The sequence below is a fragment of the Chiloscyllium punctatum genome, chromosome 14, assembly GCF_047496795.1.
Source record: "Chiloscyllium punctatum isolate Juve2018m chromosome 14, sChiPun1.3, whole genome shotgun sequence".
Taxonomy (NCBI): domain Eukaryota; kingdom Metazoa; phylum Chordata; class Chondrichthyes; order Orectolobiformes; family Hemiscylliidae; genus Chiloscyllium; species Chiloscyllium punctatum.
In genome coordinates this window covers 6,283,187-6,355,275 of record NC_092752.1, presented here as the reverse complement: position 1 = coordinate 6,355,275, position 72,089 = coordinate 6,283,187, and positions in this window count along the sequence as shown.

The window sequence follows — 72,089 nt, the reverse complement described above, 5'->3', positions numbered from 1 at the left end:
GATTTGAACCACACAGATGGCTCAAAGATCATGAAACAGGGATTCTTTAATTTATTGTTAAGCGAAAGTCAATTTCAAAAGTCACTGGAGTCAGGGAAAGTCCCGGATGATTGGAAGATCGCTGTTGTAACCCCATTGTTCAAGAAAGGATCAAGACAAAAGATGGAAAATTATAGGCCAATTAGCCTAACCTCGGTTGTTGGTAAAATTCTAGAATCCATCGTTAAGGATGAGGTTTCTAAATTCTTGGAAGAGCAGGGTCGGATTAGAACAAGCCAACATGGATTTAGTAAGGGGAGGTCGTGCCTGACAAACCTGTTAGAATTCTTTGAAGAGGTGACAAGTAGGTTAGACCAGGGAAACCCAGTGGATGTGGTCTATCTAGACTTCCAAAAGGCCTTTGATAAGGTGCCACACGGGAGGCTGCTGAGTAAGGTGAGGGCCCATGGTGTTCAAGGTGAGCTACTGGCATGGACTGAGGAATGATTGTCTGACAGAAGGCAGAGAGTTGGGATAAGAGGTTATTTTTCGGAATGGCAGCCGGTGCCGAGCGGTGTCCCGCAGGGTTCAGTGTTGGGGCCACAGCTGTTCACGTTATATATTAATGATCTGGATGAAGGCACTGGGGGCATTCTAGTGAAGTTTGCCGATGATACGAAGATAGGTGGACAGACAGGTGGTACTGAGGAAGTGAGGAGGCTGCAGAAGGATCTAGACAGTTTGGGAGAGTGGTCCAGGAAATGGCTGATGAAGTTCAATGTGAGCAAATGTGAGGTCTTGCACTTTGGAAAAAAGAATACAAGCATGGACTACTTTCTAAACAGTGAGAAAATTCATAAAGCCAAAGTACAGAGGGATCTGGGAGTGCTAGTCGAGGATTCTCTAAAGGTAAACATGCAGGTTGAGTCCGTGATTAAGAAAGCGAATGCAATGTTGTCATTTATCTCAAGAGGGTTGGAATATAAAAGCAGCAATGTGCTACTGAGACTTTATAAAGCTCTGGTTAGGCCCCATTTGGAGTACTGTGTCCAGTTTTGGTCCCCACACCTCAGGAAGGACATACTGGCACTGGAGCATGTCCAGCAGAGATTCACAAGGATGATCCCTGGAATGGTAGGTCTAACATATGAGGAACAGCTGAGGATCCTGGGATTGTACTCATTGGAGTTTAGAAGGTTATCGGAAGATCAAATAGAAACTTACAAGATAATACATGGCTTGGAAAGGGTGGACGCTAAGAAATTGTTTCCGTTAGGCGCAGAGAATAGGAACCATGGGCACAGCCTTAGAATTAGTGGGGGTCAATTCAGAACAGAAATGTGGAGACATTTCTTCAGCCAGAGAGTGGTGGGCCTGTGGAATTCATTGCCACAGAGTGCAGTGGAGGCTGGGATGCTAAATGTCTTCAAGGCAGAGATTGATAGATTCTTGATGTCTCAAGGAATTAAGGACTACGGGAAGAGTGGAGTTGAAATGCCCATCAGCCATGATTAAATGGCGGAATGGACTCGATGGGCCGAATGGCCTTACTTCCGCTCCTATATCTTATGGTCTTATGGTCTTATTGTCATCAGGTCTTTACAAGCATGAAGGGAAATCAAGATTAAATAATGGACACTGTCCATACATGGAGACAGGTCTTTGGTCTAATGTGGGTGAAGAAATCTTTCATTTAAACCTTCCCCCATGAATCCTCCTAGCACCAAACATGCCCTATTTTCCAGGAAGGAACCATTTAACTCCCCCAGCTGCCTTGCTTGGCACCCTCCTTCACTAGCGCCACCTGTTGCTGGACATTCCATCATAATTTATATGGAACCATTCTGCATATGAGTGGGGTTAGTTACAGCAACACCTCATCTTCCACCTCAGGAGCTTACAACCATACGGCTTTAACATAGAATTAACCAGCTTCCAAAGCACCCACTCCCCCCCCACCCCCCAACCCAGTTCCAGCCCTCCCTCTCCATCCCAACCTCCTGACTTGACCTAACTTGGCCTATCTTGCTTCCCACCTCCCCACTGACCAATCACAATCACCTCCCACAATTCACCTCTCGCCATCCCACTTACCTTTCCTCCAGCCCAGCCCCTCCCTCTATTTATTTCTCAGCCCCCTTCCCCCTCCCCCTGTCCTGATGAAAGGTCCCAACCTGAATCGTCGACCCCCCCTGTTCCTCTGATGCTGCTTGCACCTGCTGTGCTTTTTCCAGCTCCATTCTTTATTCACTCTGACTCTCCAGCATCTGCAGTCCTCACTATCTCCAGGTCAGGTGACAAGGCTTGCCAAACTCTAAGGCAGAAGTGGGTACTGCAGATTCTGGAAATCAGAGTCAAGATTAGAGTGGTGCTGGAAAAGCACAGCAGGTCAGGCAGCATCCGAGGAGCAGGAAAATCAATGTTTCAGGCAAAAGCCCTTCATCACCAGGTCAGGCAGCATCCAAGGAGCAGGAGAATCGACGTTTCGGGCATAAGCCTTTATGCCCGAAACGTCGATTCTCCTGCTCCTTGGATGCTGCCTGACCTGCTGTGCTTTTCCAGCAACACATTTTCCAACTCTGATCTCCAGCATCTGCAGTCCTCACTTTTTCCCTTCATTACCAGCTCAGCATCAGGTTGGGGTTACAATGAAAGACTCAACCTCTCCCTTCACTGAGGTCTGGTTGCCCTCTGGTTAAATCACCACCAGTCATCTCTCTCTAATGCGAGAGCAGCCCCTAAGGTCTGATAAGACGATGGTGATGCAACAAAGCTCTAAGTCTGACCTGTGGGAGCTTTCCATTGTGTGAACTCAGGTCACCGGAGATACGTTTTACCAAGCTGAGTTTTTGGGTGACACTGATTACACCAACTCTCTTTGTTCAGTTTGTACTCACAGATGTCTAAAGAAATCTGATCCCCTGAGTCCTTCCCTTCAGAGAAATTTTTGTGCTAGTTTCAAAGTCTATTTTCTGAATCTAAAGCATGAAAACAATTTACCCCTTCATTACATTTCACAATGCCTGAACAATCTCAAGAGCAACATCCTCACCAGCTGTGGAAAAATTTACAACTAAATTCTATCTTGTGTTCCTTTTGGGTCTTTAATGTATTAAAGAGAATTGAATCAAACTTGCAAGACAGGACCAGGCCATTTAGATTGACAGATCTGTGCTGATATTAATGTTCCTGATCAGCCTACACCCACTATCTGTGAGCTCACTGTCAGTATAGAAAACAGATAAGTCAGGAGCAGGAACTGGCCATTCAGCCCTGCTCCACCATTCAATACTATCACGTTTGATCATCCAAATCAGTCTCCTGTCTCCACTTTCTCACCATATCCCATGACCATTTTAGCTCTGAGAATTAAATCTATCTCATTCTTGAAAACATTCAATGCTTTAGCCTCAAATGCTTTCTCTGGGTGAACAAAATTTCTACTCATTCCAGTCCTAAATGTGTGTCCTTAGACTGTGACCCCTTCCTGTTTTATCGATTATAAAACAGGCCATTCAGCCCAAGAGTGTCCCACCTGGACCCATTCCCCTACATTTCCCCTGGCTAATGCACCTAACCTACATATCCCTGGACACTATGGGCAATTTAGCATGGCCAATTCACCTAACCTGCACATCTTTGGACTGTGGGAGGAAACCCACAGAGAATGTGCAAACTCTGCACAATCCCTGACACTGGACTCAAACCTGAGTCCCTGGTGCTGTGAGGCATGAGTGCTAACCACTGAGCCACCACATCCCTCCATTCCTCATTCCAACATGTATTTATCTAGCTTCCCTTTAAATGTATCTTTGTTATTCGCTTCACTCAGTTCAACAGCAGTTACGAATGGGAATAACCGCCAGCTCAGCTAGTGATGTACACATCTCATGAATGAATAAAGAAAGTATGATTCCTTACGGGGTACATTCCATAGTGTCACTATTTTCTGTAGAAAGAGGTTTCTCCTGAATTCCTCATTGGATTTATTACTGACCATTTTATATCTATTAACGTCCATTAGTGAAAAAGCTTCTTGATTTCTTGCCTGTCAATACTCTCGCTCATAATTTTAAAGACCACAATTGGGTTAGTGTTCAGCTTCTCTTTACAAGTGAGTCCCTTAAAGGAACCCAGCTCTATTGTTCTCATCATTCGGCCAATCAGCTTGTTTGTTGCTGGCAGGTTTAGTTTAAGTAAAAGTCATCTTCTCCATATTGTGCAATAATAGTATGAGCTGTGAAGGACCCACAATCAATCTGTAATCATCACTCCTTTGTCAACTCCAGCACTGATCTTCATTTCCCGGTAATTCCAGCTAAGTCAATCTTTTCTTCAATTCACTTGTGGGACATGGATATTGCTGGCTGTGCCCAATATTTATTGCCCATCCCTAGTTGTCCTTCAGAAGGTCAGGGTGAGTTGCCTTTTTGAACTGTTGCAGTCCGTGTGCTATAGGTATACTCCCAATGTCTGTTCGGTGGGAATTCCAGGATCTTAACTCAGTAACATTGAAGGAACAGAGATATATTTCCAAGTTAAGATGGTGAGTGGCTCTGAGGGGAACTTGCAGGGGATGGTGTTCCCATGTATCTGCTGCCCTTGTCCTTCTAGATGGAAGTGGTTGTGGGTGTGGAAGACGCTGTCTAAGAATCTTTGGTGAATTTCTACAGCACATCTTGTGAACAGTGCACACTGCTGTCAGTGATGGAGGGAGTGGATTCTTGTGGATGTACAGCCAATATTAATAGTGGGGGACTCAGTGATGGTAACAACATTGAATGTCAAGGGGTGGTACTTAGACTGTCTCTAATTGGAGATGGACATTGCCTGGCATATGTGTGGCATGAACCTTGTGATTTGTCAGCCCAAAATCAAAATCCTGTTGCATTGGAACATGGACTGCTTGATACAAGGAAGGGCTTGCTGTCAATTACACAGAATACTGGAGAAACTCAGCAAGTCTGATAGCATCTGTGGAGAGAGAAACAGGGTAAATGTTTCAAGTCCAGTCAAGTCCTCAAAGGGCCATTCTGGATCTGAAATGCTCGCTCTGTATCTCCGCCCACAGGTGCTGCCAGACCTGCTGAGTTTCTCCAGTGGTTCTCTGTGTTTGTTTCAGATTTGTAGCATCTGCAATATTTTATCTTTATATGCAGCGATCTACCAATTTTCAAAACCTCAGGACATCCCAAAGCACTTCTCAGCCAATGAAGGACTTTTAAAACGAAATCCCTGTTGTAATGTAGAGAATGTGGCAGCCAACGTTCACACAGCAAGTTCCAAGAAACAGCAATGTGGCCAGATAATCTGGTTTTGATTGAGGGAATAAATACTGACCAGAAGGCCAGGGAGATCTCCCATGCTCCTCCTTAAGATAATGCCATGGGATCGTTCATTTCCACCTCAGAGAGCTGTTAGGGGTTTGGAGAGCACCTCCAACAGGACAAGTCATAGGTAGATAGGATAGTGAAGGCAGCATTTGGTATGCTTTCTTTTATTGGTCAGAGTATTGAGTAGGGGAGTCGGGAGGTCATGTTGCGGCTGTACAGGACATTGGTTAGGCCACTTTTGGAATATTGTGTGCAATTCTGGTTTCTGTCCTATCGGAAGGATGCTGTGAAACTTGAAAGGGTTCAGAAAAGATTCACAAGGAGGATTTGAGCTGTAGGGAGAGGCTAAATAGGCTGGGGCTGTATTCGCTGGAGTGTTGGAGGCTGAGGGGTGACCTTATAGAGGTTTATAAAATCATGAGGGGCATGGACAGGATAAATAGACAAGGTCTTTTCACTTGTGTGGGGGAGTCCGGAACTAGATGGCATAAGTTTAGGGTGAGAGGGAAAAGATATAAAAGGGCATAAGCGGCAACATTTTCACGCAGAGGGTGGTACGTGTATGGAATGAGCTGCCAGAGGATGTGGTGGAAGCTGGTACAATTGCAACATTTAAGAGGCAGTTGGATGGGTATATGAATTGGAAGGGTTTAGAAGGATGTGGGCTAAATGCTGGCAAATAGGAATAGATTAGGTTGGGATATCTGGGTCAGCATGGACAAGTTGGATCAAAGGGTCTGTTTCAGTGCTGTACATCTTTCTGACTCTGAGTCTAAGTTCTGCCTTGGAGAGTCAGCAAGGATTTTTCTTCTGCTGATGTCTCAAGAGCAAAACTTGAACCTGAGACCCCTGCTCACTGAGACATGGTTGACACATGTAACTAACTTTGCATTTAATCCATGCATAAGGACCTCTTTTTAAAAATTGCTTTCAAAATCTTTGTAAATCTGTCCTGGGCTACACTGTATTAGTGACATACCCACTTGCTATAGCAGTACCATCTTCTCCAAGAACAAACTGGGACTCACAGCCAGCTTCTGCTAGCTATTATTGTTTGTCACCTTTTAACTCTGAGCAGATATTGGCAAAGCCCTGCAAAATTACCATCCAGCATTTCCTCGTGCTGCTAATGTTAGACTAACAGCTCCCTCAGCATATCACTCTCTCACAAGGTTCACACTGAGGACAGTTTGTTACAGACACACATTGAAGTGACATGGCAGAGTCTGCCCTGACTTCACAATGCTATACTGCATTCCTCACAGCACTCAGCCAAGTCTGATTTGTAATGCACAACATGGATCAGACGTATCTGGGGAACTTCCGACATTGACAAGCCAATGCCAATGTTAGAACTGCTCTGGGTAGGGAAATGCCTAATTCTGACCGACAGCTGTTATCCCTGCAGCCAAATTATAGGCGTGGCCCAAAGGTAATACTAACTTCAGTGAACTCTGCTGTTTTTCTTAATGGTCTTGAAGGGTAGATGCAGAAAGGTTTCTAGCCTTTGTTTTTAAATGCTGAGTCCATTGGAATTTCTGGTCAATGATAACCCCCTAGGATATTGATAGTGAGGGAATCAATAATGGCAACACCATTGAATGTCAAGGGGCAGTGGTTAGATTGTCTCTTATTAAGGAGTCAAGATCAGAGTGGTGCTGGAAAAGCACAGCAGGATCCTCGGCAGCATCAGAGGAGGAGGAAAATCGACATTTTGGCCAAAAGCTCTTCATCAGGAATCATCTGGCTTTTGACCCAGATATCCAAAATTAATCTAGCCCCATTTGCCAGCATTTGGCCCATATCCCTTGAAACCCTTTCTGTTCATATACCCATCCAGATGCCTTTTAAATGTTGTAATTGTACCAGCCTCTACCACTTCCTCTGGCAGCTCATTCCATACACACACCACCCTCTATGTGAAAAAGTTGCCCCTTAGATCCCTTTTATATCTTTCCCCTCTCACCTTAAATCTATGCCCTCTAGTTCTGGACTCCCCAACCCCAGGGAAAATACCTTAACTATCCATCCAAACCATGCCCCTCATGATTTTATATATGTCTATAAGGTCACCCCTCAGCCTCTGATGCTCTGATGCCTACATTCTGGGCTCTGCCAAATTTTGAGGTAGGGTTTTTTGTGGAGCATCCTCCTCCCATTATTTTCTTGATTGTCCAATAACATTCTTGACTTGATGTATACAACGACAGAGTAGTAGCCTGATCCATCGGCTTGCTGCTGCTGAGCTCAGTCAACTGCTCATGGGTTTTAGTGTTTGAATGCAATATCACTCACTTTAGTGAGTCTGGTACCTGCGTACTGTCCCTTACACATTGACACTTCTCACTGAACCAGAGTTCATCTTAATGGTTGTCATGGAATGTGGGACAGGCCATGCTCTGCACTCATAGATAGCACTCAGCAACTCATGGTTGCTAATTTTGGGAACTTATTTGATTCTTTGACTGTCCCATAGGCTATAGCACAATGTGGGGTGTTGTTTGATTTAAGGCACTTTCCACTTCTCATTCTCCAAGATACACACACACAAAATGTTCCTGTGCATCATTGTTGTGGATGAGGGGACAAGAAAGGATTGTGTAACCCAGGCCTGGATTGTGGAAGGGGATTTCACTGAGACCCACCCTATTCTTAAAGGGTTTGGCAGGATAGATGGTGGGAGGATATTCCTTCCTGCCCAGCAACTCAAAGCCACACTGTCACTCAGAATAAGGGGTTGGACATTTTGGAATGAGAAAAAGAGAAATATTTGCACTCCCAGAGTGTTTTAAGTCATTGGAGCTCATTATCCTGCAGAGATGTGGATGCCAAGGTGTTAGGTATATTCAAGGCAGAGGTTCATCAATGATGGGGAACTGAAAGGGATGAAGGAATATAGGGTTAGAACCTCAGGAGTTGAGGGAGGTGATCAGCCATGAACATGTTAAATACTGGAGGCAGAATGTCCTGCCCTAGCTCTATTTTTCCTGTTATGTTCATAGAATCATAAAAACCCTCCAGCATGGAAAGAGGTCTTTGGTCCATCAAGTCTGCAATGACTTCCAAAGAGCAGCCCGCCCAGATCCAGCTCCCTATTTCTATCTCTGTAATCCCACATTTCCCATTGCTAATCCACCTATCTTGGACATACCTGAACACGACGGACAATTTGACATTGCCATCCGCCAAACCTGCACGTCTTTGGACAGTGGGAGGAAATCGGAGCACCCAGAGGAAACCCACACAGACACGGGGAGAAATGTCCAAACACCACACAGACAGTCCCCAAGGCTGGAATCGCATTATCCATAATAATTCAATCACTTCTTTAAACAACTAAAATAAATTATTTTGATGTCTACTGCTATTATCCATATTTTGCCTTTCTATTTTCATCTTAGGCTTTCCCACACTCCCTTTAGTCATTTTAAACTCATTTTTCTATAACTCCAAGTCCTCGCTGTTGCTTAACACTTCTGCAAAGGACATGGTAAGCCCATCCAAACCCTCAGCTTTTATGAGTTATGGTAAATGCTGTATCTCTCACATGAAGTAGAAAAATCAATCCCTTTTTCACCATGTATTAACTTTTATATATCTTCACTGGAGTGAAAATATTGCAATCATCAGACAAAAATGCTCATTGCCACCTCAAAAAGAATGATTTAAATATTAAGGAAACTATTTGCTTGTGGAGTTCAAGTCTATGTAATTAAATCTCAGGGAGCCATACAAAAAGCATGTTACAATGGAGAAGCAAATATATTTGCAATTAGAATCTGCACAAATATAGTTAAAGCAGACAAACAGAGTGATTTGTTGCATATTGCACTCTTGGGAATGATGTAGATGCTGCTAAATGTGAGTATTAATGCACAGCTGTTTAACTGAGGGTTACTATGGCCCTTTAAGGGTAACAAAGAGGACTGCTTGCCTCGCCGTTTTCCTGCTTTCAACGGGGTGCACTAAAACAAGCACTTAAATCCCCAAACAGCGGGTCAGCCAATCAAGCGGAAGATACAATAATTTTCATAATCAGTTGTCAACTGCAATTAAATGCTATTTGAAACAGCTGGAATGGCATTTAGTGGGCCAGGGCAGCTGTAAGCTGAGCGGAGTCGGTGAGGAACCGAGAGGCATCAGAGCACAGGAAGGCAGGTTTGTGGGCCAGGTGCTGGGTGCCCTCCTGCAAGGAGACCAGGAAGAGGAGGGACACACTGCACAGGGCTGAGAGGGCACCACTCAGCAGTGGTTGATGCTGCACACTAGGGAGGAGGTGGCAGCGAGTGTCAACGCTGACTTTCGGAGCAGCAGGATCTGGAAAGAGTTCAAGCCGAGGAGTTTGAAACCTTAAGACCTCTGTGACAGCAAAAAAAAATGCTATTTCATATGACAAGTTCGCAACCCAAATACACAAAGAACTTTCATTCGTACAACGTAGAATATAGAACTGTACAGCACACGATGTTGTGCCAAACATGATGCCAAATTAAACTAGTACCTTCTGTCTGCCCTTGGTCCACATCCCTCCATTCCTTGCCTATTCATGTGCTTATCTAAAGTCCCTTAAATGCCTCTATCGTACCTGTCTCCACCACCACCCCTGGCAGCATGCCCCAGACTCTTACCACTATCGGTGCAAAAAACCTGTCCCTCACATCTCCTTTGAACTTGCCCCCTCACCTTAAATGCATGTCCCCTACTATTAGACCTATTCCAAGAGGTTGGTGTAGATGTAGAAGAAAAGCTTGCTTCACTTACAATCATACAGCACAGAAACAGACCCTTCCGTCCCACCTGTCCATGCCAACCAGCTTTCTCCATCTAAACTAGCCCCATTTACCTGCGAGGGGAGTTCGCTGAAACCCACGATATTCTTCAAGGGTCTGGCAGAATAGATGGTGGGAGACTGTTCCTTCCTACCCAACACACTAAGACCACTGGGTCAATCAGAATAAGGTGTTAGCCATCTTGGAATGAGAGAAGGAGAAATATTTGCACTCCCATAGTGTTTTATGTGATTGGAGCTCATTATCCTGCAGGGATGTGGATGCTGTGGTGTTAGGTATATTCAAGGCAGAGGTTCATCAATGTTGGGGAACTGAAGGGATGAAGGAATATAGGGTTAGAACCTCAGGTGTTGAAGGAGGTGACCAGCCATTGACATGTTAAATGCTGGAGCAGGCACTGGAGGCTGAATGGGCTACCCTAGCTTTATTTTTCCTGTTATGTTCATGGAATCATAGAGTCCCTACAGTGTGGAAAGAGGCCATTCAGCCTATTGAGTCTGCACTGACCCTCCAAGAAGAAGCTCATCTAGACCCCGTCCCCAATTCGATCCCTGACACCCTGCATTTACAATGACTAACCCATTTAACCTGCACATTCTGAGACACTATGGACAATCTAGCATGGCCAATCCACATAATCTGCACCATGTCCCTCTAAACCTTTCCTATTCATATACCTGTCCAAATGTTGTAACTGTACTTGCAAATACACTTCCTCTGGCAACTCATTCAAGTATGTACCACCCTCTATTTGGTACTTTGATGAGACCTCACCTGGAGCACTGAGAGATTCAATGCCACTGGAATGTATTAAATTCCAACAAGGCCTGACAGACTGGATGCAGTTATTCCTGACTATGGGGAGTATCCAGAACAAGGCATTATTGTCTCAGAGTATGGAGCAGGCCATTCTGGACTGAGATGAGGAGAAATTTCATTTTTTGGAGGTTGATGACTCTGTGGAGTTCTCAACCACAATTCATTGAGTGTCTTTCACAAATAAATAGATTTCTGGATGCAAAGGATGTCAAGAGGATTGGGGAAGAGAGAGAGAGCAGGAGGACAGCATTGAGACAGAGAATCAGCCATGATCACACTGAATAGCAGAGCAGGCTCAAAGGACTGAATGGCCTACTCCTGCTCATATTTTCTGTTTGTATTTTTTATCAAGGGAAAGATATACTTACTCTAGAGGGGTTGAAATTAATGTTCACTAGTGTTGGTGATAATGAGTTGAGTACAATGGACTTTCATTCTCTAGAGGTTTGTAAGAGATTCCATTCCTTTCCTCTTCACAATGATTCTTGGAAGGAGAAACTACAAGGTCAAAATGCATATGACAAATTGGATTTACTGAACCTTAAATCTGATAGTTTATTACATGAAGAAAACCACAGCACAGACTCCATTATGATTTGGCTGGAACTTAGAATTATTCACATGGCCAGTCATTATCTATATTGACTGGAATCTTGGATTATTTTTAATCATTCATGGGATGAGGGAGTCCCTGACTAGGCCAGCATTTATTGCCCATTCCTAATTGCCCAGAGGATAGTTAAGAGTCAACCACATTTCTGTGGGTCTGGAGTCACATGTAGGCCAGAACAGGTCAGAATGGCAGTTTCCTTCCCTGAAGGACATCAGGGAAGACACATAGGAATTTTTCCAACAATGGGTTCATGGTCATCATTAGACTCTTAATTCCAGATTTTTACTGAATTCAAATTCTACCATCTGTCATGGCAGGATTTGAACCCGAGTCCCCAGAATATTGCCTGGGTCTAGGATTGCTCACAGTCTGCCTCAGCTTTGCCTGAGGTCTGAATTCAGTGAAGAGACTGCTGGATTGAGTGGCTTTTAACTTTCACTCTTTTACCTTAATCTTTCAATCTCCTAAACTATGCAAAACAGCCAGGTCAGAGACAATTCCTTACCTCCTCTCCAGCTCTTTACACAGTAGATCGATATCTAGGTTTACTACTTACATAATTCTGACAATTGTAGGAAGGCTTGTGTTTTAAAACCAACATGAGAAGCTCCCACCAACATCTGACCAGCCTTTGTTATATCGTTGTAGGAGAATATGCAAATGAACAAATGGATTTTTTGAGCTGTATGTTCGATGTAACTTTGTTGGGCCTAAGCTTGAGAAGAGCAAAGCCTTCCACATCATCCTACACTGTAGACCCTGTAACATTGCCAGCTCCTTCATCCCACTCCCACCTCAGATAGTGGCCACCCATGTAAACAAAAAACATGATTTAATGTATGCTTTGGGCCCTGATTAATTAGAGTTTTATAGTGGGCCATTTCTGCTATTTAAAGCTTTATGCCTGTGTTCAGTGTTGGCAATATACATTCTTGGATCACTCTGATCATCACTATCTGACCTACACATCATCGTCATCATGAAAGTAATTAATTTCCAGCTCTACAGCCTCAAGCTCCCACAATAACCTCAACCATTTAATGCTGAAAATTTATTTTATGACTTTACCACCTCCCCACCTGGCGTATTGTTAGATTTCTGGTCTTTTTATTCAGGGAAGATACCATTTCATTGGAGGCAGTTCAGAGAAGGTTCACGAGGAAGAAGCCCATTATGAAGGGATTGGCTTATGAGCAACTGACATAAGTTTAGAAGAACGAGAGGTGATCTCATCGAAACTTATTGGATTCTGAAGGGGGTTGATAGGGTAAATGCTGAGAGGATTGTTCCCCCTAACGGGAGAGTCTAGGGTCAGAGGGGCTCATTTCAGACTAAACGGGCACCAATTTAAGATGGAGATGAAGAGGAATTTCTTTTGTCACTGCTTGCCACAATGAGCTGTGATATCAGTGTCCACATGTACATTTAAGGCTGAGAGAGATGAATTCTTGATTAGTTGGGGAATCAGGGTTATGGGGAAAGGACAGGAAAATGGACATGAGGAATGTTGGGATCAACCACAAGGCGAAAGTGAGGGCTACAGATGCTGGAGAATAGGGAGTGTGGTGCTGGAAAAGCACAGCAGGTCAGGCAGCATCCAAGGAGCAGGAGAATCGATGTTGCGGGCAAAAGTCCTTCATCAGGAATGGATCAACCACAATCCTATTGAATGGCGGAGCAGGCTCGAGGGGCCAAATGGCTTTCTCCTGTTCCTGTTTCTTGTGGTCTTAAAAACAAAAGCTGGTAGGGGTTGTTTTAGTCTCAAGGCATGTAAAGATTAGCATTTTTGGACCATAAGTGAGCCACATTGGCAGATTTTAAATCTCCAAGATGGGATTTCATCTTCAGGATAAATTGGCTTCATTTGCCTGAGGAACAATGTCACTGTAGATGTTTTATTATCTGATGGAACGTATTATGAACAGGAATTACTGCAACTCTACATGAGAGGTCAACAGACCCACCATTTACCAAAAATGCACCTTCAACATAAACTGAAAATTGCACTTCAAATATATAAACTATAGGGAAGTAAGTTTAGCCATAAACCTGCCGGTATGATTTTTTTACAGGCTTGTTGTCCAATGAGTGTGAAGGCAGCCATCTTCAGGCTGAGTGAGAAAGATATTATGGGGTAAACAAGGTGTTGTCTATTGCATCTCTCTAGCAGTTTTAAAGTTACCTCACAACCGTAAGAAACAGGAGCAGAAGTAGCTCAAAGAGTCTGATCCACCATCATTCAATGAGATCATGGTCGATCTGATCATCCACAATTCCACTTTCCTGCCTTTTCCCATAACTCTTACTGATTAAATGACTGTCTGCCTCAGCCTGGATCCAACTTAATGATCCAGCCTCACTGACCCTCTGTAGTAAAGAATTCCATAAATATATTACCCTCAGTGGAAGAAATTCCTTCTCATTTCAGTTTTAAAAGTCTGCCCCTTTATTCTGAGATGATTCCCTCTGGTTTGGCTCTCCCACAAGGGGAAATAACTTTTCCGCCTCTTTATCTATAAGAATAAACAAGCTGGAGCTTCCTGTTCAGGAGGATCTAGCCTTCGGTCTGTCTCCCATGTGATTGTACTTTATTCTCCCACCAAGTCCTTAAGACACCACAGTGGCTGGTGCTTAATGCACTCAATTAAGTACATAACTATTTCAGATCCATACACACCACCACCACCACCACACAAAGACGTTCCCACCCCAAAAACACAATTGTTATCCGAAGGTTACTTTTCCAGATGGGCTGCTGCAATTCAGTAGTGATACTAAACAAAGCCATACAGTAACCTCTGTTTTAACTGGCATCTTGAACCGGCCCTCTCGATAAACCGCCAATAATGACACACCAGGACAGTATCGAGGTAGGTAGAGCTGAGTTCGGTGGGACAGGTGCAGGCTGAGACAATGGGTGGATTGGGACAGTCAGGTTTGTGAATCTTGGGTAGGAGGTAGAATCAGGCAGTGCGGGGTTCATTGACAATGAGTTTGGAGGCTGTGGATGGGAGATTTCCTGAGGTGATGAGGTTGTGGATGGTCTGGGAGATGTTGGTCTGGTGAGGGGAGGTGAGGTCATGGTCAAAGGGGCAGTAGGAGGTGATGTCTGCGATTTGGTGCCTGGCTTCAGTAGTGTAGAGGTCCGTGCACCACACTACTACTGCATCCCCCTTGTCTGTGGGTTTATGGTGAGATTGGGGTTGGAGCGGAGGGAGTGGAGGGCTGTGCATTATGAGAGCAAGAGGTTGGAGGGGGGAGGGGGTGGACAGGTTGAGGCAGTTGATGTCACGGCGACAGTTTGAAATGAAGAGGTCAAGGGTGGGTAGCAGGCCAGCATAGTGTGCCCAGGTGGATGGGGTGTGTTGGAGGTGGTAGAAGGGGTCCTCAGTGGGAGGGCAGGTGCCTTGGTTGAAAAAGTGGGCCCAGAGGTGGAGGCAGCGGAAGAAACGTTCAAGGTCGCAGCATGTGTCGAACTCATTAATCTGGGAGCGTAGAGGGATGAAGGTGAGGCCTTTGCTAAGGACTAAACGTTTGTCCTCAGTGAGGGGGAGTTCTGGGGGATGGCGAACATACAGTAGGACTGGGAGTTAGGACCCGGAGTGGGGCTGGAGCTGGAGGTGGGGGCGGAGACAGTTGAGTGCACGTGATTATAGGGTCAGGAGTGACCTCACCAACAGAAGTGATGCTCACAAAAGGGGCGGAAGTGGGGCTTATAGCAGTGTCCACAGGGGGCGGAAGTGACATCACGAATGACGCGGGCGGCATTTCGGTTTGGTTCTTGGCGGATACGTCACTGGTGGTAGAAGTGACATGCAGGTCCTGGGCCTCCTCAACTACCAAACCGTTACCACCCAGCACCTGGAGGAAGAACGCCTCATATTCCGCCTTGGGACCCTGCAACCACACGGGATCAATGTGGATTTCAACAGTTGCCTCATTTCCCCTTCCCTTTACATTATCCCAGTCCCAAGCCTCCATCTTGGCACCGCCCTCCCAACCCTTCCATCACTGCCTCCTCTGACCTATCACCTTCTCCCTCACCCTCATCCACCTATCACTTTCTCAGCTACCTCCCCCCTAAACCACCCCACTCCCATTTACCCGTCAGTGCCCGGCCCACAAACTTCATTCCTGATGAAGGGCTTATGACCGAAACAACGATTCTCCTGCTTCTTGGATGTTGTCTGTCCTGCTGTGCTTTCCCAGCAGCACACATAATACTCCAGGCTTGGTCTCACCAGTGTCTTGTATAATTGCAACAAGACATCCCTGTTCCTGTACGTGAATCCTCTCACTATGAAGGCCACCATACAGTTCACCTTGTTTACCACCTGCTACACCGACATGCTTACTTTCAGCAATTGGTGCATGAGGACATCCAGGTCTTGCTGAACATTCTTCTTTCTCAAGTTAATGTCATTTTCCTGCCCAGATTCCATACTTCTTGATGTCCTTGACTTAACAGAATCTTCAATCTTGCTTTTGGCGTTTTTAATCGAGCCACAGACATAACAGCTTCGTGAAAATGAACCTTGTTCAGTAAATGGGAGCAGAAGCCAATCAATCCCACTTCCAGCTCTGATCGTATCCTACCACCAAATTCGATCATAGTTGTTAACTTGGCCAGAGTTGTTGGCCATAACTCTGTTTACCAGCCTTACCTCCATAACTCTATCAGTTTTGCCTTGTAAAAATCCACCAGTGTTGGTGAGTGAGAGAGGGAGCGAGAGAGAGAGAGAGGGAGAGAGTTAAAGAGAGTCAGAGAGAGAGAGAATTCATACACATCACTATGATGGACCCGCCCACTGTTTGACATTTCTCCTGATCTCCTGAGTTCCTGGAATCATTATAACTAATAGTTAAGCCACCATTCTGTTAGCCACGAGCTGTGAGAGTGTGTGTAGTGCAGTGGTAATGTCCCTAGCTCTGAGCCAGGTAGCCTGGGTTCAAGACTCACCTGCTCCAGAGGGGTGCAGTAACGTTTCTGAATAGGTTGATTGAAGAATATCTTCTTCAATAGAACTAACATGTCCTTATAATTCAGACTGATTATCCTTACAAAGACATAATACTAACAGGTTCTGATTATTTTACTGTCCTGTGCCATTTCTTACCAGACAAAATTAAAGGTAGAAAAATCCCTGGTTGGCTTTCGGTAAATGCCGTCCCATAACTTAAATCCGAGTAAATTCTGTGCAATCCCCAAAGATTTGTTTAGAATTTTAAATCCAAGTGTCAGGCTCAATGCATAAATTTAGCAGAGCTGACTTGCCTAAACACTTTCTGAATGATGATAACCAAACTGCATTTATATAACGCCTTCTTCATTGTGAGGCAGGTAAGGTGCTCCCCACAGGAACAAACGTTAAAGAGAATTTGACACAGTGCTAGAGAAGATATTAAGGGAAATGATTAGAAGCTCAGTTCACACTTTGACCTCACTTGTAATTCGATGAAAATGGATGGACTTTGACTCAGACATTGACAACATAGAAAGGCCATTCGGCCCATTGTGTTTGCAATGGATCTCACTGTATAAACTCCATTAGAAAAGGTAAAAATTTCACTTGAAGAGCAAAGTCTCTTCATGAACAATCTTATGAGCATTCATGAAACCATGTAGCTGCTTGCAACAGATAAATTTGTATCTGTATTATTTGTGCAGTTGAAAAATCAATCTAACATATCTCTCATATTAAATGCAGAATTGTTTCAGCTGAAAAAGCTATTTTAAACCCAGTGAGTTATTTCTCCTTCTTCTGTATTAGTTTTAGCTTGCTTGATTGGCATCATATCCAAGACCTTAATCAATCATTCCCTCTATCACTGACTCACAATAGAAACATAGGAACATAGAAACATAGAAAAAATACAGCGCAGAACAGGCCCTTTGGCTCTCGATGTTGCGCCAATCCAAGCCTACCAAACCTACACTAGCCCACTATCCTCCATATGCCTATCCAATGCCCGTTTAAATGCCCATAAAGAGGGAGAGTCCACCACTGCTACTGGCAGGGCATTCCATGAACTCACGACTCGCTGAGTAAAGAATCTACCCCTAACATCTGTCCTATACCTACCACCCCTTAATTTAAAGCGAAGCCCCCTCGTAATAGCTGACTCCATACGTGGAAAAAGGTTCTCATGGTCAACCCTATCTAAACCCCTAATCATCTTGTACACCTCTATCAAGTCACCCCTAAACCTTCTTTTCTCCAATGAAAACAGCCCCAAGTGCCTCAGCCTTTCCTCATACGATCTTCCTACCATACCAGGCAACATCCTGGTAAACCTCCTCTGTACCCGTTCCAGTGCCTCCACATCCTTCGTATAGTATGGCGACCAAAATTGCACACAATACTCCAGATGAGGCCGCACCAGAGTCTTATACAACTGCAACATGACCTCAGGACTCTGGAACTCAATTCCTCTACCAATAAAAGCCAGTACGCCATATGCCTTCTTCACCGCACAATTTACCTGGGTGGCAACTTTCAGAGATCTGTGTACATGGACACCAAGATCCCTCTGCTCATCCACACCACCAAGTATCCAACCATTAGCTCAGTACTCCATCGTTTTGTTACTCATACCAAAGTGAATCACCTCACACTTACCCACATTGAACTCCATTTGCCACCTTTTTGCCCAGCTCTGCAGCTTATCTATATCCCGCTGTAACCTGCCACATCCTTCCTCACTGTCTACAACTCCACCGACTTTCATATCATCTGCAAACTTGCTCACCCAACCTTCTAGCCCCTCCTCCAGGTCATTCATAAAAAAGTCAAACAGCAATGGTCCCAAAACAGATCCTTGTGGAACACCGCTAGTAACTGCACTCTAAGATGAACCTTTACCATCAACTACTACCCTCTGTCTTCTTCCAGCCAGCCAATTCCTAATCCAAACCTCCAACTCACCCTCAATGCCATACCTCGTATTTTTTGCAGTAGCCTACCATGGGGAACCTTATCAAACACCTTACTAAAATCCATATACACCACATCTACTACTTTACCCTCGTCCACCTCCTTAGTCATCTTCTCAAAGAATTCAATAAGGTTTGTGAGGCACGACCCGCCCTTCACAAAACCATGCTGACTATCCTTGATCACGTTATTCCTATCCAGATCCTATCCTTTACAATTCTCTCTAAGACTTTGCCCACAACAGAAGTGAGACTCACTGGCCTATAGTTACTAGGGTTATCCTATTCCCCTTCTTGAACAAGGGAACCACATTTGCTATCCTCCAGTCTTCTGGCACTATTCCTGTAGACAATGAGGACATAACAATCAAGGCCAATGGCTCCGCAATCTCCTCCCTTGCTTCCCAGAGAATCCTAGGATAAATGCCATCGGGCCCAGGGGACTTATCTATTTTCACCCTTTCCAGAATTTCCAACACCTCTTCCCTACATACCTCAAAGCCGTCCATTCTAATTAATTGTGACTCAGTATTTACATCGGCAACAATGTCCTGTTCCTGAGTGAATACTGACAAAAAGTATTCATCAGTGTCTCCCCAATCTCTTCAGCCTCCACACGCAACTTCCCACTACTATCCTTGACTGGACCTATTCCTACCCTAGTCATTCTTTTATTCCTGACACACCTATAGAAAGCCTTTGGGTTTTCCCTAATCCTACCAACTAAGGACTTTTCATGTCCCCTCCTTGCTGCTCTTAGCTCTCTCTTCAGATCCTTCCTGGCTACCTTATAACTCTCAATCGCCCCAACTGAACCTTCATGCCTCATCTTTACATAGGCCGCCCTCTTCCCTTTAACAAAGGATTCCAATTCCTTATTAAACCACGGTTCCCTCACACGACCCTTTCCTCCCTGCCTGACAGGTACATACTTATCAAGGACACTCAATAGTTGCTCCTTGAACAAGCTCCACATATCAATTGCGCCCTTGCCTTGAAGCCTACTTTTCCAAGCCACGCATACTAAGTCATGCCTCACCGCATCATAATTTCCCTGCCCCCAGCTATAACTCTTGCCCTGCAGTGCACACTTATCCCTCTCCATCACTAGAGTAAAAGTCACCGAATTGTGGTCACTGTCCCCAAAGTGCTCAACTACCTCCAATTCTAACACCTGGCCTGGTTTGTTACCCAGAACCAAATCCAGTATGGCCTCACCTCTTGTTGGCCTGTCTACATATTTTGTCAGGAAACCATCCTGCACACATTGGACAAACACTGACCCATCTAACGAACTCAAGCTATAGCTTTCCCAGTCAATGTCAGGAAAGTTAAAGCCCCCATAATAACCACCCTATTACTTTCACTCTTCTCCTGAATCATCCTCGCAATCCTTTCTTCTACGTCTCTAGGACTATTAGGAGGCCTGTAGAAAACTCCTAACAGGGTGACCTCACCTTTCCTATTCCTAACCTCAGCCCAAACTACCTCAGATGGCGAGTCTTCATCCATCGTCCTTTCCACCGCTGTAATACTATCTTTGACAAGCAATGCCACACCTCCCCCTCTTTTAACCCCACCTCTGACCCTACTAAAACATATAAACCCTGGAACCTGCAACAGCCAATCCTGTCCCTGTTCTACCCATGTCTCCATAATAGCCACAACATCCAAATCTCCAGGTACCAACCCATGCTGCAAGTTCACCTACCTTATTTCGTATACTTCTTGCATTGAAGTATACACACTTCAAGCCACTTTCCTGTTTACAGGTACCCTCCTTTGAGACTGATACCATGTTCCTAACCTCCCTACACTCCAGGTCCTGCACCAGTGTATACTATCGGTAACATTTACTGCAGCTAATCCACATGGCTCCTTTGATAGCATTTTCCAAAACTGTGTCCTCTACTACTTTGGAAGGCAGGTAGTGCCAGAAAGGGTTAACTGATATCACAAGAAGTGCACCACCTATCAAGATAGAGCAATGGAGAAGGCTTTTGGAACACTGGCCTTCATCGGTCAGGGTACTGAGTACAGAAGTTGGGAAGTTATGTTGCAGTTGTACAGGAAATTGGTGAGGCCACACCTGGAATATTGTGTTCAGTTTTGGTCACCTTGCTATCGGAAGGATGTTATTAAACTGGAAAGAGTGCAGAAGAAATTTACAAGGATGTTGTCAGGACTCAACGGTCTAAGTTGTAGGGAGAGGTTGGATAATCTTAGTGTTTTTCTTTAGACCATAGGAGACTGAGAGGTGATCTTATAGAAGTGTATAAGGTTATGAAGGGCATGGATAGGGTGAATGCACTCAGTCTTTTTCCCAGTGTTGGGGAATCAAGGACTAGAGGGCATCGGTTTAAGATCAGAGATGAAAGAATAAAAGGGAACCTGAGGGGCAACTTTTTTTTTGCACAGAAGGTGGTACGCATATGGAATGAGCTGCCAGCGGAAGTGGTTGAGGTGGGTACATTAACACCATTTAAAAGGAATTTGGACAAATACATGGATAGGAAAGGGTTAGAAGGAAATGGGCAAAGTGCAGGGAAATGGGGTTAGCACGGATAGACATCTTGGTTGGCATGGACCAGTTTGGGCCAAAGGTCTGTCTCTGTGCTGTAGGAGTCTATGATTCTGTGACTCTATGTAAAAATCTGTTCCTGGGAGGAGTTAACCAGCGCTCAAGTTATTCAGAAATTGCTGGAGAAACTCAGCAGCTCTGGCAGCATCTGATGAGAGTCACTTGGACTGAAAATATTACTCTGCTTTCTACCCACAGATGTTTTCAGATTTGCTGAGTTTCTCCAGCAATTTCTGCTTCTGTTTCAGATCTCCAGCCTCCGTAGTTCTTTGTTTTATTTTGAGCAACTTGTCAATATGATTTGTCAATATGATTTGCGGGAGAAATTCAGCATCTGCAGAGAGAGAAATAGAGTAAATGTTTGCTATAATTCTGGGAATAGCGGGATTCCATTTACATTGCACGTGGCTCATAACAGATAATATAATATCCATCACATTGAAAAACAAGGGCAGCAGATACATGGAAAAGCCACCATTCCAAACCATTCACCATCCTGAACTTGGAAATATATCACTGTTCCTTCAGTGTCACTGGATCAAAATCCTGGAACTCCCTCCCAAATAGCATTGTGAGTCTACTTTTGATATATTATTTTTTATTCATTCATGGCGCAAGGATGTCACTGGCTAGGCCAGCATTTATTGCCCATCCCTTAATGTTCAGTGTGGTTGAGGGTTTATCACATTGCTGTGGGTCTAGAATCATGTGGAGGCCAGAACAGGTAAGGATGGCAGTTTCCTTCACTAAAGGACATCAGTGAATGAACTGGGTTTTTCCTGACAATTAGATTAGATTCCCTACAGTGTGAAAACAGGCCCTTCGGCCCAACAAGACCACACTGACCCACTGAAGAGTGACCCATCCAGACCCATTTCCATCTGATTAATGCACCAAACTCTCTGGCCTGCACATCCTTGGATTGTGGGAAGAATAAACCAATACAGACACAGGAAGAATGTGCAAACTCCACACAGAGACTCGCCCGAGGCTAGAATCGAAGCTGGGTCCCTGGTGCAATGAGGCAGCAGTGCTAACCACTGAGCCACCATTGACAATAGATGCATGGTCATCCTTAATCTCTTAATTCCAGATTGTTATTAAATTCAAGTTCCACTATATGCCATGGCCCGGATTGAACCCAGATTCCAAAACCTGGAATGATCCTGTGATAATACATTCGGCTATCACCATCCCTTCTTGATTCAAGATGGCAGCTCACCACTGCCTTCTCATGGCCAACTAGGGACAGGCAAGAAACGCTGCCTCAGCCAGCAGCATCCACACCCCTGACATTGACTTTTTAAAAACCTTTAACGTGTGAAAGGGCATGTCCTGAGATTGTGTAGTTAAAAAAAAATCTAAAGTTCAATCAACATTTTTCATTAATATCATGAATGATTGGTACAGTGACTACATTTCAAAAGTAATTCGTTGGCTCTGAAGCATGTGGGATGTCCTGAAGTCATGAAGTGGGCTATAAAATTGCAAGTCTGTCTTCCTAAAAAAGAAATTCCAATTAAAACCTTCATACAGAGAAATGCAGAGACAAGACTGTTTCAGGAATTACAGAATGAGCGAAAATGCACAAAACAATGCGGCATATTCAAAACAATACTCGGTTTTATGTCACAGTTTCCCTCCTAGACATCAGTTTATACCTTATTTATTTTTAATTTGCATGAATGTTTAAAGTTTCTGAAGGATGTCTCGCCACAGGCAGCTGACTATGGTTATGTCGAGTTCCTTATAAATATTTCAAAATGACTAAATAACACAATAAAAAAACACTTGCAATTGGGCACAGGAGTCAAGGTAGCCATTTAGTGAATTTTACAAATGTACTTACATGAAGAAATTAGCATGAACCTGCTGTAAGATCTCTGTTTTTTTTCATTATCATTATTAATCTCCTTTGCTTCTTATTGAAGATCACTTCAGATATCGGCATTCCTCCACTTCTGGTCTTTTAACTCATCTGTAAGTTTAATCACCGAGACCACACACTGCCTTCAGCCGCCTGGACTCCAAGTCCCATTGTCTCCTTTCTAAACCTTGAAGTCATCTTTGGCCTTCTGGTCATTGTGATCTCAAAATTTGTTGTGAAATTTTTATCTGTTATGCTCTTGTGAGTTATTTTAAGACAATTTATTACAATTAAAGACATTATATAAATGCAAAGGATTGTTGTTGAATTGAACCTCTCAGCAGTGGGCAAAACAATTTGCTCCACCATTCAGTATCATCATGGCTGATCCTCTATCTCAGCACTAGATTCTTACCCTCTCCTCATATACCTTGATGCTTTTGAGACCTGAAGAATAATCTTTGTCTTTCTTGAATCTCGAGTCGAAGAGTCATAGAGATGTACAGCACGGAAACAGACCCTTCAGTCCAACCCGTCCATGCCGACCAGATATCCCAACCCAATCTAGTCCCACCTGCCAGCACCCAGCCCACATCCTTCTAAACCGTTCCTATTTATATACCCATCCAAATGTCTTTTAAGTGTTGTAATTGTACCAGCCTCCACCACTTCCTCTGGCAACCCATTCCATGCATGTACCACTCTCTGTGTGAAAGTTACCCCTTAGATCTCTTTTATATCTTTCCTCTCTCACGCGAAACCTTTCCCCTCTAGTTCTGGACTCTCCGCCCCGCCCCCAGGAAGAAACTTTGTCTATTTACCCTATCCATGCCCCTCATGATTTTATAAACTCTTAAGGTCACCCTTCATCCTCCAATGCTCCAGGGAAACAGCCCCAGCCTATTCAACCTCTAACTATAGCTCAACTCCTCCAACCCTGGCTACATCCTTGTATATCTTTTCTGAATCCTTTCAAGTTTCACAATATCCTTTCATAGGAGGGAGACCAGTATTGCACACAATATTCCAACAGTGACCTAACCAATGTCCTGTACAGCTGCAACATAACCTCCCAAGTCCTGTACTCAATATTCTGACCAATAAAGGAAAGCATACCAAACGCCGCCTTCACTATCCTATCTACCTGCGACTCCACTTTCAAGGAGCTATGAACCTGCACTTCAAGATCTCTTTGTTCAGCAACACTCCCTAGGACCTTACCATTAAGTGTATAAGTCCTGCTCAGATTTGCTTTCCCAAAATGTAGCACCTCGCATTTATCTGAATTAAACTCCACCTGCCACTCCTCAGGCCATTGGTCCATCTGATCAAGATCCCATTGTAATCTGAGGTAACCTTCTTCGCTGTCCACAAAGCCTCCAATTTTGATGTCATCTGCAAACTGTACCTCTTATGCTCACATCCAAATCATTTACATAAATAACATAAAGTAGAGGGCCCAGCACCGATCCTTGTGGCACTCCACTGGTCACAGGCCTCCAGTCTGAAAAACAACCTTCCACCACCACCCTCTGTCTTCTACCTTTGAGCCAGTTCTGTATCCAAATAGCTAGTTCTCCCTGTACTCCGTGAGATCTAAACTTGCTAACCAGTCTCCCATGGGGAACCTTGTTGAATGCCTTAGTGAAGTCCATATAGATCACGTCCACTGCTCTGCCCTCATCAATCCTCTTTGTTACTGCTTCAAAAAACTCAGTCAAGTTTGTGAGACATGACTTCCCGTGCACAAAGCCATGCTGACTATCCCTAATCAGTCCTTGCCTTTCCAAATACATGTACATCCTGTCCCTCAGGATTATCTCCAACAACCTGCCCACCACCGAGGTCAGACTCACCGGTCTATAGTTCCCTGACTTGTCCTTACCACTCTTCTCAAACAGTGCGCCACGTTAGCCAATTTCCAGTCTTTTGGCCCCTCACCTGTGACTATCGATGTTACAAATATCGCAGCAATCACTTCCCTAGCTTTCCACAAAGTTCTAGGGTACACCTGATATGTTCAGAGGCCTCTATAATTGCTTGTGGAAGAGAATTCCAGAGGTTCCCTAACCTTTGAGTGCAAAGGCTTTCCTTATATCCATCCAAAATGGCTTCCCATTAAATACCACAGCTCTGCAACAGTAACTTTATTGCCTGCAGTAACGTTAAAAGTGTGGAGCGATGAGACAATGATGATGCCAGTGTCACATGATCACGTAGAAAACTCTGGAAAGAAGTGAGAGTTCTAACAGGGTCTGAAAGAATGTCTGCATCTGCAATGTTGTCAATAAGAAGATGATGGTTAGCTCCGTTGGCTGGGTGGCAAGTACAAAATGATGCCAATGGTATGGGTTTAATTCAATGAAGGACTGTCCTTTTCAACCTCCTCACTTACTCTCAGGCGTAATGACCCTCAGGTTAAACCATTCTAATAAGACAGCAGCCCTGTGGTCTTGTAGGACGATGGTGACTTTATGTTTTCTTTGCTGTAAACCAAGTGTTTTAAGTACCTTGGTCTCAAGAAAGAGCATTTAGTTGAACCCTATATATATAATAAAACAAACATTTGAAATGTTCCTTGCAAGGTTTGACATTAGGCTTATCGAATCAGGCCTGTTTTGTACTTTTCCATTCCGGAGTTGGGTAATTGACTCTTCCTCCCAAATCTGACGTCTAAGAGGCCATGATGTCCTGTAGGGAGAATGGTGCGATTATGTTATCAGCTTCGAACAGCCTGAGCTGTTACCATAGTGACATGCTTGGCACTGTGCAATAAAAGGTGATGGTGGAAAAGCAACACAATTGTTTTTGCAATCTCAAATACACCTTTGAAAGTCTCCAAATGTGATTGCTGTATCAGCTTTACATTTTGTTTTTGAGCCTGGAAGAGGGGAGATGCGGATGATTTTCAAACTTTGATGAAATGTCTTGGTTGTGGAACTAGGATTTATTCAACTTCTGTTCCTGATCCTTGGGTAGTCTGGATTGGCTATTGGGAGGTGTGGGCTGACTGTCAGTGTCAGTAAATACATCCACCATCTCATTTGTCTGTTATCGCCAAAACACAGGGCTGACATCATTTTGGCTTTTCTACATTCTTACACAGTCCAGATACTACTGATGCGTGAAAGAGATGAGCTGATGTATCCAAAGAGAATGCTGTTAATTTCCATAAGGCCAGAAGATATAGGAGCTGAAAGAGGTCAATCGGCCCATCGAGGCTCTCCACCATTCAATCATGGTAAATATGATTCGCAACCCTATTCTCCTATCTTCACCTTGTTACCCTTGATCCCCTTATCAATCAAGAACCTATCTATCTCTGTCTTAAGTACACTCAGTGCCTTGCCCCCTCCCCCCCCCCCCCCCCCCCCCCCCCCCCCCCCACAGCTCTCTGCAGCAATGGGTTCCACAGATTCACCAGTTTCCGGCTGAAGAAATTCCTCCTCATCTCAGTTCTAAAAGATCATCCCTTCACTTTAGGCTGTGCCCTCGGTTCCTAGTCTATCCAACTAGTGGAAACATCTTCTCTATGTCCTCTCTATCTAGGCCTGTCAGTATTCCGTGAGGACAATTTCTTCTATTTGTACCTCCAAGGTATATAAGGATGGCAATTGTAGTGAAAGGTTGACACATTCTCATCCAAGTACTGTCCAAGTGCTGCCTTTGATACAATCCTCTGCATGTCTTTGCTGTCATTCCTGCATTGTTTCTGGTCCCTTTGTGCCTTCTCCTTGGTACCACACTGGGTTATGTCCCTGCTACATAGAATGGGCACCACCTTCTGAACACAAAGTGCCAATCTGAATGACCACCAACTTTGTGTGTGTGAGATACCAACAATGACCTGTCTTTAACCATAAAACGTGGCTTTGACTTTGCTTTATTGGTAAATACGAGGTAACAAGGTATGGCTAGCCAATATCTATTATCACAAAACTGCTGAATTTGTGCTCGTTCCTTCTCACTGAGAGTCACATTGCCACAGTCAACACTGATATAATCGTAATTTTACAGACAATTTATTTCATACTGCACTGTGCGATAGGTGCAAATCAGCAGCTTCAAAGCTTGACAGTGTGACAAACAGTACAGACTTGTATTTTACAAACTGCTGCAAATGTACAATTAATGTGTAACTTTAGCTGGTCTTGACTGTGGCACCAGGTAATTGGATATTGTTTGGGAAGGATTGTGGTTCAGGGCAAAGGTGAGTGTAAACATTGGAGAAATTGAATTCAGTTTCAATCAACTGACCTGCTATTCAATTTTCCTGATATTTACACTTTACTGATCCAAATTGAATTCAATTTCCCATTAGAAACAGGGCAACTGTGGTTCACACATAGCACCAAGTTGATTATTCTTCGGCTCTGACTCCCAGAAAGATTTTGTTATATTCATTCATGGCACATGGGCTTCATTGCTGGGCCTGCATTTATTGGCCATCCCTAAATGTCCTGAAGAAGGCAGTGGTGAGGTGTCTTCTTGAACTGTTGTTTTGGATGCGGGTACAACGACAGTTAGGGGAAGGATTTTGAGCCAATGCACTGCAGTTCAATATTCATTGATTAATTGCCATATTTGTAATCTGCTCCAATTCATGGCTTCTGGTTGGACACATTCTCAAACATATCATCAAATGACCTCCTGACCCCACTCTTCATGCTGACCATTAGTCATGTGACACCCCCATCCTCACTGTTCATGGCCAATGGGAAACAGACAGATTTTCCATTGTCTGATTGGATGAGCTTCATTCACATTTTCCACAGTATCTAATTCTACAATTAGTGGAAAAACGTATTAAAACAACTAGTCAACAAGAGTAGTACAACCAGTAAAGAACTGGTCAAAGCTTGAAAAACTAATAAACAACTAGTGTATAAAAGTGTTCAAGTAGTAAACAGCTGATTAACAAAAGTAGCAAAGTTAGTAAATAACTTGCAAACAAAAGGAGGAAAAAAGGGAAACAACTAGTCAATAAAAGTAGTAAAACTAATAAACAAAATTGTTCAAAAAGACAGGTTAGGGAGAGAAAGAATAAACATCATGTATTTTTATTGTCCCAGTGATTTTATTCCCAGAATGCATCTTGAATTCCACTTCAGTTATGGAACATTGGGAATTCTAATCACAGTGCATGCCTGGTAGGTACAACACCCCATTAAACAGTGTTCCTTAAGCTGCAATATTCCTTTTTTAAAGTTTCACTCTATTCCTGTGCAGATATTTAACTTTGAAAGAGTATGAAGGTCAATACCTTATAAAATGTTGCTGTGGTCAGTGCCTAAGACTGTGAGTTGTGCTTATGAGTTCCAACCTTCTACCCTTTATCCGCCAAATCCCAAACTTCTAATTCAGTTTGATAGAAAATGACAAGGAAACATGATTTTTGTTCAAAATCAAGGTTTTTGAGCTCTTAACATCCCACTGGAAGACTGCAACTTTAAGATCCGGATACAGTCAAATAATGTTTATGATCAAACAGATTCAAAATAAAATGTACAAAATTCATTATAGCGGAAAAAAAAACAAGATCTAATTTGATGAGGGCAGAGTGTGAGACGTGATCTATATGGACTTCAGTAAGGCGTTCGACAAAGTTCCCCATGGGAGACTGGTCAGCAAGGTTAGATCTCATGGAATACAGGGAGAACTAGCCACTTGGATATAGAACTGGCTCAAAGGTAGAAGACAGAGGGTGGTGATGGAGGGTTGTTTTTCAGACTGGAGGCCTGTGACCAGTGGAGTGCCACAAGGATCAGTGCTGAGTCCACTACGTTTCATCATTTATACAAATGATTTGGATGCGAACATTAGAGCTATAGTTTGCAGACCACACCAAAATTCAAGATGTACTGGACAGCGAAGAAGGTTATCTCAGATGACAACGGGATCTTGATCAGATGGGCAAATGGGCTGAGGTGTGGCAATGGAGTTAAATCAGATAAATGCGAGGTGCTGCATGTTGGGAAAGCAAATCTGAGCAGGACTTATACACTTAATTGTAAGGTCCTAGGGAGTGTTGCTGAAAAAGAGACCTTGAAGTGCAGATTCATAGCTCCTTGAAAGTGGAGTCGCAGGTCGATAGGATACTGAAAAAGGCATTTGGTATGCTTTCCTTTATTGGTCAGAGTATTGAGAACAGGAGTTGGGAGGTCATGTTGCGGCTGTACAGGACATTGGTTAGGCCACTGTTGGAATATTGTGTGCAATACTGGTCTCCTTCATGCCGGAAGGATGTTGAGAAATTTGAAAGGGTTCAGAAAAGATTTACAAGGATGTTGCCGGGGTTGAAGGATTTGAGCTACAGGGAGAGGCTGAACGGGCTGGGGCTATTTTCCCTGTTTTCTCTAAATTGACAGGTGAATAGTTTCATTAATCTCTTCCAGTATTGTATAACATTTCTCTTGGTTTGTAAATGAAAGAGGAAGTGCACTGGCAGTCAATCCACACCGTCCAGCATTTCTCTTGTTCTAGTCACCGTGTTCTCATAGATTTTTATTTTTTTTCATCCTGAAGGAGGTTTCTTGGTGCTCTTTGTCACTCTGGTAGTCTGTGTCTTTGACTGGTGACCAGTATTTGCTCTTTCAGACCTTGTCTCAGTCAGAGGCTGAGGGGTGACCTTATAGATGTCTATAAAATCATGAGGGGAATGGATAAGGTAAACAGGCAAGGTCTTTTCCCTGGGGTTGGGGAGACCAGAACTAGAGGGCAGAGGTTTAGGGTGAGAGGGGAAAGATATAAGAGACCTAAGGGGCAACTTTTTCACACAGAGGGTGGTGCGTGTGTGGAATAAGCTGCTAGAGGAAGTGATGGAGGCTTGTACAATTGCAACATTTAAAAGGCATTTGGATGGGTATATGAATATGAAGGGTTTGGAGGGATATGGGCCAGGTGCTGGCAGGTGGGACTACATTGGGTTGGGATATCTAGTCGGCATGGACAGGTTGGACTGAAGGGTCTGTTTCCATGCTGTACACCACAATGACTCTATGACTCTAATTGGGATGACTCAGAATAGGGAACAAATGTTGCTTTTGGGAAAAATGTTGGCGTTCAAAATGTGCCACTTACTCATTGTTAACCCAACGTTGTGTACAGTGTAATATAGAATCATAGAGTCATACAGTACGGAAACAGACCCTTCAGTCCAACCAGTCCATGCTGACCATAATCCCAAACTAAACTAATCCCACCTGCCTGCTCCTGGCCCATAGCCCTCCAAACCTTTCCTATTCATATATGTATCCAAATGTCTTTTAAATGTTGTAACTGTGCCCACATTCACCACTTCTTTGGAAAGTTCAATCCATGTACAAACCACCCTCTATGAGTAATAAAATTGTCCCTCATGTCCTTTTTTAAACCTTTCTCCTCTCAACTTTAAAATATGCACCCTAGTCTTGAAATCCCCCACCCTAGGGAAAAGACTCCTGCCATTTACCTTATCTACAACCCTCATGACTTTACAAACCTCTATAAGGTCACCACTCAAACTCTTACGCTCCAGTGAAAATGTCCCAGGCTATCCAGCCTCTCCTTATACCTCCATTCCTGACAACATCCTGGTAAATTTCTTCTGAACACTCTCCAGCTTAATTATATCCTTCATGGTTCAAGAAGGTTCCCCACCATCTTTTTGAGGGCAATCAATGCTGGCCAGCCAGCAATGCCCACTGATTTTTTAAAAAATTATTGAAGAGCAGAACAGGCTCAATGGGCCAAATGGCCCAATCTTAGACCTATTCTCTGTGTTTTTATTTAAATTGCTTTGTTAACAACTCAAGAATCTGTGTGTCATCGTCTCTGAAAACTCTGAGGATCACAGTGTGTCAGAACACAACCTGACCTTGGATTTGTCCCAAGTTGCACTTTCCAACATCCAGAAACGTGTGGGCCCCTGTGAAAAATGGCACACTCTCCTGGCCACCACCTCTCTGGGTACACTATTTTCAAATCAGGCCTCCCACCCGTTTCCATCCCTACAGGGAATCCCTACTGGCCTGCTTTCTCCGGAACTTTTACAATCCTCCACAATCTCAATTTGGAGATGACAGTGTTGGACTGGGCTGTACAAAGTTAAAAAACAATCACACCAGGTTATAATCCAACAGGTTTATTTGGAAGCACTAGCTTTCAGAGCATTGCTCTTTTATCAGGTGGTTGTACTCTGTTATAAGAGCGATATTATTAAGCTGGAGAGGGTTAGACAAGATTTGTCAGGATGTTGCAGGGAATAGACGGTTTGATTTATAAGGAAAGGCTGTACAGGCTGGACCTTTTTGATTGGAGTGGAGGACGTTGAAAGGAGGTTTATGAAACATTGAGAAGTATGGATGGCAGATATAAGGAGTAGTGAATGGCAGATGTCTTTTCCCTAGGATGGAGGCTTTCAGGTCTAAGGGGTATATTTTTAAGGTGAGAGAAGAAAGATTTTAAAAAGACATGAGGGGCAAAGTTTTTAACACACAGAGAGTGGTTCGTTTGTGGAGTGAACTTCCAGAGGAAGTACAATTAGAATGTTGAAAAGACATTTCAATAAGTACATTCGCAAAAAATATTTGGAGGGACATGGGTCAGGAGTAGGCAAGTTGGACTAGTTTAGTTTGGGATTATGTTTAGCTTGGACTGGTCAGACCGAAGGGTCTGTTTCTGTGCTGTTTGACTCTATGACTGTATGACTGTATAACCCAAGGAGATTTTGAAGAGATATATAAATGCAAGGTTCTGAACATGGAATTGAAGAAACAGAGCGAGACTTTGAAATGAAAGTGGAAGCATCCATTTCATTATCGAAATAATGTGGTGAAATATGTACTAAATCTGATAGAATGTAAGAACATATAACAAGAGGGATCAAATGTGCAGAAATGATGCTAATCCTTTGTACTGAACAGATCACACATAGAAGTCCATATTTAACATATCACGAGGTAAGATATTAGATGGACCAAAGGGAAAAGTATGGGATTAGTCTCATGGTGTAAAATGTTTGAGCTGGAGGAGAATTGAGATAAACTCATGTTTGGCAGTCTACAAAAGAGGGTGGATCAGGGTCACCTCCTCACAATGTCTGAGATATTCTACCTCAGCTTCAGAGAGCGGCACGGTGGCACAGTGGTGAGCACTGCTGCCTCACAGCGCCGGAGACCCGGGTTCAATTCCCGCCTCAGGCGACTGACTGTGTGGAGTTTGCTCATTCTCCCCGTGTCTGCGTGGGTTTCCTCTGGGTGCTCTGGTTTCCTCCCGCGGTCCAAAGATGTGCAGGTCAGGTGAATTGGCTATCCTAAATTGCCCGTAGTGTTAGGTTAGGGGTATGGGTGGGTTGCGCTTCGGCAGATCGGTGTGGACTTGTTGGGCTGAAGGGCCTGTTTCCACACTGTAATGTAATCTAATCTAATCTAAAGCCTCTACCTTTCAGAGGAGCCTGACTTTGGAGCTTTTCGATCAGTTTCTTGAGACCGTTTGGAATCTGGTAGCATTGCAACAACAGCCTGCATTTAAAAAGCCACTTTAACACACTATAGCATCCCCAAGCATTTCACATGAGAGGTAGGAAGCAAAAGTTGACACAAAGGTATCGTGTTTCATGGGCTGAATCACATTCTGATTTTCTTGCTGCACAGAATCATAGAACATAGAAAAGTACAGCACAGTACAAGCCCTTTGGCCCTTGATGTTGTACCGACCTTTTATCCTACTCTAAGATCAGACTAACCTCCATACCCTTCATTTTACTATCATCCATGTCCCTATCCAAGAGTTGCTTAAATGCCCCCATTATCTCTGACTCTACTACCACCGCTGGCAGTGCGTTCCACATACCCATCACTCTCTGTGTAGAGAACCTACCTCTGATATCTCCCCTAAACCTTCCTCCAATCACCTTAAAATTATGTTCCCTCATGATAGTCATTTCCACCCTGGAAAAAAAGTCTTTCTCTATGTATCCAATCATGTATCCAATCCTCTTCTCTGAGACAGTGAGATGAAGATTTAGGTCACAGGTTGGCATAGAGTCTCACGTTGTCACCCTCATCTCTGAACCAGGTCCTTCATTGCCCACTCCAGTGGCTTGGGAATGCCATTCAGGCTGACACTGTCAGGAAATGCTACACAGTCAGAGGTGGTGTCTTTTGGATGTGTTGTTACATCCCATTGTCCCTCTCAGGTCGAAAGATGCCACAGTCTTTATGTTGTAGAAAAGCGAGACCATGTTCCATTTGTATATTAGTCAACATCTATTCTTCGAGCATGTTCAATTTAAAAAGAAAGCAGGTAACCTGCTCAATTTCATATTGCTTCGTTGGATGAAAATGAACTGTTTTGTTATGGTCTGAAGCATTTAAAGGTGCTATACAAATGCTTCTATTGTCCTTTTCTCCTGCAATTCTCCTACATTTCACATACAATGGCCACCTTCAACAATTTCAGAAAACCTGCTGTTGAACGAAAGGTAGTGGTTCCTATTCCATGGCTATAACCCACCCTGCACAACAATCCAGTCACCCTCTGATATAGTCAACCACTGGGACACTTATGGCATTAAAGTTTCTACAGAAGTGTAAATTGTTTAGATTAGATTAAATTAGATTAGCTTCCCGACAGCATGGAAACAGGCCCTTTGGCCCAACAAGTCCACACCAACCTTCCAAAGAGTAACCCACCCAGACTCATTCCCCTACATTTACCCCTGAATAATGCACCAAACACTACAGGCAGCACTGTGGCACAACAGTTAGCATTACTGCCTCACAGCGCCAGAGACCCGGGTTCAATTCCCACATCAGGCAACAGTCTGTGTGGAGTTTGCACATTCTCACCGTGTCTGGCCGGTTTTCCTCCGGGTGCTCTGGTTTCCTCCCACATACCAATTGCAATGCTAAATTGCCTGTAGAGTTAGGTGAAGGGGTAAATATAGAGGAATGGGTCTGGGTCGGTTGCTCTTCAGAGGGTTGGTGTGGATTTGTTGGGCAGAACGGCCAGTTTCCACATTGCAAGTAATCTAATCTAATTGAGCATGGCCAATTCACCTAACCCACACATCTTTTGGAATGTTGGAGGAACCCAGAGCACCCAGAAGAAACCCGTGCACACACGGTGAGAATGTGCAAACTTCACACAGACAGGCTGGAATCCAACCTGGGTACCTGGTGCTGTTGTTAAGTGAAGTAACAGAACACTTCCCCCGAGCCCTCACCCCCACTGGGGAATTATTTGCCACTGATCAGGTCTGTTTATATCATTGACATTCTCACCTGAACATCAGATATTCCACTCAGATTAATGGGCTCTGATAAATTCAATAGTCTGGTTGCTTCCAGCTTTATAACTCTTTCTATTGTCTGTTATGGGGGCAAATTATCGCATTATTTATATGGTGAGACAGAGATTATTCATATGGTGAACTGTTCACAAAATGATGTGGTTAAAAAAATTGTTTTTTTTATATACAATCCTTCCTTTGTTATTCCTAACATTCCACATGTAAACTGGTGGGAATTCGCCAAACATTTTGGCTTCTCAAGTACATCTGTTGCTTCCCATGTTTCTATAGTTGGTTTTGTAAATGGCCATGAACATTTCTATACTTAAAAAGAGCCAGTTCACTCCTAAAGCTAATGTAATGTGTTGAGGAGAGACAACCAAATGCATGGGCGGTGCCAGGTGTAGTGAGAAGGGAGCAGATTGACCCACAGGAGAGAGTATTTGATCAACTTGATCAAAGTTTAATTCCTGCCAGTGCCTTTCCACAGTGCATGGTGAAAATTGGAAGCTGGGAGCATTCAGGGTTGCATAGCCCAGAGCTGCTGGTGTTGTGTCTGCAATGTGTACCAGTCACAAGATTCAATGCAGCTCTTGTTTCAGAGTACCTTCCAAAATCCACAGCCGTCACTGTTTAGTAGGACATGGGCAGTTCATGTTGGGGATCACAACCTCCTAGCATTTCCTCAAAACAATACCGAGGTGACTTTGGTTGCTGCTGTTTACAAGGATTGAAAAATAAAATGCACTCTTGCTTACAGTCCAGCTTCCAGTAGCTTCTCTGGTGTAGGTTTGTATTTGCCTGAGTTCAAACTTAACCAATCAAGTACAGTGAGCATAGATCATTTACCAGACTCATTTAATTGAATGCAGAATAATTGAACAATCCAGCGACAAATTCTGAGGAAAGGCCACCGCACTGGAAACGTTAATTCTGATTTCTCTCCACGGATGCTGCCAGACCTGCTGAGATTTTCCAGCAATTTCTGTTTTTGTTTGTGAACACATCATCAAATCATGTACCATCCTGTCTTGGACATCTATTGAGCAATCCTTCAAATCTTCGAGCTCCCTAAGTAATGCCCAATGAGGATACCTCACCACACAGACTACAAGGGTTCAAGAAGGTTGCTCACCTCTCAAGGGCAATTAGGGGTGGGTAAAAAATGTTGATCTTGCCAGTGACACCACATCCCAGTTTAACAAAACACAAGATGTCACTGAGGTGAATAGATGCATTGAAGAGACAATTACTTTGACACATGAGGGAGAATGGAATAGGATAAGTTGATGGGATGAGATGAAAACAGACAGGAAGAAATTTGTGTAGATAAACAGCAGTTGGATTATTAAGCTGTTTCTGAGATGCAACTACTATGAGATGTCAGAATGTATCAGATTTATTCCTCAGTTGTATGTCTAGGATTGCCTTGTCAAGCTGCTAATCAAACTGAACTCTTTGAAGAATGAGGTTCTTCCCTTATTATGAAAGCCATGGCAACTGTCTCCTCCTTGTCAAGGTAACTCTGTTGAATGAAATCCTTCTAACACAAAGATGAAAAATGCTCTATGATGACTGGTAGACATCTCCTTGTCTCAAATTAAGAGGGCAGGTAGGATTCAGCGATGGGAAAGTACAGTGAGCCAGTTATTGCTGTTTGATAACTGTCCATCCATCACTTAACTCATGATAGAGTGTAGACTAGCGAGGCAGTAATTGGCCAGGTTGCATTTATCCTCAAAAAACAAGAGCTGTGGATGCTGGAAATCTGAAACAATAACTGAAATTGCTGGAGAAATTTAGCAGATCTGGCAGCATCTGTAGAGAGAAAGAAATGGAGTTAGCCTTTTGACTCAGGGTTGGCGCTGAAGATGGACCACAGGGTTCAAAACATTAAGACTGTTTTCTCTTCACAAATGCTGCCAGACTTGTTGGGGGCAGCAATACCTGTTTCAGTTTGTCCTGTTTTTGTGTACCTGGATAATTTTCCACATTATCAGAAACATGCCAGTGTTGTAATTGTCCTGGAACAGCTTGGCTGGGGAAGCAGCAAGTTCTGGAGCACAAGTCTTCAGTGCTATTGATGGAATGTTAGGACAAAGTGAGGACTGCAGATGCTGGAGATCAGAAGCTGAAAATGTGTTGCTGGAAAAACGCAGCAGGTCAGGCAGCATCCAAGGAGCAGGAGAATCGACATTTTGGGCATAAGCCCTTCTTCAGGATTCCTGAAAAATACCATATTATACTGTTTTATCCACCAAAATGGACTTCCAATCAATGCATTCCAGTTCAACTTTTTGACTTCTAAAATATTCCCTTTTCCAGCCTGGGATCTTAATCATTGACTGATTTCTATCTTTTTCCAATTCTGTATTGAACCTTATTATATTATGATCGCTAGTTCCCAAAATGCTCCCCCACTCTGACATTTTTTACACCAGGCCTGCTTCATTTCCCAGCATCAGGTCCAGCACAGCCCCCTCCTCAGAAGGACTGGAAATATAATGCTCCAGAAAGTTCTCTTGTAGACTTTGCAGGATTTTCTCCCATTCCATGCCCCAACCTTTCCCAGGGTAATTGAAATCACCAACAATCATAACGCGATTTATCCGGCAGATTTCCTTAAACTGCCTACAAATGCTCTCTCCTACTTCCTCCCCACTACGTAGAAGTCTATAATAAACACTCACTGCTCCCTTCCTGTTTCTCACCTCCAGACATTGGGATTCTAATTCAGGAACTGTACTCATTCAAGGACAATGATATTACCTTTGACCAAGCTACACCTCGTCCCTTTTACCCACCGTATAACTATAAAAGTCTTATAACCCAGGAGGTTAAGTATCCAGTCCTCTTCTGGCTTGAGCCATGTTTCTGTCAATGCTGCTATATCATATCCCTGTAGAGCAATTTCTGCTGCCAGTTCTCCACCTTTGTTCACTACACTCCATGCATTTATATATTTATAATTTAACCTTGCCCTTATCTCTTCCTTGCTGTTTGGAAGGTGATCATTTCTTTATGCACGGTTGATTGTTCTTGTTCGCCAGGTCTTTTTCAATCCCCTTGTTAGTCATGGTGACGAACAAGGATTCTGCCTGAATCCTCCTCAGTCACTTCTCATCAACAGCCCCCATGATAGTAATGTGTGGGTACTTGTGTCTGTATGAATATATGTGTCAATCTGTACCTGTGTGTATATGTATATTTGTGTGTGTGTGTGTCTGCATTTCTGTGTGTGGGTGTTTATGTGCCTGTCCTCGTGAGCATGTGTATGTATGTATGTATGTGTGCATGTATGTATGTGCTTGTGTGTTGTTGTGACTGTGTATGTATCTCTGTATATCTGTGTGTATAAGTATATGCATATATGTGCCTTTGTGTGTATCTGCATGTGTACATGTTTATCCATATATGTGCCTCTATGTGTGTATATATATGTGTGTGTGTATATGTATTTAAGTGTGTGTGTGTATGTATTCTTGTGCCTGTGTGTGTCTGTATGTGTCAGTTAGCTTAGCTGTGTTAAGATAAGAGCTGAAGACAGGGTCACTGATAGTTGAACTTCTGCTGATGCTGGAATGAAAAAAAATGGATCATTAAATCTTGAGATGTATGACGACTATGCACTAATCTGCATCAGAGATGATATAAAACGACACTTCACTGACAGCTGTTCACTCTGTGGAAATACAAATGGTAACAGGTGTAATAACAAAGCAAGTGGAATGACCACTAAATAGTCATGACATACATTGGATCAGATACCTTCCACAGAGACATTCTGTACAATACCAAGCACAGAGTAGCACGTTTATCCTGACACCAACACAATTATTTAAGGCAACATTGTTCAGGCATCAAAGAATTTTGACCACAATTAAAATGTGAAATCATCGGTTTTTTTTGTTGGAGATTCTGCCCTTTAAAATTAATGATTAGAAAATTGGACAACAATCTCCACTGATCCACCTATCTGCACCAGGATGCAGTCTCCAAATAGCTTAAACCATAAAACCATAAGAAATAGGAACAGGAGTAGGCCATTTGGCCCCTCCAGCCTGCTCTGCCATTCAATAGGATCATGGCTGATCTAATACTCCTCACGTCCACTTTCCTGCCCTTTCCCAATAACCCTTGATTCCCCGAATGATCAAGAATCTATCTCTCCCACCCTTAAATATACACTAGGATTATACCCTCATAGCTCTCTGTGGTGAGGAGTTCAAAAGACTCAACCCTCTGAGAGGAGAAATTTCTCATCATCTCAGCCCTATATTGGCACCTGTTTATTCTGAGACTATGCCCTCTGGATGTAGACTCTCCCACGAGGGGAAACATCCGGTCAGCATTGACCCCGACAAGCCCCGAAAGAATCCAATATGTTTTCAATGAGATCACCTCTCATTCTTCTCAACCTCAATGAGTTGAGTCCCAACTTGTTTAGCTTTCATCATAAGACAATCCCTTCATACCAGGGACTGTCCTAGCGAACCTTCTCTGAACTGCTTACCTTATAGTTTGATGGCATAACAATTATTTGATTGCATTTAAGACACCAACAGAGAATTCACACAATGCCAAAACTAAATCTCATAATCATTGAGTCCGTTTTGGATCTTCCACAATACTGTGCTTGAGAAACTGTTTGCACATTTGGCAATCCATGGTACCTATGTGAAAAGAGCCAACAATTGTCTTTATTCTGTGATAGGATCTGGGCAATGTCAGCAAAGCCAGCTTTTGTACCCATATTGAACTGAATGGCTCGCTCAGGCATTTCAGAGGGCATTGATGGGCTAATCATATCGACTTAGTTCTGGAATAAAGAGCACGTAAGGATGGCAGATTTCTCTCTCTGAAGGATGTCATTGCAGCCAAGATGAGCTTTTAAAACATTTGACAACATTATATTATTTTTTTCTATTCATATTCAAATGCATTTCAAAGTTGCACTTTCTTTCCAATGAGATGATTTTTCCACTTCAATATTTTTGTGTATGATATTCTGCATTCAGAACCATACATGTCTGTCTCTATCTCCATAAAAACTGACAATGGTTTAAAGAGAAATTTGAAATTCCAGTTATTAGTTGAAAGGATGGCATGTCAAGATTTCATGTTTTCAAACTGTTCTTGTGACAAATACATAAAGCAAGTTATTAACCAAACACTATTTTCTCCAACTTGCTCTTTAAACTGTAAAACCATTTTAGGTATCACACATTGCACTCTGCACAGTGTTATAGTTCTTATAGAAAACAGTTTTCAGTTCTCCCAGCTTCACAAACAGATGAATTTGAAGCAGAGATAGACCATTCACTCCTCAAACCAACTCCTCCATTTAATAAGATCATGGTTGATCTGTTTGTATTACAAATTCCACATTCCTGTCTATGTCCACAGAGTCATAGAGATGTACAGCACGGAAACAGATCCATTGGTCCAATGCCATCCAGATATCCTAACCTAACCTAGTCCCATTTGCCAGCACTTGGCCCATATCCCTCTAAACCCTTCCTATTCATATATCCATCCAGATGCTTTTTAAATGTTGTAATTGCACCAGCCTCCTCCACTTCCTCTGGCAGTTCATTCCATATACGCACCACCCTCTGTGAAAACATTGCCCCTTACGTCCCTGCTAAATTTTACTGTTCTCACCCTAAATCAATGCTCTATAGTTCTCGACTCCTCCACCCAGAGAAAGAAAGAGAGTCCAGTTAGTTTCAGAATAGGAAATATGTCTTTAATATTAGAGGTACAGGTCAGGAATGTAACTCGCCCTTGTCACATGCTTTCTAAGAAATTCATGATTTCCATTTAGCATGCTTACGTTTCGGAACATATTACGAGTGTTTAATAATGGAAAGCCAAATTGAATCCAATGCATTAACCAGTATCAAAGTCATTTGATTATATCAAAGATATTCTTATTTTAGAGTCATAGAGTCATAGAGATATACAGCATGGAAACAGACCCTTTGGTCCAACCCATCCATGCCTACCAGATATCCCAACCCAATCTAGTCCCACCTGCCAGCACCCGGACCATATCCCTACAAACCCTGCCTATTCATATACCCATCCAGATGCCTTTTAAATGTTGCAATTGTGCCAGCCTCCACCACATCCTCTGGCAGCTCATTCCATACACATAACACCCTCTGCGTGAAAAAGTTGCCCCTTAGGTCTCTTTTATATCTTTCCCCTCTCCACTGCCCTCTAGTTCTGGACTCCCCGACCCCAGGGAAAAGACTTTTGTCTATTTATCATATCCATGCCCCTCATAATTTTGTAAACCTCTATAAGGTCAACCCTCAGTCTCTGACACTCCAGGGAAAACAGCCCCAGTATATTCAGCCTCTCCCTGTAGCTCAAATCCTAGCAAAATCCTTGTAAATCTTTCCTGAACCCTTTCAAGTTTCACACCATCTTTCCGATACGAAGGAGACCAGAATTGCACACAATATTCCAACAGTGGCCTAACCGATGTCCTGTACAGCTACAGCATGATCTCCCAACTCTTATACTCAAAACTCTGACCAATACAGGAAAGCATACTTCACTATCCTATCTACCTGCAACTCCACTTTCAAGGAGCTATGAACCTGCACTCCAAGGTCTCTTTGTTCAGCAAGACTCCCTAGGACCTTACCATTCAGTGTATAAGTAATGCTAAGATTTGCTTTCCCAACATTCAGCACGTCGCATTTATCTGAATTAAACTCCATCTGCCACTTCTCAGCCCATTGGCCCATCTGGTCCAGTCCAGATCCTGTTGTAATCTGAGGTAACCCAATTCGCTGTCCACTACACCTCCAATTTTGGTGTCATCTGCAAACTTACTAACTGTACCTCTTATGCTCGCATTCAAATCATTTATGTAAATGACAAAAAGTAGAGGGCCTAGTACCGATCCATGTGGTACTCCACTGGTCACAGGCCTCCAGTCTGAAAAATAACCCTCCACCACCACCCTCTGTCTTCTACCTTTCAGCCAGTTCTCCCTGTATTCCATGAGATTTAACCTTGCTAATCAGTCTCCCATGGGGAACCTTGTCGAACACCTTACTGAAGTCTATATAGATCACATCTACTGCTCTGCCCTCATCAATCCTCTTTGTTACTTCTTCAACAAACTCAATCAAGTTTGTGAGACATGATTTCCCACACACAAAGCCATGTTGACTATCCTGAATCAGTCCTTGCCTTTCCAAATACATGTACATCCTGTCCCTCAGGATTCCCTCCAACAACTTACCCACCACTGAGGTCAGGCTCACCGGTCCATAGTTCCCTGGCTTGTCTTTACCGCCTTTCTTAAACAGTGGCACCATGTTTGCCAACCTCCAGTCTTCCAGCACCTCACCTGTGACTATCGATGATACAAATATCTCAGCAAGAGGCCCAGCAATCACTTCTCTAGCTTCCCATAGAGTTCTTGGGTACACCTGATCAGGTCCTGGGGATTTATCCACCTTTAACCATTTCAAGACATCCAGCACTTCCTCCTCTGTCATCTGGACATTCTGCAAAATGTCATCATCTATTTCCCTACAATCTATATCTTCCATATCTTTTTCCACATAAATACTGATGCAAAATATTAATTTCGTATCTCCCCCATTTTCTGTGGCTCCACACAAAGGCTGCCTTGCTGATCTTTGAGGGGCCCTATTCTCTCCCTAGTTACCCTTTTGTCCTTAATATATTTGTAAAAACCCTTTGGATTCTCCTTAATTCTATTTGCCAAAGCTATCTCATATCCCCGTTTTGCCCTCCTGATTTCCCTCTTAAGTATACTCCTACTTCCTTTATACTCTTCTCAGGATTCACTCGATCTATCCTGTCTAAACCTGACAAAAGCTTCCTTCTTTTTCGTAACCAAACCCTCAATTTCTTTCATCATCCAGCATTCCCTATACCTACCAGCCTTCCCTTTCACCCTGACAGGAATATACTTTCTCTGGATTCTTGTTATCTCATTCCTGAAGGCTTCCCATTTTCCAACTGTCCCTTTATCTGTGAACATCTGCCCCCAATCAGCTTTCAAAAGTTCTTGCCTAATACCATTAAAATTGACCTTTCTCCAATTTAGAACTTCAACTTTTAGATCTGGTCTATCCTTTTCCATCACTATTTTAAAAATAATAGAAATATGATCGCTGGCCCCAAAGTGCTCCCCCACTGACACCTCAGTCACCTGCCCTGCCTTATTTCCCAAGAGTAGGTCAAGTTTTGCACCTTCTCCAGTAGGTACATCCACATACTGAATCAGAAAATTGTCTTGTACACACTTAACATATTCTTCTCCATCTAAACCTTTAACACTATGGCAGTCCCATAGCGTTAAAGGTTTAGATGGAAAGGAATTTCTTAAGTGTGTACAAGACAATTTTCTGATTCAGAAAATTAAATGACTCTTTTTGATTTAATAACTATCGATTCCCCTACCTAACAGGAAATTATCTCCCTCTGAAAAATATTTAATAAACCTGCCTCCACCTCAACATTATTGAGTTGTCCAATTTCAAATAACCTCCCTCCCCATTCCCTGACTTCCTTCCCAGCCCCTCCCCCTTCCTTCCACTGCTTCCTGCCACCAACTAGATTCATTCCTCCCATTGACCAACCTGGTCGTACCCTCTGCCTGTCTTCACCTATCCCCACCTCACCACCCTGCCCCCGCCCTCCCCTTATCTGCAGCTCCCCTTACACCCACGCCCAGTTCTGAAGAAGGGTTACACCCGAAACATTGACTTCTCATCTCCTGATGCTGCCTGGCTTGCTGTGTTCTTCTAGCCTCCTGCCTGTTTTGTTTTATCTCCACCTCTCTCGGAGGCAGAAAGTTCCAAAATCAGATAACCTTCTGATAGAGAGAAAAAATTCTCCTTTACCTGTCCCAAAAGGGCAACCCCTAATTTTAATACAGTCCATTCCCTAGCTTTGAACTCACCCAGAAGAGGAAACATCCTTCCCATGTCAACATTATCAAGACTATTCTGGATCTTGTACGCTTCAAACAAGTCATCTCACATTCTTCAGTGGAAAATAATGCAACTTGTCTAATTTTTACAACTCATTCATTCCATGATTTGGACAGGGGTGGACAAAGTTAAAAATTATACAACACCAGGTTATAGTTCAACAGGTTTATTCGGAAACATTAGCTTTTGAGGTACTGCCTCTTCATCAGAATGTTCTTTATCATTCATTCCAGGTAGAGGTATGGGGATTCCCATGTTCAACTCACCAGCAGTCATCTCTCACTAAGGAGAGAGCATCCTCTGGGACTTTAGCAACTGCTAATTAAGAAGGGAGCAAGAAAGGAAAATAAAGACTCACTCGTCATGAAAATGCTAGAATCTATTATAAAGAATGCATTGAAATGACACTTAGATGGTCATAGAGTCATAGAATCATAGAGATGTACAGCATGGAAACAGACCCTTCAGTCCAACCCGTCCATGCCGACCAGCTATCCTAACCCAATCTCGTCCCACCTGCCAGTACCCGGCCCATATCCCTCCAAACCCTTCCTATTCATATACACATCCAAATGCCTCTTAAATGTTGTAATTGTACCAGTCTCCACAACTTCCTCTGGCAGCTCATTCCATACACATACCACCCTCTGCGTGGAAAAGTTGCCCCTTAGGTCTCTTTTATCTTTCCCCTCTCACCCTCTAGTTATGGACTCCTCGACCCCAGGGAAAAGACTTTGTCTATTTATCCTATCCATGCCCCTCATAATTTTGTAAACCTCTATAAGGTCACCCCTCAGTCTCTGACACTCCAGGGAAAACAGCCCCAGCCTGTTCAGCCTCTCCCTGTAGCTCAGATCCTCCAACCCTGGCAACATCCTTGTAAATCTTTTCTGAACCCTTTCAAGTTTCACAACATCCTTCCAATAGGAAGGAGACCAGAATTGCACGCAATATTCCAACAGTGGCCTAACCAATGTCCTGTACAGCCGCAACATGATCTCCCAACTCTTGTACTCACTACTCTGACCAATAAAGGAAAGCATACCAAACGCCTTCTTCACTATCCTATCTACCTGCGACTCAACTTTCAAAGAGCTATGAACCTGCATTCCAAGGTCTCTTTGTTCAGCAACACTCCCTAGGACCTTACCATTAAATGTATAAGTCCTGCTAAGATTTGCTTTCCCAAAATGCAGCACCTTGCATGATCTAATTGGGCATTATTAACATTATTAACAAGTGGGAAATTGTGCACGATGAATTTGTTGGAATTTTTTGAAGATGTTACTAACACAATATAAGAGAGGTGATGAACATAGATAAATGTTTTTCTTGGAATAACCATTCAGCACCTAGCATGCATACCCTGACAATGTCGTGGAAGCAGGTTGAATTGAAACGTTGAAGCACAAAGTGGATTATTACCTGCTGAAGAAGGAAATGCAGGGTTGAAAGGAAATGATAGGGGATCAGCACAAAATGAATTGCTTCTTCAGAGAGCCAGCATTGAAACAATAGGCAGAATGGCCTCCCTTCTGTTCTGTAATCATTCTAAGGTTCTGTTCCTCTGAACCCACTTCATGATGGCTGCAATACTCAAGCAACAGGTCTTTTTTTCAAAACAATTCTATCAGCTCATGTTGAAAATTATGCATTCTTGTCCACAGAATCAGGTGAGAAAAAGTTTTCAAATTAGTCCATACCTTCAATTATTCTTTTAAATCACTGCAGCAGATGAAATTAATTAAAAGCAACCAGGACACATGGGCATTGTCAAGTAACACATTGTCAGAATTGTTTGAAATGCACTTTAAACACTGCTTCTATTAAGTGCCTTTGTGTTTCTGTGAGTTTATTTTTAGTAACCATTGATTCTCGTTCATGAAAACTTTTACAGCATTGCAAAACTCAGACTTCACCTCCTTCTCTTCTTGGGAAATTGGCCTTTAATAAGCTACTGGTTATTCTTCATTAGTTTTATCTAATTCATAGAATTATATATTCCTTACTGCATGGAAGCAGGCTCAATTCAGTCATCACACTGACCCTCGGAAGACCATCCCTCTCAGACCCACACCCATAACCCTGCATTTCCCGTGGCTAATCCACCTAGCCTGCGCATCCTTGGACACTGGGCAATTTAGCATGGCCAATCCACCCTAACCTGAACATCGTTGAACTGCAGGAGGAAACCAGAGCACCTGGACGAAACCCTCGCAGATATGGGGAGAACGTGCAAACTCCACACAGAGAGTCACCACTGTTTCCCTGAACCTTTCAGACTGGTAACCAGAGCCAGTCCCAGTACAAATGGATCACTGATACTTTGTCATACATTCCCAGTGTTTTTTGTATCCATGGGATGAGGAAATCGCTGATTAGGATTGCAATTAATGCCCATCCCTAATTGTTCAAAACATAGTTAAGAATCAACGACATTGCTGTGGGTCTGGAGTTACAATAGGGCTAGATTACGAAAGGAAGGCAGTTTCCTTCCCTAAAGGACATTAGGGAACCAGATGGGTTTTTCCTGCCAATCAACAACAGTTTCATAGTCATCATTGGATTCTTAATTACAGATTTCTTTTTAATTCAATTCAAATTCCAATTTTTGCTATGGCAGGATTTGAACCCACGTCCCCAGAACCTTACCTGGGTTCTAGATTAATAGCCTAATATTAATACTATCAGACCACCACCTCCCAATAATCAAACTTTCATGAATGTTGAACTGTAGAGTTACTCTCTCTTTGCCTCTGTAAATTCCTTCAGTCCCATAACAAGATCTTCCAATTCTGACCACTTGACTATCCCAAATTTCCATTTCTCATGCACTAGTGACCATGCATTCAGCTGTCTGGGCCTCTAACCTGTGAAATGTTCTCCCTCAATCTTTACATTTCCCCCTCCTCATTTAAGGAATTCTGTAAGACTGACCTATCTTGTGGTGATGAACCAAGTTTGTTTGGTTCCCAATAAACTAGCTATGTGGGTTGTGATGTTGTAAACTTCAACTATTGTATACAAAAAAGGCTAAACGACAGAAACCCCGTCAGTCAAAAGAAAGATATTGAGCTGGAATCTGCACCCTTCCCGGGTGACTTCAGAGATGGGTATTTAGGGTGGGGACGGAAGGTAGTGGGGTTGGTTGAAGTGGGGGAATAAGACGCAGTTGGAAGAATAAGGGTAAGACATTCTCCTGTCTTTCTGCCTGTCTGGGATGGATTTGGGAAAGACCCCAAGAGGCCTAACTCAAACTCACTTGTCCAAGCATCATGGGTGACAGGCTCACCATCTAGTGACACCACCCAGAAAACCCTGCCAGAGGTGTTCTCGGGATGGTGGGGTTGGAAGGTTGGGGTGGTTTGGTGGAGGGTTTGGGGTTCCCATTGAACTCCGATACTTTGTGCCCAAGGAAAAGCCCGGGCACTAGGAACCTGGTTTGGGAACTGCAGTAATTCATCTCCACACATTTGCAATCACAGCCCAAACCTATGTACCCCTCTGTGCGCCCACTCACCTCCCTCCTGGGATCTATCAAAAGTATTAGTGAAGGTTCCACCAGATCGCACTGGCATCAGCTGCTCCGGAGAGTTGAAGCCCTCTGAATTAGTTCAGCAACTTCATCAGATGATGGGTCTGATACATTTGTTTTCCTCACATGGGATGTGGGTATGTCTGGCTGATCCCTAGTTGTCCCTATTGCCCATCCCTAGTTGTCCTTCAGAAGGTGGTGGTGAGTTGTCTTCTTGAACTGCTACAGTCCATGTGCTGTAGGTAGACCTATTATGCTGTTAGGGAGGGAGTTCCAGGACTTTGACCCAGTGACACTGCAGGAAAGGTGATATATTTCCAAGTCAGGATAGTGAGTGGCTTGGAGGGGAACTTTCAGGTGATGCTGTTCCCATGTACCTGCTGCCCTTGTTCTTCTACATGGAGTCAATAGATGTGGAACCAGAGGAACCCAACAGGTCAGACAGCAGCTGATGAGTGGGAAAGTCAAGATTTTGGGCCGAAACCCTTTGTCTGTCCTGACTCCGACTTCCAGCATCTGCAGTCCTTACTGTCTCCTTCTAGATGGAAGTGGTCATGGGTTTGGGAGGTGCTGTCTAAAGGTCTATGGTGAATTTCTGCTGTGCAACTTGTAGGTAGTCCACACTGCTATTACTGAGCGTTGGTGGTATGTGGTGCCAATCAAGCGGCTGCTTTGTCCTTTTTAAGCTTCTTGAGTGTTGTTGAGGCTGCACTCATCCAAGCAAGTGGGGAGTATTCCATCACACTCCATCCATCCAGTTGTTGAGATTTCACCGACCACATTAAAGCCCGGTCAGACACTGTTATCGTTTTCAGACTCCCATCACCTGCTCACCCTTCTTTATACATATCCTTGTTCCATGAAAATTAATATATGCAGAAAAATTCAACATGTTGAGATGGTAAACAACAACTGGGCAGGTTTTACACTCCCTTGTCCACAAATGTATTACCTGTCGTTTTAAATACTTTCCTTAGAATCACTTTCTCTGGTGCAAATAGAGCCACCACATCTACTTTTATCTGTATTTAGAGGCTGTGATTACCCATGTTGCTTGTGCCTCTTGAACAGGCAAATATTACCACATTACAGTTTCAGCTCAGACAAGAGCAATGCCATTGTGAGGCTGTTGCATGTGGTTTTATAAGATGTGCCAACCGATAAGAGGTTAATAGGACCCTCCAAAGGGTTGTCAACCTATTGACGCTGCGGGGCTAGTGCCCAGCTGTGACTCTGTGCTGGCTGCTGCACTGGCAAACATCTCAGAGAGGACAACAAAGCAATTCTGACGAGAGTGAGAGACCACCAAGCTGCTCTGGGAGAAGATAACACACAAATGTTTTTCTTCTTTTGACACATGTGATGTCTTCTACAAGTAAACCCGCTTTCGTTCAAGATTGCTGGTACATTAACAAAGGCAGCATCCTGAAATAAACTGTCAGTGCCACTTTATCTGCCCCAGCCAGCTTTCAGAATTTAAGACAAACCTTGATTTGCTTCTAATGACATTTTGTCTTTACACAGAGTTCTGCGCGGTTATCCAATTATATGTTCTAAACATTACACATTTCATAATAAAACTCATTACTGTATCATAACTAATTTTATGCAGCAGCTCAAGCAAGTCAACTTTCATTGCATTAATGCGTTAGTCTGTGGTACTGAAGGATCATTCCCTCCTCAGCCCAATCAGCACTTCACACAGGGGACCCGAAACCCCGGCAACATGATATTTTCAGAACAAGAGAAACATCAGTCAAGTTCCTGGTGAAATTTTTTTCTGGAAGTGCTTAGACTTAACACTCAACAGATTTCAATGAGCATGGGTGAAGAGATATGAATATTCTGAGTCATGGGTCGTCCACACCACCTTTCTACTTAGACATTGGGAGCTTCAGATGGGTTACAGAAATAACAAATGGCGAAATCAGATGGATAGATCCACTTTCTAAAGAAGGGTCACTGAACCCGAAAAATTAACTCTGCTTCTCTCTCCACAGATGCTGAGTTTCTCCAACAATTTGTACTTTTGTTTCAGATTTCCAATATCTGCTTTATTAATTTCATTATAGATAGATTTCCCCCCACCCCAATTTATCGACAAATTCAGGGTTCCAGCAACCGAAAAGCTCAGGGGCTGATTTTCGTGTTGAGAGTCTAAAACTGGTCTCAGGGTAAGGGATTGGCCATTACAGATAAAGATGTTTTAATGTTCTTCACTCAGATGGCTGTCTACATCTATAATTATCTACCTGGTGATGCCAGAACATGGAGTATATTCAGCAAGCACCATTCACGTGATAAAATATCACTGGAGTGTTGTAAGAATGTAAAACATGAGGCAGAAGTAGACCATTCAGCCCATCAAGTCTGCTCCACCATTCAATGAGATGATGATTGATTTATAAGACAAATTAGATACAGCACCCCATCAGATAATTTAGATTGGATGGCTAAAACCTTGATTATTTTAAGGACACACTTAATGGAATAACAGAGAGAGAGTTTAAGAAGGGAGGAAGTTCTTGGTGGCTTCACACATATTGGAGAGACTGATATCAGGGATGCACAAGAGACTAGACTTAGGCGAGTGTAGAAATCTCACAGGGTTTTGGGCATGGAAAAGACAGTGGGGGCTGAGACCATGAAGGGATTTGAAAATGGGGTAAAAATTTCAAATTTAACGTAATGCTTAACTGGGAGTGAATGTAAGTCAGTGAACTGACAATAATGGGTGAATGGGACCTGGAGCAAGGAAAACACAGTTAGCAAAGCTTTAGATGACCTCAAGGAGTTTAAAGTGGGGAAGTGATCAGTTCTGTGTTACAATATTCTCGACCTATATCTTAAGCAAATCAAGGGGTAGGGAAGAATGTCACAGGTTAGTTGTAATCATATTGAATGGAGGGGGCAGACTCCAGGGGCGAAATACCCAGCTGTTGTTTTAATTAATTCACAAGATATGGATGTCAATGGATAGTCCAACCTTTATTGTCCATTCATCATTGGCTAGAGGACAGTTAAGAGTCAACCGCATTGCAGTGAGGTTGGAGTCACATGCAGGCTAGACCAGGGAAGGATGGCAGATTTCCTTCCCTGAAGGACATTAACAAACCAAATGGGTATTTTGCTGACAATCATCAAAAGTTTCATGGTCATAATTTGACCCTTAATTCCAAATTATTATTGAATTCAAATTCCACCATCTGCCATGGCAGGATTCGAACCCAGGTCCTCAGACTTCACCTGAGTCTCTGGATTAATATTCGAGAGTGTGGCGCTGGAAAAGCACAGCTGGTCAGGCAGCATCCGAGGAGCAGGAGAGTTGACGTTTCGGGCAAAAGCCCTTCATCAGGAATGAGGGCTGTGAGCCGAGGGAATGGTGAGTTAAATGGGAGGGGGTGGGGCTGGGGGGAAGGTAGCGAAGAGTGCGAGAGGTAGATGGAAGTGGGGTAATGGTGATAAGTCAGAGAGAAGGGTGGAACGGATAGGTGGGAAGGAAGATGGACAGGCAGGACAGGTCAAGAGAGCGGTGCCGTGCTGGAAGATTGGATCTGGGATAAGGCTCCTACCACCTTATCTCAGATCAAACCTTCCAACTTAGCACCACCCTCATGACCTATCCAACCTGTCCATCTTCCTTCCCACCTATCCGTTCCACCTTCCCCTCTGACCTATCACGATTACCATCTGCAGTCCTCACTTTCGCCTTTCTTGATTAATAGCCTAGAAGGCCAGTACCTTTCCTGTTCGGATTGCTCTGTTCTTACAGATGACGGGTTCTTATTGCCTTGATGGGAGAGTCCTTGATGAACTTTGCACTGTGCATGTCCTGCTAAGAAAGACATTTGAAGAAGATTTTCAGTTGAATCTAATTTCATATTGATGGAAGAGCAGGTGATGCTCATCCAGTTTCAGACAAAACCTCCTGAGCTGTTGCTCCCCTCCTGCTCTGCCATAAATTGGGAAAAATGCCTAAAAAGGAAATGACATTTTGCTTGAGGGTTTCCTCATCCAGGATTCTGATTATCATCAGCCCTCCTTTGGCAACTCCCATACACATAATGGGCTGTAGTCAAACCCCAGGTCAAAATCACCACCAATCTCCCTACCCCTTTACCATTAAATAGGTGTTTAGCACATCCCATGCTTCCTATGACGTTTCCCAGCATTGCTCCTGGGTCACCAACCGCAGCTGAACACAAGAACATTCAATTGGCAGGTCATAGAATCCCTACAGTGTGGCAGCAAGCCATTCTGCCCATCAAATCCCAGCCCCACCAAAGAGCGTCCCAGCCAGGCCTACCCCCATACCCTATCCCTGTAACCCTGCATTGTCCACAGCTGATCCACATAGCCTGTACATCCCTGGACACTTTGGGCAATTTAGCTAGCCAAACCACTTTAGACTGAGGGAGGAAACCAGAGCACCCAGAGGAAGCCCATGTCGACAAGGAGAGAATGTGCAGACTCCCCACAGATCTCCTGAGGGTGGAAATGAACCCAGTTGTCTGGCATCAGTGTTAAGCACTGAGCCACCTTGCCACCCAATATCCTTAGAGTAATCCAATGAGAAACCTCCATTGTTACTTAAAATCCTGATCTTGTCTTACTCATTCATCCAGTGGGGAAAGTGAAAAAACAATCTGGTGCATTGAAAAGAAAGGCCTGGATTTGCTCATTTTGTGGCAGGTTTGTATATTTGCGCAGAAAATAAAACTTTAGTCGACAGTGCAAATGTTTGCAATACCTATTGGTGGAGTTCTTGAATGTCCATAGAACCAATAACTAAAACACATGATCTCCTACAAATTGTTCACTTCCCTTTTCTCATCATTAATATGATCATTAATGGCAGGAAATATTAAAATACTTTTAGTTCAGGCTTCATCGATTTGATAGCTGATGCTTAAAGCAGTTCCAAAGGTATTGAATGATCAACGCATTTACAGCCCATAGTTTAGCAAAGTATTCTTTACTGGTCCATACATGTTCCGCTCCTCAGTCTGAAGGATACAATAGTTTAGCTGAAACTACTGCCAACCTCACACCTGGGAGGACAGAGTGAAGTCAGGGGTGCACCCCCATTGGGAGGAGGAGCCACACCTCAGGCATCCTCCCAGAAGCTACATTGATTTTTCACATTCATTCGACACATCAGAAGGGATCTCAATCGTTTTTTTATTCAGACACGGAATGGGAGGTGACCAGTGTTTATTACCCATTCCTAGTTGCCCTGAGAAGACGGTGGTGAGCTGCCTTCTTGAACTAGTGCAAGTTGCTATATAAATGCAAGTCATTTCTTCCTAGTGTAATCATACACAATATTGAACCCTGTTAGCACACAATCAGAAATTCTGTGACATCAAAAAACAAGCTGGCAAAATATTGCCTACTATTGACGAGTCAGGTCATTATTTTTTCTCAACTATTGACTGCCTTTAATCAACTCAACAAAGAAGCCTGCATTATTGAGTAGATAAATAACAGTGGTGTGCTGTTGGAGTCACTGTGCTTTCAATGGAGGTAATGATTTTTAGACCATCTAGTGTGAAGCATGTTGAAGGACACATCATTTTTGATAATGAATCGACTTGCATGCAGGAACTTGTGATCATGTTATTGCAAAGATTGATTTCACTGGAAAGTGTACTCAAGCTCTTTATCCTATACTTGGAATTTTGGTCAAATTAACATTTCTTTTCCTGCTGGCTATAATCCAGGATCAGGGTTTTTTTAAAATTCATTAAATAGTCAAATAAAGTCATGGAGCATTTCAAGTAATGTTATCAGGAAATTAGATGTATATTATTGGTTGCACAACCGGTGGGTGATACAATCTCAGTAGTTGGGGCTGGAGGATGCCTGGTCATTCTATCCCCATATGGGACTCATTTAATGGGAGTCTGTGAGATCAAGTGGGGAAAAGAACCCCCCTCCCCCCCATTAACATGGGGCAGCAGGTACCCACAGTACCGGGATATGCACTTGACTGACAAAGTTTCATATCAGGAGCTGAAAGTGGGATTACATTCAATGGCTGCTTTGTTGGCTGGTGAAACAAGAGGGGCTGAATGGCCACCTGGGAATGTTGTTAATTTCTAGGCCTCTCTGAAAAGCACAGAATGCATCAAGAGGACAGCAAGTGGATGGCACAGTGGTTAGCACTGCTGCCTCGCAGCACCAGAGACCCGGGTTCAATTCCCACCTCAGGCAACTCTCTGTGTGGAGTTTGCACATTCTCCCCGTGTCTGCCTGGGTTTCCTCCGGGTGCTCCGGTTTCCTCCCACAATCCAAAAATGTGCACGTCAGGTGAATTGGTCACGCTAAATTGCCCGTGGTGTTAGGTGAAGGGGTAAATGTAGGAGAATGGGTCTGGGTGGGTTACGCTTCGGCGGGTCAGTGTGGACTTGTTGGGCCGAAGGGCTTGTTTCCACACTGCAGGGAATCTAATCTAATCTAAAAGTATCAAAAGCAGATCAGCTTACGCTAACAGTGAGCTCGGATGCAGATCACAACAGAGTGGCAGGGAAATTGGAAGCATACAATGAATCATTGGCCTGCCAGGGTAGCTGAGATACACATAGTGAGTTGATGAGCAGATTGGCAGGCAATCTGGGTCTTACACTTCCTGGGAATCAGAGAAAATTACACACAGAAAAGACCAAGACTTGCATTTACACAGTCATGGGTTATCTCAGACCTTCTACAGTCTGTTTGAAGACATTTCCATTTGAGATGCATTTTACTCTGGCTTTAATATAGTCTCAGATAGGATACAGTAACAGACTTAACTATAAAAAAAACATAGAAATACTGCTTTTTACAACCTCGGGCTGTCCAAAATGATTACAGCTAATGAAGTGCTTTTGAGATGTAGTCACTCGTACAATGTAGGAAATGTGTAGCCAAATTGTGTACAGGAAGTTCTCACACACAGTAGTGCAATAATCACCAGAACAAAAGTTGTTTGTTGTGATGCTGTTGAGGGATAAATGTTGACCAGAACACCAGGGAGACACCATCCAGTCCACTTCATCAACAGACCTTTTATTTTGTGAAACATTCACTCCCTCTGCCACTGCTGCCCAGTGGATATACTGTGTACCATCCACAAGTGCACTGCAACAACTCACCAAGCCTCCTTCCACAGAATCTTCCAAACCCTCAACCTCTACCATCTAGAAGGATAATGGCAGCAGAAGAATCACCACCTGCGATTTCCCCTCCAAGCCACCACCAGCCTGACCTTAGAAATACGTCACTGTTCCTTCACTGTTCCTGGGTCAAAATCTTGGAACACTCCCTGTACACCACATCAAGAACATAGCTTCCCAAGGGCAGTTAGGAATGATAAATAACTACTGGCCTTGTCAGCAAGATTCAAATTCCATAGAAGAATAAAAGGCATTTTGAAGTAAAAGGGATAGGTTTGTTTAGCGAATAGATTTCTAGTTGTCTGCAATAAAATCATCATATCTATCATTATTCCATTGTGTGCCATTGACTTCTGTCAGTTTGACTATCTTTTATAGTCCATATAAGGAAGGAAAGATAGAATCTCTATTCATAATGCAATTTTCAAACACTCAGGATGTCTCACAAAACTTCACAGCCAATGAATTATTCTGACGATTCAGGAGAAGTGACAGAGAATTTGCACTTACAGCAATATCCCACAGACAGCATTGGGATAAATGCCCAGTTATTTTGATGCTGTTGTTCAATGGATAATTGTTCACTGGGACACAGGTGCAAATACTCTGATATTTGAATGACTGTAAAACACTTTGGGATTATTGGAGGTTGTAAAAGCTGCTATATAAATGCAAGTTTTATTTCTCTATGGCTCATCAAGTCCACATTGATTGAATCTGAAAAGGGCACAAGTATGGAGCAAACAGTAGTGAGAGGATACAGACTGGGTACCCACTTTATAGAACTTCTCCGCTCAGCCCACTCGAATGTCTCTAACCTTCTAATTGTTTGCCATTTCAATAAACCAGCTTTCTGCCATTTATTTCCATTCCAGGTCTGCTGCAACGTTACAGCTTTGCTTAAGCATTTTACACCCATCAGGACTCAAAATTGAGTGGAACAACTTCAGAACATAACCTCCATCTCCCATTTTGATTGTAATCCCATCCCCACGACTTGTTTGTGTCCTGCTTAACAGAGCAGACCCACATTCCCCTTTTCACACCTATCATTGGCACCTATTTCACATCATTATCACTCTTTATCGCCATTAGCATTTCCTTTGTCTTTTGCTGTCGGCACACTCACTGTCTGTTCAACTCACTCCTCCTCCCGCCCTGTTATCACTATAAAAATATTATTTCCCAGCCCCATTCAGCTCAGTAGGAGAGTCTCTGGACACAAAACATGAACTCTGTCTCTCTTTGTCCACGCATATTGCCAAACCTGCTGAGTTACTCCAGCATTTTTTGTTTTTATTATAACCAAAACAGGTTGTGGTAGCTTACAGTGATCACGAGTGTTTCAGCATTCTTAACACAGGGAAAACTCAATCTGATGTTTATTTTAAGGTATTGCACGAACAAAAACATGTTTACAATAAAATGGAAATGAAGTTGAGCTGTGGTATTTCATCCGAAACCAAAACTCTCCCCCAGGACTTGGACAGAGGGACTGGGAACAGAATCTGGGAATTGTCAAAGATCCATCACATCATCACTGTCGCTGGTTTGAAAATACAGCCAAGCAAGATTGCTTGCAATTTCTGGTGATGGGTCTTGGGAATGAGAGAGTTTGCATGTCGACCCTTGTGATCGTTCTGTCCCAATACCCTTAGGGGTCAGGTCCAGGGGCACATGAATGAACCAAATCTGTTCCAGTTTGCATCAGTCTGTCAGTCCAAATTTACAAAGTTTACACAGAGGCTATGAGTCAGATTACGTTACTGTGCTCGCTTTCGCATATTCCATAAAGGGTAATGTAAATTCCAGAGACAGGAGATGCCGGTAAGATCTGGATGTAACCGGAATGATTGGACAAGCTGCTCAATACAAAGACAAAGACAATCAGGAATTGGCAATGGGTGCTGTTTTGTCAGTGATGTCCACAAAAAACTAATGAGGAGAAAAGTTAAGGGTGCCTACTAACACGGGTGTAGCACATCGTGGCTGAAAGAAGTCTTATACATTAGTTGTCTAGAAACATAGAAAGTAGGAACAGGAGTAGGCCTTTTAGTTCTTTGTGCCTGCTTCGCCATTCAACATGATCATGGTTGATCATCCCACTCAATCCCTTGTCCCTGCTTTCCAACCATACTCATTGATCCCTCTAGCTCGAAGAACTATATTTAACTCCTATTTGAAAATATGCAGAGCTTTGGTCTCAACTGTTTTCTATGGCAGAAAGTTCCACTCTCAGGATGAAGAAATTTCTCCTCATCTCAGTCCTAAATGGCCTACTCTGTATCTTTAAACTGTGACTCTAGTTCCGGATTCACCGGTCATAGGGAATATCCTTTCTGCATTCAACCTGTTAGAATTTTCAAGTGTGCTATCAAATCCGCCCCCACCCTTTTTAGGAACCAATTTAAAGCTTGCTGCCCATATATTGATGGGTGATTGAGGCCAGCAGCTTTGCTAGTCAGTCCAATGCTCACTGTTGAAACCAGCATGGCCAGCAGGCATTTCCTGATTTCCAGATGCCTTGAGAAACTATTGAGTCTCCATCTGAACAGTAGTTCCTGATCTCTGACCTATCGAAATCTGGTTGCTTGAATATCTCCAATTTTTAGCCTACAATAGCCAAGACCTACAATAGCCTCAGCCTTGAACTTCAGAATCCTCTTACTGAATCTCTCTAACCCCCTGCCTCCCTCTTCCCTTCTAAGATGTTCCTTAAAACCCATCAGCTGGTTCCTCACCTACCATCTGTTTTACTGACAAATTCTACCTGATTTTGTTTTTGTCAATATTCTTGGAACGGTGTATCACTCAAAGATACTGAAATATAAATTGCTGTGGCTGAGGCTGAAGAATTAAAGAGTCTCAAAGACATTTGAGATCTTCCAAATTAATTACTGGACAGCATGAGTTCAGATCCTGGAATGATGGGGTACATTGGGCAAAATAGTTAACTGTCATTTTTAACTATTCCTGGATAAGACTTCTTCATATCAATTAGTTTACAACATTTTGCAGCACCATCTCTCAAATATATATAACCAGTCCTCAAAATCATAACTGATTGGAAACACGTTTTAGAAATACATTAAGTCTACCTTTTAATGATACGTTGAGATAAATAAGATCGATGCTGATAATATTTTAATACCAAACAACATACATAAAAATTGTTCATTTGCTGCTGGGATTCTTTGCTATAGGAAAGTAAATGTGTTACCTATACTTATGCCACCAAAAAAAAGGCATTTTCCTCTGTCTCATAGACTGTATACTTTTAAATCAGCCAGAGTCATGGAGACAGGCCCTTTGACCCAAACTGGTCCATACTAACTCTACACTTTAGTTTCAACATTGAGAGAAGGTTATGGTTAAGGCAGAAAGAGTCAAAAAGGTCTAACTTTCTTACAATTGTCATCTAGAATTTGGCTCAGTTCTGAAACTTCATTCAAGACGTGGTCTTCCCAAACTCAGACAGAGTGGCCAATGGGGTCAGTTGTGGTTTCACGATCTGGGAGCAAGGCAGTAACCAATCAATAATACGTCATCAAACCTGTCAAATTACTAATCTGATTTCCCTGTTCTTAAAAAGGATGCTTTCATATATTTGTTCATACGGAACTTGATTAGCTTAAGTATCATTGATTATGCACTTTTAAGACTGTAAGAATGAGGAATTGGAGGAGGCCTTTCAGCCCCTCAAGTCTGCTCCCCCATTCAATAATTAGATCACAGCTAATCTGATGTGGCCTTAACTCCACCTTACAGTCTACCTTTCCCTCAGAAGTAGGAAGATGTCCTGCTACTCAGGATGGAGGTTGTGGTGAGCGGGGTCTGGCCACAGTGTGGTTTGGAGAGATGGCATGATTGCAGGGGAGAGGGAGTCAGAGAAACAACTAGGTTTGAGAAGGAGTCCTTAGGAAGTTTGGTGATCACATTGTTGTTCAATTGTGGTTAGGATTGACAGGGAGGGAATCCAACTGTGGGATCTTGCTGTGTATGCATGTAGCTGGCATGCTTTCCTAAAGAGAAGCATTGGGCCAACTCCATAAGGAAGATATTGCCTGTGGGGTACCATGTGCTGTCTCGTACATGTGCAAGGTATTATACAGGCACTGCCCTTCCTTCATTCTGGGGACACAATGTTCCAACCATCAAGAGCTGACTCACTGGGCATGTTTAGGCTTTGTTTACGTCTTCCTATCAATGAGACAATAGGTCACTGCACGTCAACAGAGTCACTGTTACCTAAAAGCATAAACTCCAGATCACTCCTTGAGGTTTGGAAAAGGGGTATATTGAATACGTTCCACTCTGCAATGATCTTTTTCTGCCACCATCTGTCTCAATGTATTCCAAACACTTAGACCAAATCCAAAAGCAGAGAAAGTAAACACATTTGGCAAGGTCACGGTGTATGAAATGCTTGGAGCAGAGTCTTCCTGGCTTCTCTCTATGTTTCGAGATATTAATTAGGTTTTATATTACAATGCTCCCATCCCCTCAGAGTGCAGCAGCTGGGTAAAGAATTGGTGCCAGTTTAACCTTTCAAGGGGTTACAAACTGCACAGAATTATGGGATCTCACAGCTCAGATGAAGGCCATTCAATCCATTGGGCCTGAGGCAGTTCTTTGAAAGAGTTATCCGTTTGGTCTCACTCTTCCTCACAGTCCTGTAACTTCCTGCTTTTGAGATTTTATTTTTGATTTTCCTTCTCAAGGTTCCTTTTGAAACAGTTTTCTCGCATCGTGTTTTGGATTTTAGTAACAATCCTCATCTCTGCTTTTTGCATTCCTTTCAGTAAAAACAAGGACTGCAGATGCTGGAAACCAGATTCTGGATTAGTGTTGCTGGAAGAGCACAGCAGTTCAGGCAGCATCCGAGGAGCAGCAAAATCAACGTTTCGGGCAAAAGCCCTTCATCAGGAATAAGGGCTTTTGCCCGAAACGTTGATTTTGCTGCTCCTCGGATGCTGCCTGAACTGCTGTGTTCTTCCAGCAACACTAATCCAAAATTTCGCATTCCTTTGTCAATTCCTTTAATATCGAACAACGGATGACTCACTCAGTGAGTTCTGCTGATAAGGAAACACCTGTTCCCACTGAGTATGAAGAACATGTCAACCACTACTGATGATTCTGTCAAAGACTTTGAAGTTTGAAAAGGCGTCTTTCCCTCAAATTCTTCTGTGTAATAAGGATGGATAAAGAATGAAGCAGGAAAAAGCACAGCAGGTCAAGCAGCACCAGAGGAGCAGGACGTTTCAGGTCAGAACCTTTCATCAGGATTGTAAAATAACGTCAAGCAAAATAACACTATTATTAAGTTAGATCAAGTGAAAGATTTAGCCCTGGCCACCCTTCATTATTCCACTCGGAAATGTGTCCACACCCTGAAAGCAAACATCAGCTCAGTTCTATTTCAAAACAATTACTGTCTTGTAAATGTGAATATCAGTCAAGGTCTTAGATTGAATGTATGATTGAGATCTTACATCCATACACTGAAACTTACTGCTGACTTACAACAATAACTTGCATTGATGTAGCAACTTTAATGTAGGAAGACAGCCAAGGTGCTTCACAGGAGCCACCTGAGCAGATTTATAGAGTGTGTGTGAGGTTTTTTAATAGGATAGTCAGCATGCATTTATCATAATCATTGGCCAGTTCATTTGTTTCAGTTCCTCTTTGGCAGGGATATATATTGGATAATTGGAGGGTGAAATGAAACTGCTTACACACACAAACTTTCTGAGGAGATGTGAAAATTTACATTCATCTCCTTGTTTCTGGAATTGTCCTTTTGCACAAGGATTCACGGCAACTTCTGCTCTCTGATTGCCAGGCCATGCCAGAGGCTTATCTCCTGCCACATACTGCATTGAGAGCTGTGATGTATCTCTGAGCAGCGTTTCATCCATCGAGTTAATCAATCCAGCCCAGCAAGAATAAAATACTCGCTACCACATCTAACTGGACGCCTCAAATTGCTTCAGAGTTGATGATAACTTTTGAAGTTTAGGCCCTGCTGTTTTGTAGAGGAGCAGAGGGCCGGAGTGGGTAGGGGAGAATTATTTGAGCAGTTGGGAAGTTGTGAAGCTTGAGAAAAGTGGAAGGAGAGTTCTTATTTGGACTTGGTTATTGCAATTGCATTCAATAAAAAAGCTTGGAGTGGCAAAGCTAGTCTCGGATGTCTGTATAATCACTTTTGATTGTTATAAAACCCACCTGGTTCACTAATGTCTGTTAGGGAAGGAAATCTACCATTCTTACTGTGACTCCAGACCCACAGCAATATGATTGATTCTCAACTGCCTTCTGAGCAATTAATCCGACCCAGCCAGAGATGGTCACATTCCTGAATGAATGAAAAGAAGATGACCAAACTGAGAGGTTGGAATGTGATAGGGTAAAGCCTTGTGGTACAAGGTCCTAGCTGGTGATTGGGTGTGGCAGAGCAGGAGGGGCAGGATCCTTGAAAGGAAAGAAGGAGGTGACTGGAGGAGGTCACAATGGAGAGAGGTGGTGAAATGCCAAATGGGGGGCTGGAAGCAGATGAACTTGAGACTCTGGCATTTTGGGGAAGTAATCCCTCTTCTCCTGAGCCACAAGCAGTGCTGTAAAAACCCTTATCTTCCAGATCCTGACCTCCTCACCTTCCACCCAGTTCCAGGCTTTACGATTCTACACAGCGATCATACTTGACCCAGCCAGACTTAATGACACATTATAATTCCCAACACTCCTCTCCAGAGGCAATTATTCACCTGAACACCATTCCCTGCCACCTTCACCGCCACTCACTAGACCAGACATAGAAAGGTTTGATAAATTCTGTACAAACATAGTAACATCAGACACCAGAAGTGGGAGTCGGTCATTCAGACCTTCCAGCCTGCTCCACCATTCTATATAATCATGGCTGATTATCCAACTCAGGCCCCTGTTCCCACTTTTATCCCATACACGTTGATCCCTTTATCCCTAAGAGCTACATCTAACTCTTTCCTGAAAACATTCAGTGTTTTGACCTCAACCACTTTCTGTGGCAAAGAATTCCAGAGGGTTGCCCACCCTCTATGGTCAGGTTAAAACTTATAAAAAATTAAAACCCACCCACCCCTTCTCCCCCCACTGACTTGATCAGTTGCCTATTTAAGAATAACATTAGGCCAAAGACAAGCCTGGTTTTCCTGAGTCTTGGCTGCCTCAGAACAAGCTGACCGTGTAATGGGAGCCATCAGGCTGGGGTTAGGCCCTTATTTGCATTGGTAAAGATTTTCACTCTTTGTAGAATGTGGGTTGACACTGCAGGTGGATTTGGCCATCTTTACCAAATTGACTGGGGACATGCTTCCACATTTGGGTGATAACATAGCCTTCCTGAGCTGCCATATTAGATGTTTAGGAAGCCGTTTATTTCTACTGGAGATAGTAAAGACTGCAGGTGCTGGAAATCAGGGTCAATACAATGTAGAGCAGGAAAGGCACGGTGGGTCAGGCAGCATCAGAGGAACAGGAAAGTCAATGTTTTGGGTAAGGACCCTTCATCAGGACTTACTTAGAACCTCTATAGTGTGGAAACAGCAAGTCCACACCAACCCTCCAAAGAGGATCCCACCCAAACCCATTCCCCATTACTTACATTTACCCCTGACTAATGCACCTAACCCACACACCCCTGGACACTATCGGCAATTTTAGCATGGCCAATTCACCTAACCTGCACATCTTTGGACTGTGGTAGGAAACCAGAGCACCCAGAGGAAATCCGCACAGACACGGGGAGAATGTGGAAACTCTACACAGTCAGTTGCCCGAGGTAGGAATCCAACCCGGGTTAGGTGGTGCTGTGAGGCAGCATTGTTAACCACTGAGCCCAGTATTTTTGTAATAATTTACTTTCATGAGGTAAGTATATTTTTCAATAAAACTCTGTATTGGGTCCTGCTGTTGCCTCAGCTAAATGCCAAGAGCTTGATTGTAAATATAGAGAATAGTGAACATCAAGGCTTAATTTGCTCTTTGTAAGTGAAGAGGGTGTAGATCTGAAGGGCTTCATTAATTGTACACATACACAAATATTTATGTTTATGAAGAAAGTATATTTTTGCAATGGATAAAAATATTTCTATTTTTCTAATCATCCTGTTCAGAGATGTTATTAATACTTCTAGAGCAGATGGTATTTGAACCCAGGCCTGCCAATCCAACTGTTGAGACACTATTGCTGCACCATAAAAGAGGTAAAAACAAGGACTGCAGATGCTGGAAACCAGATTCCAGATTAGAGTGGTGCTGGAAAAGCACAGCAGTTCAGGCAGCATCCGAGGAGCAGGAAAATCGACGTTTCGGGCAAAAGCCCTTCATCAGGAATAGATGAAGGGCTTTTGCCCGAAACATCGATTTTCCTGCTCCTCGGATGCTGCCTGAACTGCTGTGCTTTTCCAGCATCACTCTAATCTAGAATGCGCCATAAAAGAGCCAAAAGGAAGCCACATATTGCCCTGGGAGGTTAACCATGATCTCCTGGCAAATAAGCAAGAGTTCTACTCAGTGATCCAACACTCTCTCTCAACTGACAGCTGCAGACCCCTGTCACAATGCTGGTCTGGTACAAGGTTACTTTGTCCTTGAGTTTTTTTTCAGAGAGGGGGTAATTGGCCAGGCTCCATTGTGTCTGATGTTTGAGTGGTTCACTGGGGCCTTGTTGTTTACCCTAACATATAGCGCTTCAGACCAAAAGCTTGAAAGGTCTTTTGAAAAACTGGTATAGTCAAGGGGGCGTGGCCAGCTCTCTAGCTGTGCAATTCAGTTCAGTTTGGGAGGGAGGGAGTCAAAGTCACAGGGGAAACTGGAAGCCTTCTCTCTGTCTTTCTGCCCGTGTGATTTCAAACTGTAAGTTGCCTGCACCATTGTTTACTATTTGTGCAAAGGGATGTTTGGATTGGGACTGTTGCAAGTATTTTCGGGTTTGGATAAGATAAGTTATCCGGCATTCTGTTTTCTGTTCTTTGTGTTTCATTCCATCATTTTGTAAATACATTTTTCTTGTTTAAAACTTGGCAGTTGACCCAGCTGATTTACTCTGAAATATCCACTACACACCTAGCTAAACAAATAGCAAAGTTATGGTCTGGACTACCTGCTTAAAAATGGTTTGAGGGGTCTGGCCTAGTCTGTAACACTCTAACTAGTGTATCAAGGGAGTGCTGCTTTGTTTTCCTTCTCAAGGTTCTTTGAGGGGCACTGAAGTATGGACAAGACTTCAAACTGCCATCTCAAGCGTGGACAAAAGATCCAATGGCATTAACTGAAATAAGAGCAGGGTTTTGCCTGGTATCCAGGCAATGATTTATCCCTCAGGCCAACATCACTAAATCAAAATATCACCCTGTTGTTTGTGGGCACTGACTGCAAGCAGGGTTGGTGATGGTATTGAGTCATTAGTAATCCAGCAACCCAGGTTCAAATCCCACCATAAGCAGATTCTGGAATTTGATTTCAATTTCTTTTATAAGAATCTAGTGATTAACATGAAATCATCATCATTTGAACCCGTCTGGTTCACTAATGGCCTTTATGGAAAAAAGGCTGCCATTTTCTGAAACATTGGTAAAAACAAGGACTGCAGATGCTGGAAACCAGAGTCTAGATTAGTGTGGTGCTGGAAAAGCACAGCAGGTCAGGCAGCATCCGAGGAGCAGGAAAATCGACATTTCGAGCAAAAGCCCTTCATCAGGAACCGTCCTACGCTGGACTCTGGACATACAGCAATGTGGTCAACTTTTAATTGCTCTCTGTAGTGGCTCAATGAGTCATTCAGTTACATCAACCACTAGAAAGCCTCAAAGAAAGAATAAAACTGGATGGACCACCCGGGGATGGTCAAGGGCACCCCTTAGACACTGAGCAGCAGCAGCAGCAGCACATACAACCTACAAATGCACCGATGAAACTGACCAAAACTCCTTGGACAGCACCCTTCAAATCCCCAACCACTTGATTTGGAGGAGCCAGTGTTGGACTGGGGTGGATAAAGTTAAAAATCACATGACACCAGGTTATAGCCCAACAGATTTATTTGGAAGTACAAGCTTTTGGAGTGCTCCTCCTTCATCATGTAGCTAGTGGAGTATGATCATAGGACACAGAATTTAGAGCAAAAGATAGAAGGACAAGGGCAGCAGATACATGGAAACGTCAACCCGGCAAGTTTCCCTCCAAGCCACTCTCCATCCCGACTTGGAGGTATTTCGGGTTCCTTCAGTGTCACTGGGTCCCTAACAGCACTGCGGGTGTACCCATTCCCATCTCAAAATCTGCAACAGTTCAAGAAAGGAGCTCCCCCCCCCACCTTGACAAGGGCACTTTGCAATAAACACTGGGCTGAGGCCATGACTCCCATCTCCTGCAAAGACCTTATCAAAAATTACAGCAGTAGCTATTCATAAAATGAATGAATAGTAAAATTCTTTGAGACATCTTGAAGCCATGAAAGCAGGTGAATAAATGCAGGCCTTCAGCCAATTGTTTTGTTCCCCTATGTACTGAGCAAGGAAAGGTTGCTCACATGTTTACACTTACTTAAAACTGAATCTTGCCTGAATACTGCCTGTAAAAGTATGACCAGGAATATTAAACAGAATGACAGCTCATAGAGATCTGAAGAAGATGAAATGGGATGATATATCTATTGCTCAGTCTGTGCATTGCAGGAACATTTTTTGATGCGTAGCGTCATCCTGCTTTCAAACCTAATGCAGCTGTAGCATTAACCTTGACTGCAAAATAAAATTATAGTAAAAGGACCATCATATTCCAGAATCCCCCATGCTTGTAAAAATAAGTTAGTAATTGAAATTGAAGAAGGGTTTACATGTCTGGACTGTGCCAGAGATTAGTTTCTTTTTTTGATAAGCACAGATATCAAATTCAGTTATGACTACTCAATCACAATTAAGTTAAATCTCTTAAGCTCTTTATGCCGCACAGTGCATACATTGTATTATGATATGCCAAGCTATCTAAGCGCTATGATGAACAGATGAAATTCTAGTTGGCTAAGAGTTGCAGAATGAATATTTTGTGGAGCAGGAGTTTGAGGCAGAACACCTTTCCAACAAGAAACCAGAACTTAACTGTTTGATAACCAGACCTCTAGCATCAACATGTGTTGTGTCTGCCATCAACAGGAAGCAATAGAGTAACTTGTCAAAGTTACTTTGACAGAACATTACAGATCTTCAACCTTCACCATTAAAAAGTATAAGAGTTGCAACATTGTCAGAAAACCATCAACAAAAGTGAACTAACTCCACAGAGACCAGTAATCCAATTCCAAGTTGCCCTTGATTTACACACAGAGAGTCCTTGACACTGATCCAGGTCCCTCGAAGCCAGCGCTCAGAGTGAATACAACCTCTGACACTCCTGTTTATATCTGTCAGCCAGGGCTCCCTGATTGGACCAAATTAACAGCCCCAATCAGGAGACTCATTTTCTATGAGGTCCACCTGGCTGACCTCATTACAATCACTACAAAAAGCAACACAACAAAATACCCTACAGAGGAGTTCTGAAGATCTGAAGAAGAGTAACAGGGTTTCCTCCGACAGGAAGGACGTTGAAACCTGAAAGGGTTCAGAAAAGATTTACAAGGATGTTGCCAGGGTTGGAGGATTTGAGCTATAGGGAGAGGCTGAACAGGCTGGGGCTGTTTTCCCTGGAGCATCAGAGGCTGAGGGGTGACCTTACAGAGATTTATAAAATCATGAGGGGCATGGATAGGATAAATAGACAAAGTCTTTTTACCCAGAGTTGGGAAGTCCAAAACTAGAGGGGATAAGTTTAGGGTGAGAGGGGAAAGATTTAAAGGGGACCTAAGGGGTAACTTTTATGGGTTGAGCTGCCAGAGGAAATAATGGAGGCTGGTACAATTACAACATTTAAAAAGCATCTGGATGTGTGAATGAATAGGAAGGGTTTAAAGGGATATGGGCCAAGTGCTGGCAAATGGGATTAGATTAATTTAGGAGAACTGGATGAGTTGGACTGAAGGGTCTGTTTCCATGCTCTACATCTCTATGACTTTAATCATTAACTCTGCCAGATCTGGTAAGCTTCCGCAGTAATTTCTGTTTTTGTTTGTTTCAGATCTCCAGCAATTCACAATTTACCCCAAAGAGGAGCATTACCAAACAAAATTCATTTGAGGAGAAATTAGGACAGGTGACTGAAAGCTTGGACAAAGTTTTAGAATTTAAGGATGATCTTAAAGATAGGCAAAGGATGGTGGAGAGACAAAGGTTTAAGGAGGGATTTCTGAGCTAAGGAATCAGCCTTTTGAAGGCAATACTATAAATGGTGGAACTTTTAAAATTGGAAACGTCTAGCTGCCCAGAGTTGAAAGAGTGTAGAGATCTTGAAGGATGTTAGAGTTATAAGAAGTTACAAAATTAGGGAGAGGACAGACCATGAAAGCCATCATCTCAAAGTCCAATCTTCAAAGTCATGCACTGTCTATGATTGATCAACATAAGAACATACGAACTCAGATCAGGAGTAGGCTATCTGGCCCTGATCCATCATTCAATAAAATGATGGCTGATCTTGGTGTGGCCTCAGATCCACTTACCCGCCCCCTCACAGTAATCCTTAAATCCTTTATTGTTCAAAAAAATCTATTTTAGCTTTAAGCTAAAGTAGCTGAAGTAGCGTCAGCTACTTTACTGGGCAGGGAATTCCATAGATAATTAATTGAATTCTTGGAGGATTCCATTGAATGAATTTTCCATTATGAAGTTAAAGTCATTGAACTTGCTGCATAATCTCAGAGTGGGGATAACATCACTGGTGGTCCACAGTGATTAAGTTCCATCACCACCTTCTGAGGATAACATGAAGTAGACATGCAATTTAAAACCTTGAGTTCCTCTTGCTTTCACAGCAACTTTAACAATAGATTTGTATTATCTAACAATAACTAATGGTAAGATAAAGACAGTGAAAAGGGGAGAAGACTAGGTAGGGCAATTGTAGGTTATGTGATAAATCTTCAGGGACATGACTAAAAATAATTGGCAACCTTAGACTTAGCTCATAAATGTGGCATTGATTAAATGGCTAAGGATGCACAGAATAGTGACCTTCCCCTCAGTAAGGTGTATGCTTCTCTCCATCTTAGCAAAGATTGAGCCAAGTGTTTTGTCATTTTCTGAGCTAGTGCCACAGCCATTTGTTTGGATAAATGCAACTCGTTTGTGTCACGTCAGCTGCCAGCTGAGCTTCCACGGACAGCAAGCCTGGGATGGAGCACAGTAATCCCATGATCGGAGTGAGGAGCTTCACACACATTGCCTGAGAAGCCTGGATCAATCCAACTCCAGTGACAACTCCAGTAGAACATGTACCACATCTAATCCAAACCCTTTAAAGGGAGACATTGGTTAGTGGCTTTATTGCTGGATTATTAATCCAGAAACTCAACTAATATTCTGGAGACCAAGGTTCAAATCCTACCACAGCATGTGGTATAGTTTTAATTCAATAAAAATCTGGATTTAAGGACCTCATGATGACCATGCCTAAAAAACTTGTCTGGTTTATTAATGTCCTTTAAGGAAGGAAATCTGCCATCCTCACCTGGTCTGGCCTACATGTGACTCCAGATCCACAGTGATGTGGAAAAGGGTGGTGCTGGAAAAGCACAGCAGGTCAGGCAGCATCCGAGGTGCAGGAGGGTCAATGCTTCGGGCATAAGCCCGAATGTGGTAGGGAAAGAAGGGCTGAAACATCTAACAGAAAGAATGTTAAATCACATGAGGGAGAAAGGAATAGATGGACATACTGATAGAGTGAGGAAAAATCCCTGTAAAATATTTGAGGTATTTTAGGTGTTGGAGGTGATTTCCTCAAATTCCAGGAGCTGCAATTACTGTTTTATATGCCGTTGCATTGTTTTGGAACTTTTGAGAGATTAAAGTCAAAACAACAGCACATTTAAAAGGGAGAAGGACAGACAAAGGCAGCACATGGTGAGGTTAGTGCAGGAGAGAAAGAGAGAGAAAGAAACCCACACTGCTCCCTGACACAGCAGTGACTCCCTGCGCAGTTACTGCCTTTGCTGTTTGAATTCACACATCGATGAGCTGCCAGAGGAAGTAGTGGAGGCTGGTACTATTGTAACATTTAAACGGCATCTGGGTGGGTACATGAATAGGAAGGGTTTGGAGAGATATGGGCCGGGTGCCAGGTGGGAAAGATTCAGTTGGGATATCTGGTTGGTATGGATGAGTTGGACTGAAGGGTCTGTTTCCGTGCTGTACATCTTTATGACTCTATAACTGACCCAGCCCAGTAACACTGTTACTGTACAATGCCTTATATCAAGAACGTACATATTATTGACATGATGATGTAACGCTAACATCAGCAGACCCATGTTATTGAGATTCTGAGAATACAGGAAGCTATGTCCCTGTATAGTTGTGATTTAGAAATCAGTATCCTGTACAGCAGTGCATTGTAAGTGAAAAGCATTGCTAGAGCTCCCAAAAATTCGACCGTAAAGTCACCATAACTTTACCATGCCAGAGGGCTGCTCTCCCATTTGGGACAGAGAAGGAGAGAGACAACTAGTGGTGGTTTAATGTCACAGCAGGTCAAATGAGTGGAGAGGTTGAGAAGGAGAGTCCTTCATAGTTGTCTCAGCCAGTGCGGGAACTGAACCCTTCCTGTTGCCATCGCGGTACATTAGACACCAACGATGCAGTCAGCTTTATAAAGGACGAAGACAAACAAAGGCAGCGACCACATGGGAAGTGATTCAAATGGAGAAAGAAACCTATACAGTTGTCTGACTCAGTTATAACTTGCACAGCTGCTTGCTTTGCAGTTTGGTTTCAAGTATCGCTGGACATCGGAGTTCATTTTAGAAAAATCATTTCTGGTCTCCCTGTTATTGAAAGGATTTTGTGAAATTTGAAAGGGTTCAGAAAGGATTGACAAGGATGTTGCCAGGGTTTGAGCTATATGGAGACGCTGCATAGGCTGGGGCTGTTTTCCCTGGAGCATCGGAGACTGAGGGGTGACTTTATAGAGGTTTATAAAATCATGAGGGGCATGGATAGGATAAATGGACAAAGTTTTTTCCCCAGGGTGGGGGAGCCCAAAGCTGGACGGTGTAGGTTTAAAGTGAGAGGGGAAAGATTTAAAAGGGACCTATGGGGCAACTTCTTCATGCAAAGGGTGATGCGTGTATGGAATGAGCTGTCAGAGGAAAGTGATACAACTGCAACATTTAAAATGCACGTGGGTGGGTATATGAATAGGAAGGGTTTACAGGGATATGGGCCAAATGCTGGCAAAGCAGACTAGATTTGTTTAGGATTGCTGGATGGCATGGACAAGTTGGACCAAAGGGTCTGTTTCCGTGCTTTGTATCTCTATGACTACATGACACTATAACTGAACTAACTGACTATACAGTAAGGCAGTAGTTACTCTTAGGCAAGGCAGAGATTGAGATACAACATGCCGAGAGAGGGGAAAGTACACTCTAAGGAGGCAGTCACTCATCAGTGTAAGACTTGAGAGGGAAAAAAGGGCTTCTAGTTAACTTCCCAGCCACAAGGGGAGGTAGTGATGCAGTGGTCACTGTCAGTGAATGAGTAATCTGGAGCTCTCGAATAATACTCCAGTTCAGGTCCCACCATGCTGTAAGGTGTGTTTTAAATTTTAAAAACCTGCAATGAAAATAATGCAGCCTAATGGCAACCATGAACCTACTGTGAATTGTTTTAAAAACCAATTTGGATCACTAATGCCCTTTAAGGAAACATAAACTGCCATTCCTCCCTGGTTCTAACCTATATGTGACTCCAAATACACTTCTCTCAAAGGCCGTCTGGGCATGTAAGGATGTGTTGGCCTAACTAGTGACATGAATGAATAAAAATAGTGACAACTCATCTCTCTCTCTCTCAGCACTGTGCTGTCAGGCAAGAGCTGAACGCAGAGCCTGCCATTTGTAAGGTAAGAGTCAAATCAGTGAGCCATGGATTACACTGAAGATCTGAAATGACTTTATTAATACACATTTGTAATAATTTTGCTTTGAAGCATTCAGCTTCAATCAAGGAGTAAACCTATTACTATCTGTGAATGACAGTATAATTATTAGTCTACAGATATTTGTCTGGTATCAGGCAACTTGCCTGAGGATAAATTGTAAAACTTTCTTTTCCATGAGTACAGTCTCTTTGTGATAAATGAGTGACATTTCGTTGCAGGTGAGGTAAGGTATTTTCTTTGTTAGGGTATCTGAATACGGAGTTGCTCAATGAAACACATTATAGATACCATGCCCTGCATTAGTTTTACTCTCAAATTCTGACCTCTTTCTTCTTTTCCTGAAAACACTGCACATTATCAGACAGTCCACAGATGCTAGAACAACAGCTTGCATCTTTATAACACCTTTACAGTAGTAACACAACCTTTCACGCAAGCACATTCAGGGAAGATTTGACAGTGGACCCCCCCCTTTCCAGATGAAGAAAAAGTATGACGAGTGGCCATAACCCTGATTGGTGAAGGTAGGATTTGAAGAAAATCGGAGAGGTAAAGAGAGAGCTAGAGAGGTGCAGAGATTTGCTTGGGGACGGAGATTCTATTGTTGACTCAAAACCAGAAATTGCTGGAAGAAACTCAGCAGATCTGGCAGCATATGTGGAGAGAAATCAGAGTTAACATTTTGGATCCACTGACCTTCTTTCAGAACTGAACCAATGTGTGAAGAAGATTCACTGGACCTGAAATATTAACTCTGCTCTCTCTCCACAGATGCCACCAGACCTGCTGTGTTTCTGTTTTGGTTTTTGATTTCTAACACCTGTAGGTTTTTTTCAGTTTTCTATTGTTGATTATTGTTATGTGAGAAAAGAATTATGAAATCGTGAAACAAAGAGAAATATTTCGAACAGTTAGATTTTCTAATGCTGACATTAGCTGATTTTCTTTCTAAACTAATATCTTATACATTGCCAGAGATTGTAAAGATTCATCAATAAATCCATTGACCCAAAGGATTGGCCCCAGGAATCCATTCTGGATGAGCTGGCAATGGGCAAATGAAGCCCTCTCCCCTCAAATTGGTAAGCATGACATCTTAGAACTGAAATGTGCTTTGGGCTGACAAAGATTGCAGGTCTTTGGGACCCCAGACACTTTCTGCTAATTAGAATGCATCCATCCATTAGCCCTGCTCTCATTCTCCACCCACTTAACCAGGCTCCTCAGTAGGACCAGAAGTGGTTTCAACTCCATGACTTTTCACTAATATGGCCCCATGTGCCTGTTCCACCACTCTGTAAGATCATGGATGCTCTGACCTGAATCTCATCTCCATGCATGTTCCCATACCCTTAGTTGGCCTATAGTTCAAATAATCTCAGCCTTGAGTTCAATCAATGGCTCAGTCTTTCGAGCCTTCTGGGATGAGGAATTCAAAAGGTCCATGACTGTCTGAGAAAACGAGCTCTTACACAGCATCGACTGATTTGGGCTAGACCTTATTTTGAAACCATGAAATACTTCTAGATTCCTCCAGCAGGGGCAACTTCCTCTCAGCATCAACCCTGATCAAGCCCCCTCAGGATCTGTTCTGTAATCTGCAAGCAAATGTCTTCAAGTGTCTATCACTGGATGATAATCAGCAATAGGAACCTTGGTGGATCATTCCTCCCCTCAGGGCTTCATGCCGTGAAGCCAATTAGAGCATCAACACTGCGCGCTCCTAGGTTTAAAGTATTTTGACAGTTTAACCTAATATAGCTCCGTACATGCAAAAAGAGAAATTCCTGTAGAAACTCAGCAGGTCTGTGGAGAGAGAAAAACGCAAAGTTAACATTTCCAGTCCAGTGACCCTTCTCCAATAACTTGGCCTTCTTCTTTAGAAGGGTTGTTGGATTTGAAATGTTAACTCTGTTTCTCTCTCTCCACAGATGCTGCCAGACCCATAGAATTTCTCTCTAATTGCTGTTTATATTTCAGATCCACAGTATCCACAGTCCTTTGTTTTATTTTAGTTCTGCCCGTCCTTATCTTCTGGCTAGTATTTGCGCTTATTTCACAAGCAACAACAAAATAGCTTGCTTCTGTATTTGTAGCAGTGTGTGTAAACCTAAGAGCTCACTGTTTTGCGTTTAACCCATA